General features: G+C 43.1%; 1 protein-coding gene across 4 annotated transcripts; it reads right to left on the bottom strand.

The window, feature by feature from the left end:
- Positions 1-30,281: 30,281 nt before the first annotated feature.
- Positions 30,282-71,423, bottom strand: glci1 (Glucocorticoid-induced transcript 1 protein). 4 transcript variants are annotated; one of them, XM_014177850.1, is made up of 8 exons: positions 70,628-71,423; positions 57,255-57,409; positions 42,634-42,723; positions 32,555-32,704; positions 32,094-32,243; positions 31,441-31,657; positions 31,150-31,270; positions 30,282-31,016 (listed from the first exon to the last, which is right to left on the bottom strand). In XM_014177850.1, exons 1-8 carry the CDS (start codon positions 71,025-71,027, stop codon positions 30,701-30,703), a joined length of 1,599 nt encoding a protein of 532 aa, XP_014033325.1. In that variant the 5' UTR covers positions 71,028-71,423; the 3' UTR covers positions 30,282-30,700. The 4 variants fall into 4 exon arrangements, with proteins under 4 accessions (XP_014033325.1, XP_045565145.1, XP_045565146.1 ...); XM_045709189.1 differs by having other exon boundaries at positions 57,255-57,406; XM_045709190.1 differs by having other exon boundaries at positions 32,555-32,701; positions 57,255-57,406.
- Between the last annotated feature and the right edge of the window lie 241 nt (positions 71,424-71,664).

Here is a 71,664-nt window from a genome sequence, read left to right as displayed (position 1 = left end):
ATCTAAATAGCCTACCTACAACTGGTAAAAAGTTGTCACAATGTGCGTGTGTGCTGCTCTCTCTCCTCTTGCTCAAGTGACTCAGACAATAACTGTAGTGCTCCCTCACACCCACCCCTCCAGCCCTCCTAACCACTCACTCACTCATCCACTCACACAGCAACAGCTTGCCTCACTGCCTGACAGTCAGCAGCAGGTCACACTGAAATATACACTATCGTTCAAAAGTTCGGAGTCACTTAGAAATGTCCTTGTTTTTGAAAGAAAAGCAAATTTTTTGTCCATTAAAATAACATCAAATTGATCAGAAATACAGTGTAGACATTGTTAATGTTGTAAATGACTATTGTAGCTGGAAACAGCAGATTTTTTATGGAATATCTACATAGGCGTACAGAGGCCCATTATCAGCAACCATCACTCCTGTGTTCCAATGGCACGTTGTGTTAGCTAATCCAAGTTTATCATTTTAAAAGGCTAATTGATCATTAGAAAACCCTTTTGCAATTATGTTAGCACAGCTGAAAACTGTCGTTCTGATTAAAGAAGCAATAAAACTGGCCTTCTTTAGACTAGTTGAGTATCTGGAGCATCAGCATTTGTGGGTTTGATTACAGGCTCAAATGGTCCAGAAACAAATAACTTTCTTCTGAAACTCGTCAGTCTATTCTAGTTCTGAGAAGGCTATTCCATGCGAGAAATAGCCAAGAAACTGAAGATCTGGTACAACGCTGTGTACTACTCCCTTCACAGAACAGTGCAAACTGGCTCTAACCAGAAAAGAAAGAGGAGTGGGAGGCCCCGGTGCATAATTGAGAAAGAGGACAAGTACATTAGATGTCTAGTTTGAGAAACAGACGCCTCACAAGTCCTCAACTGGCAGCTTCATTAAATAGTACCCGCAAAACACCAGTCTCAACGTCAACAGTGAAGAGGCGACTCCGGGATGTTGGCCTTCTAGGCAGAGTTGCAAAGAAAAAGCCATATCTTAGACTGGCCAATAAAAATAAAAGTTTAAGATGGGCAAAATAACACAGACACTGGACAGAGGAAGATTGGAAAAAAGTGTTCTGGACAGACGAATCTAAGTTTGAGGTGTTGGGATCACAAAGAAGAACATTCGTGAGATGCTGAAAAAATGTAAAGATGCTGGAGGAGTGCTTGACGCCATCTGTCAAGCATGGTGGAGGCAATGTGATGGTGCTTTGGTGGTGGTAAAGTGGGAGATTTGTACAGGGTAAAAGGAATCTTGAAGAAGGAAGGCTATCACCCGATTTTGCAACGCCATGCCATACCCTTTGGACGAAGCTTAATTGGAGCCAATTTCCTCCTACAACAGAACAATGACCCAAAGCACAGCTCCAAACTATGCAATAACTATTTAGGGAAGAAGCAGTCAGCTGGTATTCTGTCAATAATGGAGTGGCCAGCACAGTCACCGGATCTCAACCCTATTGAGCTGTTGTGGGAGCAGCCTGACCGTATGGTACGTAAGAAGTGCCCATCAAGCCAATCCAACTTGTGGGAGGTGCTTCAGGAAGCATGGGGTGAAATCTCTTCAGATTACCTCAACAAATTGACAGCTAGAATGCCAAAGGTCTGCAATGCTGTAATTGCTGCAAATGGAGGATTCTTTGACAAATGCAAAGTTTGAAGGAGACTAAAAAATAAAAAAATCATTGTTTATAACCTTGTCAATATCTTGACTATATTTTCCATTCATTTTGCAAATCATTTCATGTATGTTTTCATGGAAAACAAGGGCATTTCTAAGTGACCCCAAACTTTTGAGCGGTAGCGTATATATTTTTACGTGAAACGCCAATGGCGACCGCCAAAAACCTGAAAACCCACGAACAATATATTATCAACCGCGACATTGTTTTCAAAGTAGCCCAATTTGCCTGGAAATCAGCGAACATGGCAAAACTGTGTGTAGGCTATTTGGCACATGCAATGTTGAGCCCTGAAGTTTAGGCTTATGCACTAATGCCCGATAGTCTAAAATAATGAAAGAAAACGTCAATGTAGCCTGTAGATATAAATTACACAATAATTAAACATTTACAGATTTTTTTAAGGTACAGTGTATTCCGAAAGTATTCAGACCCCTTGACTTTTTCTACATGTTGTTACATTATGGCCTTCTACTGAAATGGATTAAATAGTTTTTTCCCTCACCAATCTACACACAATACCCCATAATGACAAAGCAAAAACGTCTTGCAACAATAACAAAAAAATAACAAAAAAACGAAACACATTTACATAAGTATTCAGACCTTTTACTCAGTACTTTGTTGAAGCATCTTTGGCAGTGATAACAGCCTCAAGTCTTCTTGGGTATGACGCTACAAGCTTGGCAGATCTGTATTTGTTTCTCCCATCCTTCTCTGCAGATCCTCTCAAGCTCTGTCAGGTTGGATGGGGAGCGTCGATGCACAGATATTTTCACGTCTCTACAGAGATGTTTGATCAGGTTCAAGTCCGGGCTCTGGCTGGGCCACTCAAGGACATTCAGAGACTTGTTTCACCGTAGGGATGGTATTGGCCAGGTCATGAGCGGTGCCTGGTTTCCTCCAGACGTGATGCTTGACATTCAGGCCAAAGAGTTCAATCTTGGAGTTCAAACCAGAGAATCTTGTTTCTCATGTTCTGAGAGTCCTTTAGGTGCCTTTTGGAAATTTCCAAGCGGGCTGTCATGTGCCTTGGCCAGGCTTCCGTCTGGCCACGCTACCATAAAGGCCTGATTGGTGAAGTGCTACAGAGATGGTTGTCCTTCTGGAAAGTTCTCCCATCTCCACAGAGGAACTCTGGAGCTCTGTCAGAGACCTTCGGGTTCTTGGTCACCTCCCTGACCAAGGCCCTTCTCCCCCGATTTGCCAGGCGGCCAACTCTAGGAAGAGTCTTGGTGGTTCCAAACTTCTTTAATTTAAGAAGGGGACGTTCAATGCTGTTGGTACCCTTCCCCAGATCTGTGTCTCGACAGAATCCTGTCTCTGAGCTCTATGGACAATTCCTTCGACTTCATGGCTTGTTTTCTGCTCTGACATGCACTGTCAACTGTTGGACCTTATGTAGACAGGTGTTTGCCTGTCAAAATCATGTCCAATCAATTGAATGTACCACAGGTGGACTCCAATCAAGTTGTAGAAACATCTCAAGGATGATCAATGGAAACAGGATGCACCTGAGCTATATTTCGAGTTTCATAGCAAAGGGTCTGAATACTTATGTAAATAAAATGAGCACTTTGTCAGCCTTCCCTGTAGCTCAGTTGGTAGAGCATGGTGTTTGCAACGCCAGGGTTGTGGGTTCGATTCCCACGGGGGGCCAGCACAGAATTTTTTTTAAATGAAATTGTATGAAATGTATGCATTCACTACTGTAAGTCGCTCTGGATAAGAGCGTCTGCTAAATGACTAAAATGTTGTTTTTTAAAAGTAAAATGTAATTATGGGGTATAGTGTGTAGATTGATGAGAAAAAATCCAGAGGGTGAGTGGGCAAGCGTCTTTGAACAGGGTATGGTAGTAGGTCCCAGACGCACTAGTTTGTGTCATGAACTGCAACGCTGCTGGGTTTTTAACATTCAACAGTTTCCCGTGTGTATCAAGAATGGTCCCCCACCCAAAGAACATCAAGCCAAGTTGACACAATGGAGGCAACATGGGCCAGCATCCACAACTGTGGAACGCTTTCGAGAACTGGGCAGAGTCCATGCCCCGATGAATTGAGGCTGTTCTGAGGGCACAAGGACCCGGGGGGGGGGAGATACTAATTGTACACACACAGACACACACAGGTGCGAGGGTGGACAAAATAAATTTGCATTTTTTTCAAACACCTGAAACAGCATTTTTCTGCAATCTAGAATCAAATCAAATTTATTTATATAGCCCTTCTTACATCAGCTGATATCTCAAAGTGCTGTACAGAAACCCAGCCTAAAACCCCAAACAGCAAGCAATGCAGGTGTAGAAGCACGGTGGCTAGGAAAAACTCCTTAGAAAGGCCAAAACCTAGGAAGAAACCTAGAGAGGAACCAGGCTATGAGGGGTGGCCAGTCCTCTTCTGGCTGTGCCGGGTGGAGATTATAACAGCACATGGCCTAGATGTTCAAATGTTCATAAATGACCAGCATTGTCAAATAATAATAATCATAGTAGTTGTCGAGGGTGCAACAAGTCAGTAACACAAGAGTAAGTGTCAGTTGGCTTTTTCATAGCCGATCTTTGAGAGTATCTCTACCGCTCCTGCTGTCTCTAGAGAGTTGAAAACAGCAGGTCTGGGACAGGTAGCACGTCCGGTGAATAGGTCAGGGTTCCAGCAGGTCTGGGACAACAGGTCTGGGACAGGTAGCACGTCCGGTGAACAGGTCAGGGTTCCATAGCTGCAGGCAGAACAGTTGGAACTGGAGCAGCAGCTCGGCCAGGCGAACTGGGGACAGCAAGGAGTCATCAAGCCAGGTAGTCCTGAGGCATGGTCCTAGGGCTCAGGTCCTCCGAGAGAGAGAAAGAAAGAAAGAGAAAGAGAGAATTAGAGAGAGCATATTTAAATTCACACAGGACACCGGAAAAGACAAGAGAAATACTCCAGATGTGACAGACTGACCCTAGCCCCCCGACACATAAACTACTGCAGCATAAATACTGGAGGCTGAGACAGGAGGGGTCAGGAGACACTGTGGCCCCATCCGATGAAACCCCCGGACAGGGCCAAACAGGTAGGATATAACCCCACCCACTTTGCCAAAGCACAGCCTCCACACCACTGGAGGGATATCTCCAACCACCAACATACCATCCCGGGACAAGGCCGAGTATAGCCCACAAAGATCTCCGCCACGGCACAGCACAAGGGGGGGCGCCAACCCAGACAGGAAGACAACGTCAGTGACTCAACCCACTCAAGTGACGCACCCCTCCCAGGGACGGCATGGAAGAACACCAGTAAGCCAGTGACTCAGCCCCCGTAATAGGGGTAGAGGCAGGGGAAACCGGCCAGGCAGAGACAGCAAGGGCGAACTACACTTAATCATAGGACCTACTGAAGAGATGTGTCTTCAGTAAAGACTTAAAGGTTGAGACTGAGTCTGCGTCTCTCACATGGGTAGGCAGACTATTCCATAAAAATGTAGCTCTATAGGAGAAAGCCCTGCCTCCAGCTGTTTGCTTAGAAATTCTAGGAACAATTAGGAGGGCCCGCGTCTTGTGACCGTAGCGTACGTGTAGGTATGTACGGCAGGACCAAATCGGAAAGATAGGTAGGAGCAAGCCCATGTAATGCTTTGTAGGTTAGCAGTAAAACCTTGAAATCAGCCCTTGCCTTAACAGGAAGCCAGTGTAGGGAGGCTAGCACTGGAGTAATATGATACAATTTTTGGGTTCTAGTCAGGATTCTAGCAGCCGTATTTAGCACTAACTGAAGTTTATTTAGTGCTTTATCCGGGTAGCCGGAAAGTAGAGCATTGCAGTAGTCCAACCTAGAAGTAACAAAGGCATGGATTAATTTTTCTGCGTCATTTTTGGACAGAAAGTTTCTGATTTTTGCAATGTTACGTAGATGGAAAAAAGCTGTCCTTGAAACAGTCTTGATATGTTCTTCAAAAGAGAGATCAGGGTCCAGATTAACGCCGAGGTCCTTCACAGTTTTATTTGAGACGACTGTACAACCATCCAGATTAATTGTCAGATTCAACAGAAGATCTCTTTGTTTCTTGGGACCTAGAACAAGCATCTCTGTTTTGTCCGAGTTTAAGAGTAGAAAGTTTGCAGCCATCCACTTCCTTATGTCTGAGACACAGGCTTCTAGCGAAGGCAATTTTGGGGCTTCACCATGTTTCATTGAAATGTACAGCTGTGTGTCATCCGCATAGCAGTGAAATTTAACATTATGTTTTCGAATGACATCCCCAAGAGGTAAAATATATAGTGAAAACAATAGTGGTCCTAAAACGGAACCTTGAGGAACACCGAAATTTACAGTTGATTTGTCAGAGGACAAACCATTCACAGAGACAAACTGATATCTTTCCGACAGATAAGACCTAAACCAGGCCAGAACTTAGAATCATAATCATTATGTTTAATACTATATAAAAAAAAATATATATAATATACCTCTTCAACTGTTTTTTATCTTCCTGACTGTTTTTTTTTTATAAGCAACTAAATATACTTCTCTGCCTCTCTGCTAAAATGTAGGTAAAAAATTGAAAGGAATGTGAGTCTCCTTCAGTACATTTAGTTATTTCTTGCTTTTCTAAAGTCTACCAACCTAGCCAGCAGGCATGCCAGCTAAGATATAGACAAGCTACTCTAACTAGATTAATAGCCTGCAATGGCTTCTTGGTATCTAGTTATGAGGTTGGCAGATTGGAAACCTATCTGGGCTAGCTAAAGACAACTTCATAAAATTGCTAGTTGGCTAGTAGTATTACATGTTGAGGGGGCACGTGCCCCTGTGTCCCTTATGGGAATGATTTCTCTGCACACACACTCCACCCCAGCAGTATGACTAATATCCAGTCAGTTTGCCCCGGAGATATTACAGTAAAGATTTACTTAAGTGGCTCTGTGACATTTACAAGGAGATTTGAATATTTCTCTCTGCTTTCCTTCCTTCCTTCCTTCCTTCCTTCCTTCCTTCCTTCCTTCCTTCCTTCCTTCCTTCCTTCCTTCCTTCCTTCCTTCCTTCCTTCCTTCCTTCCTTCCTTCCTTCCTTCCTTCTCTCCCTCGCTCTGTACTTTCTCTCTCTCCATCTCTCTGTACTCTCTCTCTCTCTCTTTCTCTCTCTCTCTCGCTCTCTCTCTCTCTCTCTCTCTCTCTCTCTTAATTGCTGTGGATAATGCCTAAGATATCATCTCAGTATGGAAGAGGTGCTTGAGTGACCTTTTCCAGGCTTACCGTGTTATGACAGTTTTTCTCCCTCTTTATTGCTCAGTGTCTGTGTGTGTGTGTGTGTGTGTGTGTGTGTATTTATGTTTGTGCGCGAGTGCGTGCGTGTGTGTGGATAAAGACACTCATTATGAGAGAAACTCCTGAAAAGGTTCCTAACACCATCAAGTCTCCCTCTTCACAAAGCAATGTTAATGACTCTCTCTCTCTCTCTCTCTCACACACACACACACACACTCGCACTGGGGAGAATATTAGTCCAACCTTTTCGCCATGCTTGCAGAATTCCATAGAAAGGACGCGAATTAGACCTTTTTTTATCTCAGTTCTAATCTATCTCAGTTTTTATCTATCTCAGTTCCAGTATATTGCTCTGTTTAGAGTTGTGCATCATACTCACACAAAGAGGTTCTGTCCTTTGTGCTACCTGTCAAATTTACGACCTCATAAAAGGTAAATACATTGAGGTACAAGGCCGTCCTGATACAGGCTAATGATAGTCATCCTATTAAAGCTTTATGACAGGAGTAATTCACACAGACAGACTACACAGGACCATCTACACACATACGTGTGTGTGCGTGTGTGTGTGTGTGTTGTGTGTTGTGTGTTGTGTGTGTGTGTGTGTGTACATGTCTCTTCCAGGGCCACATTCCCTTGCTGCCTTGTCCAGTAATGGGCCTTACATCCAGATGAAGCAGATTCTAAGATACATATACAGTGAGGGAAAAAACGATTTGATCCCCTGCTGATGTTGTACGTTTGCCCACTGACAAAGAAATGATCAGTCTACAAGAAGAAGCACATTAAGGTCCTGGAGTGGCCTAGCCAGTCTCCAGACCTTAATCCCATAGAAAATCTGTGGAGGGAGCTGAAGGTTCGAGTTGCCAAACGTCAGCCTCGAAACCTTGATTACTTGGAGAAGATCTGCAAAGAGGAGTGGGACAAAATCCCTCCTGAGATGTGTGCAAACCTGGTGGCCAACTACAAGAAACGTCTGACCTCTGTGATCGCCAACAAGGGTTTTGCCACCAAGTACTAAGTCATGTTTTGCAGAGGGGTCAAATACTTATTTCCCTCATTAAAATGCAAATCATTTTATAACATTTTTGACATGCGTTTTTCTGGATTTTTTTGTTGTTATTCTGTCTCTCACTGTTCAAATAAACCTATCATTAAAATTATAGACTGATCATTTCTTTGTAAGTAGGCAAACGTACAAAATCAGCAGGGGATCAAATACTTTTTTCCCTCACTGTATATGGTGTTTATCTGTTGTAGCAGGTACTTCTTTAAGCCTCTTACGCAGTTATATGTTTCACAAAAAAGCAACAGGAAAGAAATTGACTTGAGATCTGTAATCCTGACAATGCATTGCCATCGAATATCCAGGCTGTCGCTAAGTACAAACACAAATTGTCGATTGCTTACTTTCAAGGTATGTCAAAATAATATTCAAATGTGTCTGAGCTACCTCTGGAAGAGAACAACATGGCCTAATTCCTTCCCCATAGTAGGCCCAGAGTCAAAGCATATGTTCTATGTCTATTTCTATGGTTGTCTATCTATACTGTACAAAATGTACTGTACACACACACACACACACACACACACACACACACACACACACACACACACACACACACACACACACACACAGAGCAGACGGCCTTCAGGAAGCTGATTGATAAATGCAGGCTGGAGTGTGTGTGTGTGTGTGTGTGTGTCATTTAGGGAGCACTATCTCCTGCAGGGACATAAAGCAGTCACCTCAGAAAGGACACTGTGCAGCGCGCCCAACCACCAAACACCATCTTTCTCATTCCACCAAGGACAGCAGCATGACTTATGTCACCTCCACTTCCCCTTCTCTTTTCTCTCCACTTCCTCTTCTCTTTTCTCTCCCCTTCCTCTTCTCTTTTCTCTCCACTTCCTCTCCTTTTCTCTTTTCTCGTCTCTCCTTCTTCACTTCTCCTGCCCTAGTGCTTTAGCTTCCCTCAGCAAGAAGGCAACAACGAATCCCAAAGAAACAAACAAGCCTTCATAGTGTACTGCACTGTTCTTACTGTGTAACAACAGTTTCACAATGTTAATGTACCTGCTTGTTTGTGTGCTGTTAAATGGTGCTGAGCAAAAAGCTACCGAGTTATCATGCTAGAGCTCAAAGTGAGTGAGTGCCAATGCCCTCTGCGTCTACACAGCACACAGCCGAGAAATAGGATTTCTATCAGCAGATTGATACTCCTCTCTCTCGGTCTCTGCTCTTGTTATCTTAGTCTACATTTCGCTCTCTTTTCCCTCAGTCTATCTCTTGATATTTCTTCTCTGTATCCTTTCAATAACAGACATATTTTAATTCTCCAAACTACTTTCAACAATTTAAGTTCCTGTCATGACTTCGGCCAAAGTTGATGCCTCTCCTTGTTCGGGTGGTGTTCGGCGGTCGACGTCATCGGTCTTCTAGCCATCGCCGATCCATTTGTCATTTTCCATTTGTTTTGTCTCGTTTTCCCACACACCTGGTTTTCATTTCCCAATTATTGGTCATGTATTTAACCCTCTGTTTCCCCCATGTCTTCGTGTGTGATTGTCATTTGTTCAGGTCGGTATGTTCCGGCTGGTTTGTACCGGCTGCTGTTTATCACCCATGCTTTTTTATTTATTTATTTTATTTCACCTTTATTTAACCAGGTAGGCTAGTTGAGAACAAGTTCTCATTTGCAACTGCGACCTGGCCAAGATAAAGCGTAGCAATTCGACACATACAACAACACAGAGTTACACATGGAATAAACAAAACATACAGTCAATAATACAGTAGAACAAAAGAAAACAAAAAGTCTATTTACAGTGAGTGCAAATGAAGTAGGATAAGAGAGGTAAGGCAATAAATAGGCCATGTTGGCGAAGTAATTACAATATAGCAATTAAACACTGGAATGGTAGATGTGCAGAAGATGAATGTGCAAGATACTGGGGTGCAAAGGAGCAAGATAAATAAATAAATACAGTATGGGGATGAGGTAGGTAGATAGATGGGCTGTTTACAGATGGGCTATGTACAGGTGCAGTGATCTGTGAGCTGCTCTGACAGCTGGTGCTTATAGCTAGTGAGGGAGATATGAGTCTCCAGCTTCAGAGATTATTGTGGCAACCGTTCTTTTTGCACTTTGTAAATTGTTTACTTTGTGCTGTCGAGTAAAGTGCGTTGTTTCACTCATCTCTGCTCTCCTGCTCCTGACTTTATACACCAGCTACACCCACCATCCTGACAGTTCCAGGTTATGCAGCTCTTCTAGGTACGTACTTTAGAGGTTACATTCTTACGTCCATGCTGGAAGAGTCTTGCAAAGGCCAATGGTCTGTTCCTGTAGTTAGCTATACCAAACTATCCACATGAATTCATTCACATAGTTCTAGAACCCGTGTTGCCTTAATACAGCCTTATACTTGTTTCTGTGCATTTCAGAGGCTTACAATGCCTCATTGCCTACAGCGACCCCTATCAGCGGCCCCTATCTGTCCAAGTTCCCTAGTTGACGTATGACTAGTTTAAGGGAGCTATAGTTGTCAGGGCGTGACTAGGGGGTGTTCTAGTCTTTTCTATGTTGGTGCTCTTGGTATGGTTCCCAATTAGAGGCAGCTGATGTTCGTTGTCTCTAATTGGGGATCATACTTAAGTTCTCCATTGTTCCCACCTGGGTTGTGGGATATTGTTTTGTGTTAGTGTGTTGATCACTACGACTTCACGTTCCTTGTATGTTTGTTGTTTTCTTAGTTTCACTTTAATAAAATATGTGGAACTCAAATCACGCTGCGCCTTGGTCTGACCTTTTCTACGAGCGTGACAGAATATCCCACCACAAAAGGACCAAGCAGCGCGCAACAGAGGGAAAAGTGAGTTGGACCTGGGAAGAGATCATGGGAGGATGCGAGACCATTCCTTGGCGGGAGTCGCCAGGAAATCAGGAAGGACAGCGACGATGCCGGGGGCCGCGGCCACAAAAACCCCAAGATTGTTCTTTTTTTTGGGGGGGGGGGGGGGCACGAGGGGTGGTTGGCTGAGCAGCGGAGAGTGCCAGAGCCCGAATGGGAGTCGATGGAGGAGTGCAATGAGGGATACAGGAGAGAAGAGTTAGCGAGGAGTAGGCTACAGCGCAAGCGTGTCTTCAGTCCACTGCCACAGAAACCCCAAGATTCTTTTGGAGGGGGGCACATGGAGCTGGCGGCTGAGCAGAGGGAAGAGCCAGAGACCGTCAGGGAGGCGATGGAGAAGTTGGGGGAGAGAGAGAGGAGAGAGATGTTGGTCAAGTGTGTTCTACTCAACATTTGACCTGAAGAGCCTGTCAGCAGTCTGGTGAAGTCTGTGCCGGTTTCACGCATCTGGCCTCCAGTGCGCCTCCCCAGTCTGGTACGTCCTGTGCCAGCTCTCTGCACCCTCCCTGAAGAGCGTGTCACCAGTCCGGTGCCACCTGTACCGGCTCCACGCACCAGGCCTCCAGTGCGCCTCCCCAGTCCGGTACGTCCTGTGCCAGCTCCCCGCACTCGCCCTGAAGTGTGTGTCACCAGTCCGGTGCCACCTGTACCGGCTCCACGCACCGGGCCTCCAGTGCGCCTCCCCAGCCCGGTACGTCCTGTGCCTGCTCCCTGCACCCTCCCTGAAGTGCGTGTCATCAGTCCGGTGCCACCTGTGCCGGCTCCATGCACCAGGCCTCCAGTGAGCATTCCCAGGCACGGCATCCAGTCCCGCTCCAAGGCCGGAGCCTTCCTCTGCGCCAGTGCCCAGTCCAGGCACGGCGTCCAACCCAGCTCCATGGCCGGAGCCCTCCTCTGCGCCGGTGCCCAGTCCAGGCACGGCATCCAGTACCGCTACAAGGCCGGAGCCTTCCTCTGCGCCGGTGCCCAGTCTAGGCACAGTGTCCAGTCCCATGCCACCTGTGCCGGCTCCATGCACCAGGCCTCCAGTGAGCATTCCCAGGCATGGTGTCCAGTCCCGCTCCCTGGCAGGAGCCTTCCTCTGCACCGGTGCCCAGTCTAGGCACAGTGTCCAGTCCCGCTCCATGGCAGGAGCCTTCCTCTGTGCCGGTGCCCAGTCTGTCCAACCCACGGCGTCCAACCCAGCTCCATGGCCGGAGCCCTCCTCTGCGCCGGTGCCCAGTCCAGCCACGGTGTTCAGCCCGGCGCCATGACCGGATCCGGGGTCTGGGCGGGGACGGCGACGCGCACCGGAGCCGCCACCAACACTAGTCACCCCCCCTACCCTCCCCATTTGGTTTCAGGTTCTGCGGCCAGAGTCCGCACCTTTGGGGGGTGGGGGGTACTGTCACGCCCTGACCATAGAGAGCCCATGGTTCTCTAGGGTGTTGTAGGTCAGGGCATGACTAGGGGGAGTTCTAGTCTTTTCATTTCTATGTTGGTGCTCTTGGTATGGTTCCCAATTAGAGGCAGCTGATGTTTGTTGTCTCTAATTGGGGATCATACTTAAGTTCTCCATTGTTCCCACCTGGGTTGTGGGATATTGTTTTGTGTTAGTGTGTTGAGCACTACGACTTCACGTTTCACTTTAATAAAATATGTGGAAGTCAAATCACGCTGCGCCTTGGTCCGACCTTTTCTACGAGCGTGACAATAGTATGCTGCCATACTGCAGCTATACTAGCCCTTGTGTGTGTGCAGAGTCTCAGAGTCATGACGAGGTTACTCTGTCTCACTTTCATTTTCCTCCTGCCAGCCGTTTGCCTTAGCACTGTTATTAAATCGCCGTGGCAACGTGGGGTTCTAGCTTCTCTCCATGACCTGTCTTTGATAACAGATCTTTTTGCAGTAAATTTCCCCCCGTCTCACACACACACCCTCCCTAATACCATCTGCTGGCCCGACAGTGGCACGCCCACTCACAACCTCTAAAAATAGGCCGTCTGATTGACTTTCGAAGAGAAGGGGGTCCACATCACACCCCCGGCATAAAAACCCTTCAACACTCATACATAATTCAATCTCTCAGGGTGTAGGTTATCTCTGTTTTCACCTCCTTCCCATCCCAAACACTCCACACAAGTCATTTCACTAATTTGGTGCAAATCTAATGAAGCTGGTGTGTGTGTGCGCGTGCGAGTGTGTGCAAGAGAAAGATAGAGAGAGAGAAAAAAGAGAGAGGTAGAAAATATTGAGAGGGTGAAGGAAACTGACAACTTTCTCATTTGAAAATCTCTCCCATGTTGGATGGATGCATGGAGCACATTCCATATAATTGGCTCCTGGCTGCTTGTTTTACAGCCCTACTTCATCACGCTGTGATTGGTCAGGTGCAGATTTATAATTTGCTGATTGGTCAGGTGCTGATTTGAGGGGCGGTGCTTTTCAAAGTTCATGTGGTGGGCTGCAGTATGAGGTATGAGTAGTGTAGGTAGAGATGTTGGACCCTGAGGCATATATTTTAAGTCTGGTTCCACAGATGTTAAAGCTAAGTGGTTGAGTTTCTGTTAGGAGGTGGAGATAGTTATAGAAGAGTTATTGTTTATTTTATTAGGATCCCCATTAGCTGTTGCAAAAGCAGCGTCTACTCTTCCTGAAAAACATGGCATAACACATGCTCACCACAAGCTGCATGTACGCAGGGACAACAGACACCCCCATTGCCACTACAAATAGTTTTAACTACTCTTAAAAGAACAAAAACAGCTTTAGACCTACACTTGAATGTGATTTGATGAGTGTACGAAGAGTAAACGTCATTCCAGTTTCCAATATGTTTGTCACTGTACTCTACTCTCCCTTAACCGACCCTTTTAGACTACTGTGTTGGAAAGGCTGATATTTCAGTGCCCTCCAAAGTGCAACAGAACTTTTTCATATCAATGCAATGATGCTGATAAAACAGCGAGCTCCTTTGAAAAAAGCTGAAGAAATCTATAATAATCCCCTTCTAGCCAGAGCCCATATCTGCACACCAGCTCGGCTCTCTCTGCACATATTTAAAGGTCATCTCTAGATTTACAAGGGAAGGCAATGGTTGTTCCTACATTTCCATGAATTGGCTGATCTGTCAAGGAGGGCTTGTTTATGAGCCGTTTGTTCCTCCTGCTGCTCCTGCCTGCTCCCCATACCGCTCCTGTATCATTCCCGCCACCTCACGCTGCTCCCGGCCGCACCAGCAGAGCTCATTCCATTGGTCGTAAAATACACAATTGCTCTGATTCATCACTGAATTAGTTGGAGCCTGACAGCCCACTGCCAAGCCCAGCCGCAGGGCTGAGGATCGGTGATCCAGGTAGGGCTACAGTCACAAACTATTATTATAATAACTGATTAGCAAAGACTGTCCTGTCAACCCTGGCCTGGGTAGCTAACTCTGGAGTTATGCACTGTGCTGCGACATGCCAGAGTCTATGGTGGGAGTGGGCAGAAGCATAGACCATGCTATACTATACTTAAGCAATAAGGCCTGAGGAGATATGGTATATGGCCAATATACCACAGCTAAGGGCTGTTCTTAAGCACGACGCAACGCGGAGTTCAAGCCCTGAATGCCAATCAGCATTCAGGGCTTAAACCACCCAGTTTATACTACAGTCGTGGCCAAAAGTTTTGAGAATGACACAAATAATAATTTCCACAAAGTTTGCTGCTTCAGTGTCTTTAGATATTTTTGTCAGATGTTACTATGGAATACTGAAGTATAATTACAAGCATTTCATAAGTGTCAAAGGCTTTTATTGACAATTACATGAAGTTGATGCAGAGTCAATATTTGCAGTGTTGACCCTTCTTTTTCAAGACCTCTGCAATCCGCCCTGGCATGCTGTCAATTAACTTGTGGGCCACATCCTGACTGATGGCAGCCCATTCTTGCATAATCAATGCTTGGAGTTTGTCAGAATTTGTGGTTTTTGTTTATCCACCCGCTTCTTGAGGATTGACCACAAGTTCTCAATGGGATTAAGGTCTGGGGAGTTTCCTGGCCATGGATCCAAAATATCGATGTTTTGTTCCCCGAGCCACTTAGTTATCACTTTTGCCTTATGGCAAGGTGCTCCATCATGTTGGAAAAGGCATTGTTTGTCACCAAACTGTTCCTGGATGGTTGGGAGAAGTTGCTCTCGGGGGATGTGTTGGTACCATTCTTTATTCATGGCTGTGTTCTTAGGCAAAATTGTGAGTGAGCCCACTCCCTTGGCTGAGAAGCAACCCCACACATGAAGGGTCTCAGGATGCTTTACTGTTGGTATGACACAGGACTGATGGTAGCGCTCACCTTGTCTTCTCCAGACAAGCTCTTTTCTGGATGCCCCAAACAATCGGAAAGGGGATTCATCAGAGAAAATAACTTTACCCCAGTCCTCAGCAGTCCAATCCCTGTACCTTTAGCAGAATATCAGTCTGTCCCTGATGTTTTTCCTGGCCTTCTTGACACCAGGCCATCCTCCAAAAGTCTTCGCCTCACTGTGCGTGCAGATGCACTCACACCTGCCTGCTGCCATTCCTGAGCAAGCTCTGTACTGGTGGTGCCCTGATCCCACAGCTGAATCAACTTTAGGAGACGGTCCTGGCGCTTGCTGGGGTTTCTTGTGGCAGGGCTAAAATGTAGTGGAAATGTTTTTGGGGGATTCAGTTCATTTGCATGGCAAAGAGGGACTTTGCAATTAATTGCAATTCATCTGATCACTCTTCATAACATTCTGGAGTATATGCAAATTGCCATCATACAAACTGAAGCAGCAGACTTTGTGAAAATTAATATTTGTGTCATTCTCAAAACTTTTGGCCACGACTGTGTACTATACTTGTCATAGGCGTTGAAAGGGACAGACCAAAACGCAGCGGGTATAGTGCTCATCTTCTTTTATTACTTAATAAAGTGAACACTTAAATGATAAACAATAAACTGACAATCAACAGTTCTGCAAGGTATACAGACTATGCAGAAAGCAACCACCCACAAAAACACAGGAAAAAACAGGCTGCCTAAGTATGGCTTCCAATCAGAGAAAACGAAAGACACCTGCCTCTGATTGGAAGCCATACCTGGCCACACATAGAAAAAGAAACATAGAAATGGAAAAGTAGAACCAAAATCCCCTAGACCCAAAAACCCCAAAACACACAAAACAAACACCCCCTGCCACGCCCTGACCATACTACAATTACAAATGACCCCTTTACTGGTCAGGACGTGACAATACATTACTAATAGTATACTATACTATACTAATACCAATACTATACTAAACTTTACTAATACCATACTATATTATACCATACTAGGTAACAATTTACTTGACACCCAGCGTCATAACACGTTATAGCATGGTCATAACCGTGTCAAAATATGTCATATGTCATAGCAACTAGCATTTGGGCGGCAGGTAGCCTAGTGGTTAGAGCATTGGACTAGTAACCGACTCCCCAAGCTGACAAGGTAAAAATCTGTCGTTCTGCCCCTGGACAAGGCTTAACTCACTGTTCCTAGGCCGTCATTGAAAATCTCTTCTCCAAGAGAAAGAGAGAGAATTAGAGGGAGCATACTTAAATTCACACAGGACACCGGATAAAACAGGAGAAATACTCCAGATATAACAGACTGACCATAGCCCCCCGACACATAAACTATTGCAGCATAATTACTGGAGGCTGAGACAGGAGGGATTGGGAGACACTGTGGCCCCGTCCGACTATAACCCCACTCACTTTGCCAAAGCACAGCCCCCATACCACTAGAGGGATATCTTCAATCACCAACTTAATACCCTGAGACAAGGCCTAATACACGCCCTGTATATAGCCTCGCTAATGTTATTTTATTGTGTTACTTTTTATTACATTTTTTACTTTAGTTTATTTAGTAAATATTTTCTAAACTCAATTTTTTTAACTGCATTGTTGGTTAAGGGCTTGTAAGTAAGCATTTCACGGTATGTAGGTGTCATAACCAGCCATAAAGTCTACCTGTAGTATTTGGCGCATGTGACAAATAAAATTTGATTTGACTTCATTTGATGTACAGTACGTGATAGGCCTATCTGGCTTATATGACTATGATGGCCATAATGCTTCTTGACGGTGTCATAAAATGTATTTTCTAAGTCTAAGTAAAGGAAAGTGACACCGCATGGTGCTAATGCTTCATGACAGTGTCATAAAGTGTATTTCTACAAGTTATTTAAAATATCATGAAAAACATGACTGTAAAGAATTCATAACAACAATAACAAAGGAATTAAGAAACAAACTTTCAAACGAAAGTAAACTTCTTTGCAGGGAAAAAACATTTAAATAAATGTGGGTTTTGACACCCTTATGTACAGTATATTAATAATAATACTAATGCTTATAATATACTATACTGTACTGTACTAAAACTATACTATACTGTACTGTACTTTAGCAATACTATATTGTACTTTACCAGTACTATACTATACTAAAACAATACCATACTATTCTTATACTTAAACTATAAGAGGGCAAGGCTTGCAAACATCATATAGTTCTGTATTTTTTCATGATGACAGACCATACACTGGTAACTCATGCCAGGGTAGTCTTCAAGACAGATATTGACTAATTCCATTTGAGGTTAACATTTCAGCACATACTAAATCACACACACTAAGCAGAGCAGGCCCATGTAAATACTTATGTAAACGTGATATTTCAGTTTTGTAGCAAAAACAAAAACAAAACAAAAATGTTTTTGCTTTGTCATTATGGGGTATTGTGTGTAAAGGGGAGAAAAACATTTAATCCATTTTAGAATAAGGCTGTAGAGTAACAAAATGTGGAAAAAGTCAAGGGGTCTGAATACTTTCCGAAGGCACTGTATATTACATTGTGTTGTTACCTACAGAGAGCTGTAACCTACCCTAAGTGGTATCCCTCTGATGAGGATGTAATACAGTCCTGGGTTGCTCCTCCCATCCACCAATACACGTTCTTACCCACACCAAGCTCCACAGAAGCTGACAGTGAAGAAAAACACCCATTTAAGGTGAGAGTGGTTGCCCTGGTGTTGCCGACAGATACGGATGCTTAGCCCTTCTCTCTGTGTATAATATTCGGAAGGGTCATTCTTCTTTACCCTGCGTTTGTTTTTTTACTACCATTCTGCTCTATCTCTCACCTCCAGCTCTGCGGTGTGGCGATAGCGCTAGGTTAAAGGTACGCTAGCTGGTAATTTCTCTCAGTATTCTCATCTTTATCTTGCATTCCTCTGGTCTCTCTCTCTCTCCCTCCATCTACCCCCCTCTCTCTCCCTCCATCTCCCCCTCTCTCTCTTTATCTTCCATTCCTCTGGTTTCTCTCTCCATGAGATGAGCGTGTCCTACACACACCCGTCGGTGTAATCTCCCTAGTGGAGCGCCCCATTTAAATAATGCTTTTTTCAGGATCATCACCCCCTCCTCTCTCTCATAGACACCTCTCTCTCACACAAACACACCTCACACAAACACACCTCACACAAACACACCTCACACAAACACACCTCACACAAACACACCTCACACAAACACACACACACACACACACACCACCACCACCACCACCACCACCACCACCACCGTAGGTTGGCTAATACAGCCATTTACACCCTGGATTTTCACTCTCACAGGGCGTTATTCTGACTTAATAAAAATGTCTCCTGTGGACATTTTGAGTAGGTGAGACACGAAAAAGCAGGATCTGAAAACCCTATCAAACCACTATCTGCGGTTTACTGAATTCCGCCTTTGTGTCATCTATCCCAGTCATCATTTCATTACATTCTCTTAATCTGTACTTAGACTGGAGGACAGTAGACAGATACATATGGCAGACAGGTGAAAAAGATACCTGGATTCTTATCCATCATACAGTTTGACACCTGTCTTTCAGTATCATCATGTCCTATTGGCCAGTCGATCATATGACTGGGAAAAGGCTGTCATTACATTGGCTAGTCTGGCACCTGTCTGTCATGGCTGGTAAAAAGCTCACCCTCCTGTTGGCCAGTGTGGCTTCCTCTCTCTCAGCCACACAATGAGGGCCATCAGAGCCTTTCAGTGGATGATTTGGGCTGGAACAAAACGAAAGGCACAGCGAATGCCATGGCATGGCAGTATCCCCCTGCCCCTCCTTCCTGCCAGCTGACAAGCCCCCAACATCCATACAACGTTTCCACAGCATCTCTGCAACGTTAGAGAGCAACCAATGTCATAGAATTGTCATAGTCACACAGCCTTAGGTGAAGTGGCGAGAGAGAAGAAAAGCACTTGAGTATTAAAATGAGCTGGATGGTAGACAGCTGGCTTCAAACCTCCTCCTGATCGCAGGCGAGAGAGAGAAAAGCTTACTTTTGGACAGACTGGCAGACAAATCACATGTCTCTGCACCCTGAACGTCTGAACTGAATAGGATAAGGCTTCATTACCATACGTTTATTACCTCCTATTGAAACAGCTGCTAAAACAAAAGACCAGTTGATTATTTTGTTTGATCATTGTAGCATTCAAGGGTCTGTCTGAAAGGGAGAGAGAACAATGGGATAGGCTCACAGGGGAAGGGGAGGCTGATGTGCATACAAGGCAAGGAGGATGGGAGGAAGGCTCTGACATCCACGGGATCTGCCTGCTGCCTGCCGGACTGTCCAATTGAACACAATGGGCCCACAAGACAGAGACAGACACACACACACACACACACAATAAAGCTGAGACTGTCAGTCCTGTTCCTCCCCTGTCCATCCACTGCCATGGCTACTGTCCCCTGGGAGCATGGACTGACTCATATCTGAGTTTTTCCTGATTCATAAAATACATTTTGACTGATGTGGCAATTGATATTTGATAGGTTTCATATAATTGATAGAGCTGTCTGTGGCCCAGGTATCAATGCAACAGTAGGCTCTGATGGGGGTTACTCAAGCCTTGAAGCAATACAATTAAATCTACAGAAAATATTGGTGGTAATTGTGTTCACTGACAAATTATGTTTATACCAATGTGAACATGTATTAGCATTCTGTCTTCATCTTGTCTCTGAAATACCACCCTTACAAACAAGTAAAACATATCCATGTTACTAAAGCACAGCGTACTAACATAAGCACTTTGTCACTAATTCAGTATTTCAGTAAATCCAGTAGATAAACTCCAAAGAAGCCCATATTTTCCACTTTGGTATACAAGCATGAAAATGGGCACATTTTTCCACGCTTCTATACCAAAGTGATCAATGTTTGAGCTTATCTACTGGACTATCTCAGTGTGAGAATAGACACTAAAGTGAGGAAGTGTGGGTTTAACCTCTGAGCCTGGACTATGTGTCCTGAGTGCTGATTGGTTGGGTGAAGAGGGCTCTGATTGGGGCCAGCTCTCACTAACTAGCCAGTAATTGGGGAGCTGATTGCTCTGAGTGTGAAGATGAAACTAACCTGTCTGCCTGTACTCATCTCTGTCAAGTTTAGTTTGCAACACTTTGTGCAGGTATAATGCTTTATAATTAGTTTTTTTAATGCATTAAAACAGCATCATTATGCATTTTACCTGAAGTATTTAAGTAAAGTGTTAGAGTTCAGTAAATGAAAGTCAGGAGGGTGTTGTTGCCACTTGAATCTCTGTCCGTAGCATTTGTGTGTTGTTGTAATGCAAGTACATTGAGTACATCAACTGATAATGCTACATAGACCTATCATTTACTGTATGACTAATATTGGTAGTCATTGATTTGATCGAACCTCACTGTATTAGCTTTGTTCCATTGGTTCTATATTAGAATGACAGATTAGTATTATTATGCATGAAATATTGGCTTTGAATAATATGGAAACAACAACACTACTAAGACAGACAGAAAACAGAGGATTACAAGAGGCTTTTTGCTCAATAATTTGATTTGAAAAGAAAGAGTCTTACCTTTGTTCCATGTTTCCCAGTAAGGCTGGTGGGAGGTGGAGATTAGCTCAGAGAATGGAGTTTGTCTGAAAGCCGATTAGCCAGAATTGAAACAGGCCCAATTGAGTTCTCTCTCTGTTTAAAAAAAAGGCTGCTTGCTGTGTGTTCAGTCAAAAGTAAGAACTCTGAGAAGTCATTCATATCATAATGAATGGCATTCCTACGTTGTGGTCTTATGCTATGTTAATGCCCAGATGACATGCATTACATTGAATATTAGCAGATGTAAATTGCATGCTTAAAAGGAACATGATATTTGTTCCATTCCACTACGTACTATGAATGCATTACATTTTCAGAGACATTTTAAATAAACCATCTTCTACATTTTAAAATCATTTAAATCTCATGGGATCTAGTTCTAAACACCGAATTGCTTTAGTTGACTCTTTTTTGGTCCTACATTGCCACCTAATGGATACAAATAGTACAAACCTTCCTTTTGAATTATTAATATTATTAGATTTTTTATGTAATCCAAAATCCCTTTCGTTGCCTTTAAAACACAAATTCTAATTCCAAATGTTGGAAATTGTAAGGCCTACATAACTTCCCCTTCAATGTGTTGCTTGAATTGTGTGTCTAAACCTGTCAGCGTGTAGTTATGACAGGCCTAAGAGGTACAGCGCACCCCTTGACTTTTCCCACAATTTGTTACGTTACAGCCTTATTCTAAAATTGATTAAATAATCACTTTTCCATCAATCTACATACAATACCCCATAATGACAAAGCAAAAACTGGTTTTTAGAAAATCTTGCAAATGTTGTACAAATAAAAAACTGAAATACCTTATTGACATAAGTATTCAGATCCTTTGCTATGAGACTTGAAATTGAGCTCAGGTGCATCATGTTTCCATTGATCATCCTTGATGTTTCTACAACTTGATTGGAGTCCACCTATGGTAAATTCAATTGGACATGATTTGGAAAGGCACACACTTATCTAAGTTAGATCTCACAGTTGACAGTGCATGTCAGAGCATAAACCAAGCTATGAGGCTGAAGGAATTGTCCGTAGAGCTCCGAGACAGCATTGTGTCGAGGCACAAATCTGGTGAAGTGTACCAAAACATTTCTGCAGCATTGAAGGTCCTCAAGAACACAGTGGCCTCCATCATTCTTAAATGGAAGAAGTTTGGAACCACCAAGACTCTTCCTAGAGCTGGTCGCCCGGCCAAACGGAGTAGTCCGGGGAGAAGGACATTGGTCAGGGAGGTGATCAAGAACCTGATTGTCACTCTGAAAGTGCTCCAGAGTTCCTCTGTGGAGATGGGAGAACCTTCCAGAAGGACAACCATCTCTGCAGAACTCCACCAATCAGGCCTTTATGTTAGAGTGGCCAGATGGAAGCCACTCCTCAGTAAAAGGCACATGACAGCCTGCTTGGAGTTTGCCAGAAGACACCTAAAGGATTCAGACCATGAGAAACAAGATTCTCTGGTCTGATGAAACCAAGATTGAACTCTTTGACCTGATTGCCAAGCATCACGTCTGAAGGAACCTGGCACCGTCCCTGCGGTGAAGCATGGTGGTGGCAGTATCATGCTGTTGGGATATTTTTCAGTGGCAGGGACTTGAGACTAGTCAGGATCGAGGGATAAACGGTGCAAAGTACTGAGAGAACCTTGATGAAAACCTGCTCCAGAGCGCTCAGGACCTCAGACTGGGGCGAAGGTTCACCTTCCAACAGGACAACGACCCTAAGCACACAGCCAAGACAACGCAGGAGTGGCTTCTGGACAAGTCTCTGAATGTCCTTGAGTGGTCCAGCCAGAGCGTGAACCCGATCTAACATCTCTGGAGAGGCCTGAAAATAGGTGTGCAGCAACACTCCCCATCCAACCTGACAGAGCTTGAGAGGATCTGCAGAGAAGAATGGGAGAAACTCCCTAAATACAGGTGTGCCAAGCTTGTAGCGTCATACCCAAGAAGACTCAAGGCTGTAATCACTGCCAAAGATGCTTCAACAAAGTACTGAGTAAAGGGTCTGAATACTTATGTGACATATATATTTATAAAAACCTGTTTTTGCTTTGTCTTTATGGGGTATTGTGTGTATAGTGAAAAAAGGATTTAATCAATTTTCGAATAAGGCTGTAATATAACAAAATGTGGAAAAAGTCAAGGGGTCTGAATACTTTCTGAATGCACTGTATATGGTGCCAGATGCAAATCCTTAAGAGAAGCCAGCATCCGTACTCAAAGGACAAAAACTACAATTCTGCGACAATATATGAGGTCAGCTGGTAAATATATACATATATAGACAAAATGTAACGTAACGATATAAGACTTCATTCCTGAGTGTCTTCATTTAAATACTTCAGACTAAATCGACAGGGTTTTTGAAGTTTGGATATATCCAAATATAACTGAACCGTGACCCACTGTCATCCACCATTCTGCATGTTTCAGCCTCCGTAATGTGTTTGATTGAGGCTATTTACAGTCCATGTAACAGTGCTTTTCTGTAGCCTGTACTGAATTGCATGGCACCCTGTACCCTGCTCCTCAGTCACAGTATAAACACTCATATACTCCTCAAGGCCACAGCTATGAAAGAGCTATCTTATGCATGTTTCTCAAAGGGTGGGGTGCCGGGTGGGATTAGAGTAAAGGGGTAAGTGAGACGTCCGGATGGGGGTGTACTTGTTGGCGCTGTGTTCCCAGGAGAGAGACAATAACCTTCCTTCCTTTCCCCTCGCTATGACAGCTAAGTCATGGTCACCCACTAACTAATGGCTGTGGGGCAACATTTATCTTGTCAAGGTTGTACTTTTCACCATAGAGACTCCTAGCAAATTTAAGGCGTTTGATTTTTTTTCAATTTTTTTACGTCAGACACATAAGATACATTCACGCCCTTTGACCTCGGTACCTCTTAAAAGGTGTAGATCACCTCTACCGATATTTGTTCCCCCCTCCACCCTTTTTTTTTTACATCAACCCTTCAGCCATTCACATGCGCCCTCTTCCTCAACCTCTATCAATCAATTCATCAATCAATCAATCCTCAGTCAGGAAAATGTTACACATGCAGTATGTCGTTATTGAGATTCCAGAATCTACCCTGAAGCATACAGGAGATTGTTTGAAGTAAATTCCCACTTTACTGCTGTCGTAGAGAAGGGTGTATCTACAGCTCTGACAGAGAGAGCGAGAAAGGCTGAATGTTGAAGATTTACATCTTACATCAGTTTTACGTCGGAGTCTTACATAGCAAAGCTTAGGGTAGGCTAAGGAAGGCTGCTCTCTTTCGAGAAAGCAGGCGGCGGTCATGTCATCGTTGCCGGAATTTTGATTCTCGTTGTGGTTTACGATATAAAGGCCTCCCACACACACACCAACTTCTACGGTCATGTATGAAGCCGGTGGATGTCTCGTTAAAACGTCATTAAAGGTGGAACAGATTCATTACCAGTTTAAAGGCGAGCACTTGGGGTGGGATGTCACTTTATAGGCTTAAACGTTTTATTCATTCAAAGAACTAAAACAATTAGTGTGTTGTTTCATTTCCAGGCACTCACCATCGGTGCCAGAAAGGTATTTGCTGGAGTACGGGTGCCAGTTGTGGTGTGAAGTACTGTAATGGTTTATTCAGAGTAATGTGTTTGAGATCAAGTGCAATCTCTTCTATAGTGGCCCCTTTCTATCACTAGAGAACACTCTGCTTTTACATAGTGACCCCTCGAAGACGGCTAGATAATATACCGTGCATACAAGTCTTAACCTACCTTGCTGTGAAAAGAAATAAAGGTGTCAGCGTGTGCATTTCCAAAAGGTATGTATATGATATATACTTGTAAAACTTTTGAAATAAGTGGTGTGAGTGGGCCTCATTTGTCATTCACACACAACTCCAGAGGAAGTGCTTTGGTTCTTCTGATAACTTTATTTAAGACACGAGATCTCTACGTTAAAATACTAAATAATCATCAGCCGCGCACGGCCGGTACACAACAATAGGTGTGGCATCGCATCATCAGGTCCAGTCAACTGAGAACAGTGGACAGACTAACAGTAGGCCTAGAAGTACTGTGCACTTGGTGAGCACGCTCATCACCTAGCAACACTCTCCAATAACATCTTGAGCACACACCAAGGGAATCGTGAGCAAAACAGAAGAAACACAAATGCCCTAAAGGTTTCTTAAGAGCCTTTTTACTAGATGTTTCTACATGTTTCCTATGGACTAATCTTGCAACATTGGTTTCTACCTAACACAGATCACATTCTAAGTGTTGTAGTGTGGTTGGTTGCGGTACACAGGAAGATGTTTGCATTCATCTTTATACCGCTGGGGTATTGTTATTGTAACGTGTTCCTGACATTTTCTTTCATCTTGTTTCCTCTCAATGGCAGGTCAAAAACAGTCATTGTCCCTTACACCACAGGAGATTGGTGGCACCTTAATTGGGGAGGACAGGCTTGTGGATAATGGCTGGAGTAGAATTAGTGAAATGGTATCAAATACATCAAACACATTGTTTCCAAGTGTTTGATGCCATTCCATTTGCGCCGTTATTATGAGCCCTCCTCCCCTCAGCAGCCTCCTGTGCCTTCCACACTCTCCTCCTTCTATAACTTGGCCCCAATCAATGATGGTCAGAATAACACACAAAGTGGACAGTCACATCAGCAACCAATCCTTTAATTGTGTTTGTGTATGACCTTTGACCCCACAGGTCCAATAAGGAGCAAGCTGATTGGATGAGCTGATGAACACTGATGACTGCTAGCCAAAAGCTATGTGCTCTGGTGACACGATATTCAGCGCTGGTTCGTGTAGATGAATGGCTTTCTCAAACACACTGTTAGGTTTTTCACACTACTGAGCCAAACTGGGCCGAGCTGCGCTGGCCTGGTTACGCATCCATATAGTTGCTGGGAACTAAAATATCCTAGCCAGCATAAGACAGGTCAGCCCTATAGTGTGAATCTGGCTTATGTGCCGATTTGGCTCTACATTGATGAAGATGATGCCAATAATTACATGACATTGTAAAATATTTAAGTTCAGAAAGACATGGACTGAATAAGGACAGTTTACCCATTTTCTTTGAAATCCAATGATGAAACATCTACCAATTCTGCAGATGAACTACACCAACTAGCTCCTCTCTATCCAAACCTGAGGGCATAAATATGAACGTTTGGACATGACTTGATGAGCCTTCTCGACCCCAAAACCAGTTAAAATCTAATGGAATGTCTTATGAATCAATAGTAAAGCATAGTTATGTGGTTTATGTAATATTTAAACCGTTTCAGACTGGATATCACCGGAATGTAACCAATCATATGCTGTTTCTCACTTCATGGTCTTCTTTTATGTGATGTTACTTGCAGGCCAGGACTTCACTAGGACCAGTCAACACAGACTGGCCTGAAGTGGCTACCTGACCTTGACCACAGCACGACGGCAGCAGAGGGTCCGACGACCACACAGAATCGTCAGGCGTTGACAGTCATAGCCGTTATAGACTTCTCTGAAACATTTCAGAACTCGTCTCAACAAGCACAGCCGTTATCTCTCACAGTGGGCCTGGTTTGTTGCTAGTCACTCATAATTGCAACCAAGACACCAAACAACACAGTCAACCTTTAACCTCTGCTGTCAGCCAAGAACAGGTCAAGTCTTGGGACAGCACATCATAACGCCGCGGAATGTCTAGGGGGAATAAAATGTGCCGAATTTCTGGAATGGAATCTGGAATGAGGAAAAAGCTAAGGAAATAGAGTGATCTGTTCTGTTTCAAGGAGGAAATGCAGCCAGAGTCAATCTGTGTCATGGAATATCTGCATATTCCAAATGACTTGAGTTTAGACTCCGTTTGTGATATATACCTGAAGGCCAGACGCAATGGACACTTTCTTCATGTCCATGTCTTTTTCCCTATTCATGCTGTGGGTAATGTCAGAACAGAACACAATTAACACATAAGTTAAAGATATTCTCTGGTACTTCTATATAATTTTTAGCCAGTAGTTCTGAAAGTAGAAGTCACAAGCCAAAATTGGTCCCCGAAAATATCTCTGTCTCTCGCTCTCTGGGCCTGCCTCTCTCTGTGTCTCTCTCTCTCTCTCTGTGTCTCTCTCTCTCTCTGTGTGTCCCTCTCAGTCTGTGTGTGTGTGTGTGTGTGTGTGTGTGTGTGTGTGTGTGTGTGTGTCTCGCTGTGTGTGTGTGTGTGTGTCTCTTTGTGTGTGTGTCTCTCTCTGTCTCTCTCTGTGTCTCACTCTCCCCCTTTCTGTTTCACTTTCCCTCTCCCTGTTTCTTTCTCTCTCTGTTTCTCTGTCTCTCAGCGTGTGCGTGCCTCTCTCAGCGTGTGCGTGCTTCTCTCTGCGTGTGCGTGCCTCTCTCTGCGTGTGCGTGCCTCTCTCTGCGTGTGCGTGCCTCTCTCTGCGTGTGCGTGCCTCTCTCTGCGTGTGCGTGCCTCTCTCTGCGTGTCTCTCTCTCTGTTTCTCTTTCTCTCTCGGTGTGCCTCTCTCTCTGCCTCTCTCTCTGTGTGTGCCTCTCTCTGTGTGTGTGCCTCTCTCTGTGTGTGTGCCTCTCTCTGTGTGTGTGCCTCTCTCTCTGCGTGTTTCTCTCTCTCTGCGTGTTTCTCTCTCTCTGCGCGTCTCTCCCTCTCTGCGTGGCTCTCTCTCTGCGTGGCTCTCTCTCTGTGTGTGTGCGTTTCTCTCTCTGCGTCTCTCTCTCTGCGTGGCTCTCTCTCTGTGTGTGTGCGTTTCTCTCTGCGTGGCTCTCTCCCTCTGCGCGGCTCTCTCTCCCTCTGCGCGGCTCTCTCTCCCTCTGCGCGGCTCTCTCTCCCTCTGCGCGGCTCTCTCTCCCTCTGCGCGGCTCTCTCTCCCTCTGCGCGGCTCTCTCTCCCTCTGCGCGGCTCTCTCTCCCTCTGCGCGGCTCTCTCTCCCTCTGCGTCTCTCTCTCCCTCTGCGCGTCTCTCTCTCCCTCTGCGCGTCTCTCTCTCCCTCTGCGTCTCTCTCTCCCTCTGCGTCTCTCTCTCCCTCTGCGTCTCTCTCCCTCTGCGTCTCTCTCCCTCTGCGTCTCCCTCTCTCTCTTTCCGTCTCCCTCTCTCTCTTTCCGTCTCCCTCTCTCTCCCTCTGCGTGTCTCTCTCTCTCTCTCTCTCTCTCTGTGCGTGTCTCTCTCTCTCTCTGTGCGTGTCTCTCTCTCTCTCTCTCTGTGCGTGTCTCTCTCTCTCTCTCTCTGTGCGTGTCTCTCTCTCTCTCTCTGTGCGTGTCTCTCTCTCTGGTCTCTCTCTCTGTGCGTGTCGCTCTCTCTGCGTGTCTCTCTACCTCTGCGTCTCTCCCTCGCTATGCATGTCTCCCTCTCTGCGTCTCTCTCTCCCGCTCTCTCTTTCTTTGCGTCTCTCTCCCTCTGCGTCTCTCTCCCTCTGCGTCTCTCTCCCTCTGCGTCTCTCTCCCTCTCGTCTCTCTCCCTCTCTCTCTCTCGGTGTGCGTCACTCTCTCTCTCTCTCGGTGTGCGTCACTCTCTCTCTCTCTCTCTCTCGGTGTGCGTCACTCTCTCTCTCTCTCTCTCGGTGTGCGTCACTCTCTCTCTCTCTCGGTGTGCGTCACTCTCTCTCTCGGTGTGCGTCACTCTCTCTCTCTCTCGGTGTGCGTCACTCTCTCTCTCTCTCTCTCGGTGTGCGTCACTCTCTCTCTCTCTCTCTCGGTGTGCGTCACTCTCTCTCTCTCTCTCGGTGTGCGTCACTCTCTCTCTCTCTCGGTGTGCGTCACTCTCTCTCTCTCTCTCTCTCGGTGTGAGTCACTCTCGCTCTCCCTCTCGGTGTGCGTCACTCTCTCTCGCTCTCTCGGTGTGCGTCTCTCTCGGTGTGCGTCACTCTCGCTCTCTCTCACTCGGCGCGTCACTCTCGCTCTCTCTCTCACTCGGCGCGTCACTCGCTCTCTCACTCTCGGCGTGCGTCATTCACTCACTCACTCACTCTCTCTGCGTCACTCACTCACTCACTCTCTCTCTCTGCGTCACTCACTCACTCTCTCTCGGCGTGCGTCACTCACTCACCACCACTCATCACTCTCTCTCGGCGTGCGTCACTCACTCACTCTCTCTCGGCGTGCGTCACTCACTCACTCACTCGGCGTGCGTCACTCACTCACTCACTCGGCGTGCGTCACTCACTCACTCACTCTCACTCGGCGTGCGTCACTCACTCACTCACTCTCACTCGGCGTGCGTCACTCACTCACTCACTCACTCTCTCTCGGCGTGCGTCACTCACTCACTCACTCTCTCTCGGCGTGCGTCACTCACTCACTCTCTCTCGGCGTGCGCCACTCACTCACTCACTCTCTCTCGGCGTGCGTCACTCACTCACTCACTCTCTCTCGGCGTGCGTCACTCACTCACTCTCTCTCGGCGTGCGTCACTCACTCACTCACTCTCTCTCGGCGTGCGTCACTCACTCACTCACTCTCTCTCGGCGTGCGTCACTCACTCACTCACTCTCTCTCGGCGTGCGTCACTCACTCACTCACTCTCGGCGTGCGTCACTCACTCACTCACTCTCGGCGTGCGTCACTCACTCACTCTCTCTCTCGGCGTGCGTCACTCACTCACTCTCTCTCGGCGTGCGTCACTCACTCACTCTCTCTCGGCGTGCGTCACTCACTCACTCACTCACTCTCGGTGTGCGTCACTCACTCACTCACTCACTCTCGGTGTGCGTCACTCACTCACTCTCGGTGTGCGTCACTCACTCACTCACTCACTCTCGGTGTGCGTCATTCACTCACTCACTCACTCTCTCTCGGTGTGTGTCACTCACTCACTCACTCACTTACTCTCTCTCGGTGTGCGTCACTCACTCACTCACTCTCTCTCGGTGTGCGTCACTCACTCACTCTCTCTCGGTGTGCGTCACTCACTCACTCTCTCTCGGTGTGCGTCACTCACTCACTCTCTCTCGGTGTGCGTCACTCACTCTCTCTCGGTGTGCGTCACTCACTCACTCACTCTCGGTGTGCGTCACTCACTCACTCACTCACTTACTCTCTCTCGGTGTGCGTCACTCACTCACTCACTCTCTCTCGGTGTGCGTCACTCACTCACTCACTCTCTCTCGGTGTGCGTCACTCACTCACTCACTCACTCTCTCTCTCTCTCTCGGTGTGCGTCACTCACTCAGCAGTTATGCCTACCTCAACCTCATTGGATAACGTGGGCAGGCCTCACGCTAGCTGTCACTCAAATGTGAGGGGCTGAAGCTCATTGGCTAGAACTCTAATCGCTATGGGGCTGGCCCAAGTGGGGGGAAATAAGAGAAAATGTTGCTGCAAAGCTTGAAGAAAACAGTCGCTTTCAAACTAGGGATTTCAAGGCTAATTGAGGTTAGACAGTAATTCTGATTGTAGATTATGCATGTATGAACTATACTATTGACACAACCAGCCCAAAGCGGGAGGTTTAAAAAAAATACTTTTAGTCGCCAAAGTACGGGAGCATGTCTTTAATCTTAAACACACTACTGTTTTAAAATGCATGCCCCCCCCCCCACATCCAAAGTGTCTCATTTTCTTCCCATCCACCCAATGACATCATCCAGCATCTCTACTTTTTACATGCTGTTAAAGATCACCATGTCTATCCCTGACAGGAACAGTGCCTTAGGAATACGCTAGGAACATGTGGTAGACTTGTCTTTGTTTTCTCCATTTGTTGTTGTTGTTGCCTGGGACATTGTTGCTAATGCTACGCCATGCAGAGTGTTTAGAGTTCAGCAGAGACAGAGAGAAGAGGAGGTCCTTTAGTGAAGGAAACAGGACCTCAGTGATGCTGATGATACTGGGGGCGTAATAATCATATTATTCAGAAGAAGAAGAACCACGTGTCAGAGGCCAGCTCTGCCCAGGTCTAGCTGATGGCCAGGCAGTCTGTCTGGGGGGCAGTCTCTGGTGGCGAGGTGGGCGTTGGAGTGGCAGCCTCCTCGGGGGTGGGAGCGTCGTCTGTGCTGGTGGAGGTGTGGACCTGAGTGGGGAGGACGCGGCAGAATGCTGACGTCATTGAGCTGGGGCCGGCCTCGGGGTCGTCGTCGGGGTGAGAGGTCACAGAGAGGTGCAGGGCGCCGGGGGTCAGTCTGACAGGGCAGAAGGCAGAGCCGGTGGAGATGAAGTTGACCTTGTTCTTGTCGGGGCAGGAGAAGAGAGGGACTGACGCTGACTGCCTGGAGCTGGACAGACAAAAGGGAAGAGACGGCGTGTTAACTCCTTTCATGACATGTATATACAACTGACCTTCAGTATCAACGACTTTGGTGTGATAAAAGAGATCCTAAAAGATCCCTGGTCTCTTGCTGTGCTTACCTCATTTCCTCAAACACCTTGATCTTCTCACAGCCCTCTGGGGGTTCTCTCTTGAACATGTAGCTGTTGTTGGGTTTAGGAGACGAGGCAAACTTTGGCAGCGGAGAGCTACTGCCACTGTCTGGAGACAGAGAGACAGAGACAATGGTCAGAAAAGGTCAGAAAATAAGATTACAGTCCCCGGACAAGACAGTCCACATTGGAAGTTCAGAGCCTTGCTCAAAGGCACAACGGTAGGATGACCAATGGAGGCCTTGCCCCAGGTCTGAGAGAGCATCCTGACAGTCCTACCTTTATCCCTGTCGTATGGCAGATCGTCGGTGGAGTAAGGGCTGCCCTCATGTGAGCCGGACCCCGGGGGGCAGGCAGGAGAGGGACAGGGGGACAGGCTGGAACTACTGCTGGAGCGGCCGGGGGCAGAGGGGGTCTGTGTGTCCACGCTACGGGTACTGCTGCTGCGCTGCTGTGGGGGGAAGGGGGCTCGTCGCCCGTCTGGTACCTCCAACACCTGGGGGAGGGCGAGGAGTGAAGGAAAAAGAGATGTCTCGTCACTGAGTACTGCAAGTCATTGGATTTCAGGTGACACAGCAGGCGCATGAGTGGTTGTGTGCATGTCTTCTCAGCTCCCTCCAGACACACGAGTTTCAAGTTCCAAGTTGTAATGTCACGTGCACAAGTACAGTGAAATGCCTTTCTTGCAAACTCTAAATGTAGAGAAAATGGTGCGGCACAGTTTCAAGAAAACAGTCACTTTCAAAGTAAGGATTCTGTGGCTAATTGAGTAAAGACAGTAATTCTGCTTATAGATTATATATGAACTACACATTGACACATGCAGCCCATGACAGATGTCTTGCTTGACTGCGAGTGGCCACCGCTAGTATTGTGTGAGAGTGCATATTGTAAATATGTGATTGGATGCATCTACCAGTCCGTCCCCTCACCTTGAGCTCCTCTTTCTCTCCGTTGTTGTCTCTGATGAAGACCTTCTCCAGCTCGTGGTTGATTCCCTCCATGCTGCTGGGTACTCTGGTGATGGAGGACTTGGGCACCGTCATGTTGGACATCTGGGACGACTTAGACATGCAGGACCACTGCAGACATTCAAAAACAAAACCTCAATATTACACATGTAAACAGGGCAGAGTTCTGTTGATTAAGCTTCCCTGGTGTGTTAGGTTTGCACTTTGGGGTCGATTGCCTTGATTCCATTCCGTTCAGCAAGATAAATCACGCATACCCCTAAAGCATGACTAGATACACACACACACACACACACACACACACACACACACACACACACACACACACACACACACACACACACACACACACACACACACACACACACACACACACACACACACACACACACACACGTCTGGATGGCAGTATTGTGCCTTACCTGTGCTTGGTTGGACATGGTGTTGATGGTGGTGTTGATAGGCCCCTGTAAAGGAGATGAGCTGTCTTTGTCTCTTTGACACAGAGACGGACGACCTCCCTGCTGCTGCTTACTACCGCCACGCAGCTGCTGCCGGAGCTTGGCTATCTGCTGAGGAGAACAGAGGAGGAAAGGAAGTGGAAAGAGGGACAGGAAAAGAGAGGGAGAGTAAGACAGAGACAAAGAAAAGAGAAAAACACAGAGAAAGAGAGAGAAAGGACCAGTAACATGTTAACAGATGAACCTCTGTCTCATGTAATGTAGCCAATTTAATCTTAGCACGTTTTGACATAACCCCATATATCCACCAGAGGTCCCCATAGCTCAGGGCAGGCAGCTCCCAGTAATGAATGCATCAGATTACATGTATAGCTGGAGCTGTGCAGTCCCTAGGTACATCTAAAAGGAGATAGTCACATTCCTTTCAGACTATCTGGCAGGCTAGTCATCGATCTAATCTCTAAAGGAAGAATCTATGAATCGTAAAAAAACACATCATAAAAAGGCCATTTACAATATAGGTAATGTCTTTCATTTGCATGGTGCTGTTCAAACCTTTGAAAGACCCACAGACTGTGCTAAACTGTGCATCTAACAGAAGAGATGACTGTGTATTGGCTCTGACCAATAAGGACTAAAGGGCTAGAACTCCGGTCCTGTGTGGCTCTAGGTATATCTTTGACCCACATTGATATGTCTTCATAATTCTGCATTCATATTAGCCCACAGAGGGAAGTTTCAATTGCTAAGAGTATTTTGAACTCTCAGACAAGTGGGGGCCTTTTGTGTGTCAGATAGAAGCACAGTACAGTAAAAGCATATCAGATGAATAGTTGTGTGGGGGCCTTTTGTGTGTCTGATAGAAGCACAGTACAGTTAAAAGCATATCAGATGAATAGTTGCTTATGTATCGTAACCCCAGGTGTAAAATAGTAAATAATAACTACTTCTCAGAAAGTATTAAACTGTCATGAGGAGTAAATAATAATTGTAGCCCTCTGAATTCATATTCACAAGGTTGTCCACTATCGGCTTATCTATTTGTTAACTATTAAAATCAGATCCAACAATAATAATATCCAGGGGCTAGATATCCAGGGCCTAAAAACAAAGGTGACATTGTACGTTGATGACATGTTTTCTTTTAAATGCGCAATATTGATCCCTGCACAGCTTCAGAGGATCTAGATCATTTCTCAAACCACTTTGGATTACAAACCGAACTATGATAAAGTGTACCATATTACATATTGGATTACTAAATCATTCAAATTTTACATTGCAGTGTAGTTTACAAATAAAATAGTCTGACGGTTAAGTGGACATACTCGGTATTCATATCCCGAAATAAATTCATTCTCAATACAATACATTTTAATAGAAAGTTAGCAAAAATAGATAAGATCTTGCTACTATGGAAAGGTAAATACTTGTCCATTTGTGGAAAAATCACCGTGATTCATTCTTTAGTCACATCCCAGTTTACGTTTTTACTGATGGCCTGCCTACACCGGACAACTTGTTCATTTCTATTTTATGAGTAAAACAATGTTCCACTTTATTTGGAACGGTAAGTCAGACAAAATTAAAAACGGGCCTATTTATATCATTAATATGAATTCGGAGGGCTACAATTGTTGAATATTAAAGAATTGAACCTCTCACTAAAGGCTTCAGTCATACAAAAGTTATACCTAAATCCAAACGGGTTCTCCAGCAGATTAGTGAGAATGGCTCACCCTCGTGAGAATGGCTCACCCTAGTGAGAATGGCTCACCCTCATTTTCCATTTATTCAAAATACAACCTCTCACTTTTGGTTATTTGAAAATGAAATCTCAAAAATATCACTATTTTTAAAACAAGCCATAGAAAGCTGGTTGCAATTTCAGTTTAATCCACTAGAAAAGACAGAACAAGTATTACTACAAATATTAAAAAGGTTAAAACGCAAATATAATAATTGATTAAAAAAATAACATTTTTGGAGAACAAAACAATATAGTCTTTGTTAATTATATCATACATAGGACTGGGTGAGTGGTCACCAATGCGGCTACCAACAATATATAGAAAAGTCTGCTCTATCCACAATTATAACCAGCTGATTGCAGCATTACTGCAAAAATGGAGGCTAGTGGAAGTTGTCTGTCGGCCCTGCATTAAAGACCAAAATTGCAAATGTATATATATATAAATAGGAACGTATACCAGTTCCATTTAAGGACCAAAACATTGACAGCTGTGCCGTACAGGTTGCAAAATAGTTGGGAAGAGATTTTTGATGTGCAGATCCCATGGCACAGGGTTCATGAACTGATACACAAAACAACACTGGATTCAAAAAACTGAGTTTTTCCATTTTAATTATACAAAATTCTTGCAATCAATAGAATGTTATGTATATGGGGGATACAACCATCCCAACTCTGCAGATTTGGCTGCGAAGTGTTTTGGTACTGCCCATATGTAGCCTGTTTCTGGTTGCAGGTTAAGGAATGGCTGAACAATCACACCGCTGCGCGCTTTTAGTAAAGGTGTTCATCTATTATTTAGAATCTGTTGAAACTATGAGAATAGAAAGGTTCAGAACTTTTGTGAAACATCATGCAGTACCACAGCTGAAAAATATTTGGCAAGTAGAAGAAGTCAAGACGGGATGTTTTTTTTTAAGAGATCGATGGGAGGGGTTGAGGGTAGCTGAAGGGTGAGATAGATAGATAGATAGATAGATAGATAGATAGATAGATAGATAGATAGATAGATAGATAGATAGATAGATAGATAGATAGATAGATAGATAGATAGATAGATAGATAGATAGATAGATAGATAGATAGATAGATAGATAGATAGATAGATAGATAGATAGATAGATAGATAGATAGATAGATAGATAGATAGATAGATAGATAGATAGATAGAAGATAGATAGATAGATAGATAGATAGATAGATAGATAGATAGATAGATAGATAGATAGATAGATAGATAGATAGATAGATAGATAGATAGATAGATAGATAGATAGATAGATAGATAGATAGATAGATAGATAGATAGATAGATAGATAGATAGATAGATAGATAGATAGATAGATAGATAGATAGATAGATAGATAGATAGATAGATAGATAGATAGATAGATAGATAGATAGATAGATAGATAGATAGATAGATAGATAGATAGATAGATAGATAGATAGATAGATAGATAGATAGATAGATAGATAGATAGATAGATAGATAGATAGATAGATAGATAGATAGATAGATAGATAGATAGATAGATAGATAGATAGATAGATAGATAGATAGATAGATAGATAGATAGATAGATAGATAGATAGATAGATAGATAGATAGATAGATAGATAGATAGATAGATAGATAGATAGATAGATAGATAGATAGATAGATAGATAGATAGATAGATAGATAGATAGATAGATAGATAGATAGATAGATAGATAGATAGATAGATAGATAGATAGATAGATAGATAGATAGGATACTGTGTCCGTAAAATGTATATAGTATGAATAAACTGGAAGTAGAAGCCTGAGTACTGTTGTCCATTAGTTTACTCCAATTAGGTGAGGGTCAGCAGAAAATAATGAAAGAAAATATATTTTAATGGGGGATTGGAAATGATACAAAAATTACATTGATAGCTTGGTAGCTATGAAATGCTTGCCACATGGTAGCTATTTTATGTATGTAGCATCTCACGACCAGACAGGACAAGCCCAGACATGTTATTGTCCCTGTGCCTTTACACAGAAGTCATTGTAGGCTCAGTCATTGCAGTAATTTTACCATAGCAACACAACACAGGTCCCCTCTTACACCAGAACCACATGCTATTTTCACAATGCATTTACACAAACCGTCCTTCAACTTGTCCTCTTCCACCAAGTCATTTTACTATAGCAACACAAACATCCAGCCTAACAGGTCCTTATCAAAGGAGGCTCTGTCTGAATGGAAAGGCTGATATGTGATCCACTTTCTTTAGCCATAGTGGGCCTGGTGCACTCAATAGTTCGTCAGCTTTCCAGATAACTCAAGAATCAGTAGGCGATAATAGGCACATCACAAATTTCTCTTATGATGCTGGGCCCAAAATAAAGACAGTAATGTAAGAAAAGCCTACATAAACTATAAAACAGTGTTGCTCGACTGCTTTATTCCAGCAACAACATCGCTCCTGAATACACCAACTCAAACACACATACTGAAAACTCACTCAAGCTCTTATGTGCGACTTGTTTCGGGAAACTAGCCATATGTCACGTGTCACTACTTCACAGGAGAGGCATTTTAATGTATTTTTTTATCAAAATGCGTTTTTAGGAGAAACGCCTTATGGAACATGTGAAATTTCATGTGCCTTAAAACTTGTATGTCATCTGTAAATGCAATAAAAATAGTTAATTCACGAGCCCAGTTGGTTTAGCCACGGAAAAAGACAGGAAACATCCTGCTAGCCGTGATTGGCTGAGATAATGGATGGACTGGACATGCCTAGGAGATGAGTTGGAATAGGTCTGTCTATAACATTAGCTGGTCAGTATGTCTAGGTAATCCTTTCTAACGCTGCTTTTTTTTAAACGATATCACGAAGAACTGCAAAAGTGTTGCTCTCCACTTTCTGGAGGACTGAGTTTTTAAATCAGTGGAATGCCCGGTGGAAGCAGAGTGTGATAGCTAAGGAGATGGAGAAAATTCTGCCATTTGATTGCAAATATGCAGAGGGAGTCGAAAAGAGAAAAGCGAAGGCTGTTGTATACCTGTCACTGAATTACATCTTCAAACGAAGGGCAACCATGGCATCCGTGACAGAGAGGGAGAAGTGTTCATCCATGTTCATCCACGAGTAAGAGTCTAGCTAGCTACATTTTCAGATATCATACATTTCTAATTAAACGTAGAAATTAAAGTGTACTGTTAGCTAGCTCGCTGGCTCGATCACTAACGTTACGTGTATGACCTGTGTAGTAATATTATTCGTATCTCAGAGCCATTTGCTTTGCTAGTTATAGCCTAATGTTAGCTAGCTAACATTGAACCTAGTTGGTTAGCTATTTGCAGATTCATGCAGGGTAGTAACATTATGAGTTGGGATTATGGTGCATTGTTTAGCTAGCTTGCTGTCTAAAAAGACTCTACTATGTAAGTAAACATTTCACTGTACCGTTTACACCTTCTGTATCCTGTGCATGTGACAAATAAACTTTGATTTTATTTGATAAAGTGTGTGTTTACCAGAGATGGTAATGTGAAGAACATGACCTGCAGCAAAGTCAAGTTAGGATATAACGTTAGGCCAATGAGACAGTGTCCAAGTCCTGAAATCCTCCAGTAGAATGCCCTGCTTTTGTTTCGTAAGCTTTTTTCTATAATTAGCTTGCCATTCATTTATAAACCCACAACAAGATCATTTTTTACTTTACTGTAATAATTAACACAAATTAGCTAAAGTGAAGATGCTGTCAGCTATATGATAAGGTCATTATTTGAACTGGCTAGTCAGCTAACAAGCTAGAAACAAACCAAAACATTGTTAAGAAAGTTGCTTCTAGTTTCCTGGTTTGCGAGATTAACATATACTAAATTCATTTTTAAAACAGGTGGGTTTTAAAAAGTTATGCTATTTTGGACCACTAGGCTGCTGATGTCATGCTGCCTTTAGTTTGTGTTTTTTCATAACGACAACGACAAGTTTGATGTCGGACGACAATAGAATGTTCATGTCTCACTGCGACAAATGTCTACAGATTAACACAGTATAAACCAGTCTTTAGTCTTGAAATCTTTGGTTGTTTACTACACTACCGTACTCACTCTGTATAGCACATGGCCTCACATGTGAATCCTTAAAGAGATGGGTGGGTCTAAGGCTTAAGAGGGTGTGAACGATGTTGATTGGGTGTAGACAAAGAAGAGCTCTCAAGTAGGTGTACCAAAACATTCAAGGACCATTTCCTCAAAAGTGAGGTTACAAGTTTATCAACTTTAAAAGCAGAATTACTTTCCCATTGTTCCTCAAATGCAGTGTATTATAGAGCTAGAAAATGGCCTGAGTCTATACAATGTAAAAAACACATTTTAATTTTGCTACATAAGACCAAATCGAGACAGTCAGTCACATGGTTATTCTTTAAAAGTGCTTTCCTCACCATCTTAAATAAGCATGCCCCATTAAAGTAAAATGTAGAACTAAGCACAGATATAGCCCTTGGTTCACTCCAGACCTGACTGCCCTTGACCAGCACAAAAACATCCTTTGGCGTACTGCATTAGCGTCGAATAGCCCCCGTGATATGAAACTTTTCAGGGAAGTCAGGAACCAATATACACAGGCAGTTAAGAAAGCAAAGGCTAGCTTTTTCAAACACAAATTTGCATCCTGTAGCAAACTCCAAAAAGTTCTGGGACACTGGCACCCCAATGGTGGAACAAGCTCCTTCACGACACCAGGACAGCGGAGTCAATCACCACCTTCCGGAGACACCTGAAACCCCACCTCTTTAAGGAATACCTGGGATAGGATAAAGTAATCCTTCTACCCCCCCCCCCAAAAAAAAAACAATATATAGATGTACTATTGTAAAGTGGTTGTTCCACTGGATATCATAAGGTGAATGCACCAATTTGTAAGTCGCTCTGGATAAGAGCGTCTGCTAAATGACGTAAATGTAAGAGCACCTCCTCCCAGCTGCCCACAGCACTGAGGCTAGGAAACACTGTCACCACCGATAAATCTACGATAATCAAGAACTTCAAAAAGCCTTTTTCTACAGCTGGCCATGCTTTCCACCTGGCTACCCCTACCCCAGTCAACAGCTCTGCACCCCCCACAGCAACTTGCCCAAGCCTCCCCCATTTCTCCTTCACCCAAATCCAGATAGCTGATGTTCTGAAAGAGCTGCAAAATCTGGATCCCTACAAATCAGCTGGGCTAGACAATCTGGACCCTCTCTTTCTAAAATTATCTGACGCAATTGTTGGAACCCCTATTACTAGCCCGTTCAACCTCTCTTTCGTATCGTCTGAGATCCCTAAAGATTGGAATGCTGCCACGGTCATTCCCCTCTTCAAAGGGGGAGACACTCTAGACCCAAACTGTTAGACCTATATCTATCCTAACCTGCCTTTCTAAAGTCTTCGAAAGCCAAGTTAACAAACAGATCACAGACCATTTCGAATCGCACTGTACCTTCTCCACTATGCAATCTGGTTTCCGAGCTAGTCATGAGTGCACCTCAGCCACGCTCAAGGTCCTAAACGATATCATAATCGCCATCGATAAAAGACAGTACTGTGCAGCCGTTTTCATTGACCTGGCCAAGGCTTTTGACTCTGTCAATCACCACATTCTTATCGGCAGACTAAACAGCCTTGGTTTCTCAAATGACTGCCTCGCCTGGTTCACCAACTACTTCTCAGAGTTCAGTGTGTCAAAACGGAAGGCCTGTTGTCCGGACATCTGGCAGTCTATGGGGGTGCCACAGGGTTCAATTCTCGGGCCGACTCTTTTCTCTGTATTACATCAATGATGTCGCTCTTGCTGCTGGCGATTCTCTGATCAACCTCTACGCAGACGACACCATTCTGTATACTTCTGGCCGTTCTTGGACACTGTTAACAAACCTCCAGGCGAGCTTCAATGCCATACAACACTCCTTCTGTGGCCTCCAACTGCTCTTAAATGCAAGTAAAACTAAATGCATGCTCTTCAACAGATCGCTGCACGCACCTGCCAACCCGTCTAGCATCACTACTATGGACGGTTCTGACTTAGAATATGTGGACATCTACAAATACCTAGGTGTCTGGTTACACTGTAAACTCTCTTTCCAGACTCACATTAAGCATCTCCAATACAAACTTAAATCTAGAACCGGCTTCCTATTCTTGACTTCGGCGTTGTCATTTTACAAAATAGCCTCCAACACTCTACTCAGCAAATTGGATGTAGTCTTTCACAGTGCCATCCATTTTGTTATCAAAGCCCCATATACTACCACTGCGACCTGTATGCTCTCGTTGGCTGGCAAAAATCCTGAAGCTGGAGACTTATATCTCCCTCACTAACTTCAAGCATTAGCTGTCAGAGCAGCTTACCAATCATTGCACCTGTACATAGCCCATCTGTAAAATAGCCCACCCAGCTACCTCATCCCCATATTATTATTTATTTATTTATTTGCACCCTAGTATCTCTACTATACACAGTCATCTTCTGCACATCTATCACTCCAGTGTTTAATTGCTAAATTGTAATTATTTCGCCACTACGGCCTATTTATTGCCTTACCTCCCTAATCTTACTACATTTGCACACACTGTATACAGATGTTTCTATTGTGTTATTGACTGTACATTTGTTTATCCCATATGTAACTCTGTGTTGTTTGTGTCGCACTGCTTTGCTCCATCTTGGCCAGGTCGCAGTTGTAAATGAGAATGTGTGTGTGAGAGAGTTAAGACATTCAGCTAGGCTGGGCAGCACTTTACACAGGGTTGAAAGTAGAGCAAGTACATCCTCTATAATGCTGAGGAAATAACAACACAAGAGTTAAGTGAGGAAGTGTTGGTAAATAATGAGGTCTACAAGATTAGGATTATGGTCGCTTAACAACCCTGGGATCTAGAGGTTATATAGGCCTACAAACAATCACGGTGTAACTGAAGGGGACCTCAACCCCTCTGCACTACAGCTCCAAGCTCCATTACCGTTACTAAGGAACATGCCTGAGCACTACTATTTTAACTGTTCTCCCTGCTGCTAAACTAGGGAGGGAGAGGGAGAGCGCGAGAGAGAGCCCGCTATAGGCAGACCTGGCTCTCAAGAGAGAAACAGGCTGTGCACACTGCCCACAAAATGAGGTGGAAACTGAGCTGCACTTCCTAACCTCCTGCCAAATGTATGACCATACCAGAGACACATATTTCCCTCAGATTACACAGACCCACAAAGAATTAAAAAACAAATCCAATTTTAATAAACTCCCATATCTACTGGGTGAAATACCACAGTGTGCCATCACAGCAGCAAGATTTGTGACCTGTTACCACAAGAAAAGGGCAACCAGTGAAGAACAAACACCATTGTAAATACAACCCATATTTCTGTTTATTTATTTTCCCTTTTGTACTTTAACCATTTGCACATCAGCAGTTCCTTTGAAACTTTTGTGAGTGTAATGTTTACTCTTAAATTTGTATTTCACTTTTGTTTATCTATTTCACTTGCTTTGGCAATGTAAACATATATGTTTACCATGCCAATAAAGCCCTTTGAATTGTAGAGAGAGAGAGGAAGAAACAGAGAGGCAGAACGAGAAAGAATGAGAGAAAGAGGCTGAAAGAGAGAGAGGAATCTGAGGTCTGCCTGGCTATCTTTTCTGTCAATAAATTGCCTGCTGGGTTATGGCTGGGTTATGGCTGGGCTGGCGGTTGGTTTCTGGTTAGTTGCGAGTGAGATAAACAGTGTTATCTGCCTCCTCCCTGCCTGTGGCCGTATAGCACCAGGGTGGAGCGGAGAGGGGATGATAAGACAACGACCGCCCGCCCCGGCACTACGTCTCTGACCCCCAGCATTAGAACAGAGAAGCCCTGAGCATGCGGACGTCATACAGGAAGTTATATATAGAAGGTGGCGAGAGGGAGAGGGCATGTCACGGCATGTCACGACATTCTAGTCGTCATGTCAACTTCAAGTCATCTCAACCTGGCAGAATCTACGTCTCAACCTGGCAGAATCTACGTCTGGGTTAAAGGAGGATGACAGCAGTGAAACTGACGCACAGTGTGCTAGGATAACAGATTACATCAGTTTTACATGGAGGCCTACTGTACAGTATGGTGTCATTGCTGATCTGATAACACCTTGATCCAATCGTCATTAGGAAAGTGCTGCAAGTTGTGTTTTCTTACAAAAGGTTAGGGTTTCTAATGACGTTTTAGTGTGGTGTGTGTGTGTGTGTGTGTGTGTGTCGTGCATGCATACACAAGCGTGAGTGAGTGTGTACCTCTTTGAGCTGGTCGGCGCTGCCCCAAGAAGCAGAGCGCTGGTGTGTGCTCCTCCTCTCTCCTGCTTCTTCACTCCAACATCCAGGTGTCTGAAAACAACAAGGAAACAACCAATAATATCATTATCTAATTACCAACCTCATATTCTCATCAGCTATGTCATTCATCGTGATCCTCATGTAGGGAATAAAAGTCTGCAGCCTGGGAGAGGGGCCTTTGACCCCAGCCTAAGCAGTGCACTACTTTGCCATTTCAGATTTGCCGTTGCGACACAAAACCTCAGACAGTTATGTGAACTTGGTCTCTCTACCATGCAGTAGTGGCAGGTTTGACATGGATGCTTTGCTGTGCATACATCATGTATAACGAGATCTAAAATGGAGCTTCAACTAGCCGTGAGTGCTCTGTTGTGTGTCAGAGCACAACAGAAAAAGGAGAGGCCTCTAAATGCTGCAGGCTCAGCTAAAGCTACTGTGATGAATAAGTGATGTCAACTGGAGAGAGAGAGATAAAGTAGCCCTCGCTTCGTCCCTTGGTTACCCCTGGTCTGCTACTGGAGCTGAGAGAGAAGGAGGAGGAGAAAGACAGAAGGAGGAAGACAAGCGCAAAAGGAAATGAGAATAAAGTAAATCAAATTTTCCTGGTCGCGTACAAATATGTTATCGCGGGTGCAGAGAAATGCTTCTGTTTTTAACTCTAACAGAGCAGTGACACCTAACACTAGACACAAATCCCCCAAATAACAAGAAAGAAATATCAGAACGAGCACTGTCAGAGTCTGGAATACACAGTTGAAGTCGGAAGTTTACATACACTTATGTTGGAGTCATTAAAACTCGTTTTTCAACCACTCCACAAATGTCTTGTTAACAAACTATAGTTTTGGCAAGTCGGTTAGGACATCTACTTTGTGCATGACACAAGTAATTTTTCTAACAATTGTTTACAGACCGATTATTTCACTTATAATTCACTGTATCACAATTCCAGTGGGTCAGAAGTTTACATACACTAAGTTGACTGTGCCTTTAAACAGCTTGGAAAATTCCAGAAAATAATGTCATGGCTTTAGAAGCTCCTGATAGGCTAATTGACATCATTTGAGTCAATTGGAGGTGTACCTGTGGATGTATTTCAAGGCATACCTTCAAACTCAGTGCCTCTTGGCTTGACATCATGGGAAAAATCAAAAGAAATCAGCCAGGACCTCAGAAAAAACAATTGTAGACCTCCACAAGTCTGGTTAATCCTTGGGAGCAACTTCCAAACGCCTGAAGGTACCACGTACAACAATAGTACGCAAGTATAAACACCATGGGACCACGCAGCCATCATACCGCTCAGGAAGGAGACTCATTCTGTCTCCTAGAGATGAACGTACTTTGGTGCGAAAAGTGCAAATCAATCCCAGAACAACAGCAAAGGACATTGTGAAGATGCTGGAAGAAACAGGTACAAAAGTATCTATATCCACAGTAAAACAAGTCCTATATCGACATAACCTGAAAGGCCACTCAGCAAGGAAGAAGCCACTGCTCCAAAACCGCCATAAAAAAAGCCAGACTACGGTTTGCAACTGCACATGGGGGCAAAGATCGTACTTTTTGGAGAAACGTCTTCTGGTCTGATGAAACAAAAATAGAACTGTTTGGCCATAATGACCATCTTTATGTTCGGAGGAAAAAGGCGAAGGCTTGCAAGCCGAAGAACACCATCCCAACTGTGTAGCATGGGGGTGACAGTATCATGTTGTGGGGGTGCTTTGCTGCAGGAGGGACTAGTGCACTTCACAAAATAGATAGCATCATGAGGCAGGAAAATTATGTGGAGAAGCAACATCTCAAGACATCAGTTAGGGTTTTAAAGCTTGGTCGCAAATGGCTCTTCCAAATGGACAATGACCCCAAGCATACTTCCAAAGTTGTGACAAAATGTCTTAAGGAAAACAAAGTCAAGGTATTGGAGTGGCCATCACAAAGCCCTGACTACAATCCTACAAAAAATTTGTGGCAGAATTGAAAAAGCGTGTGTGAGCAAGGAGGCCTACAAACCTGACTCAGTTACACCAGCTCTGTCAAGAGGGATGGGCCAAAATTGTGGAAGGCTACCCGAAACGTTTGACCCAAGTTAAACAATTTTAAATGCAATGCTACCAAATACTAATTGAGTGCATGTAAACTTCTGACCCACTGGGAATGTGATGAAAGAAATAAAAGCTGAAATAAATCATTCTCTCTTCTATTATTCTGACATTTCACATTGTTAAAAAAAAGTGGTGATCCTAACTGACCTAAAACAGGGAATTTAGACTAGGATTAAATGTCAGGAATTGTGAAAAACTGAGTTTAAATGTATTTGGCTAAGGAGTATGTAAACTTCCAACTTCAACTGTATGTATGTATGTATGTATGTATGTATGTATGTATGTATGTATGTATGTATGTATGTATGTATGTATGTATGTATGTATGTATGTATGTATGTATGCATGCATGCATGTATATAAGTGATGCACCGATCGATAGATATCTATACACACACACAGTAGTGTGTGCAAAGCTGTCATCAAGGCAAAGAGTGGCTACTTAGAAAAATATAAAATATATTTTGATTTGATTAACACTTTTTTGGTTACTACATGATTCCATGTGTTATTTCATAATTTTGATGTCTTCATTCTACAAAGTAGAAAATAGTAAAAATAAAGAAAAACCCTTGAATGAGTAGGTGTGTCCAAATCTTTGTCTGGTACTGTATATATATATATATAATTTATTTTTTTGTTGTTGCTCGTAAAAGTTGGAGGGCCAAATAAAACCACCCACGGGCCAACAGCGGGGAATCCTGGTCTAGAGTGTCGACGATAGGTGGAGGTGATATGATCCTTAACCATCTCCCAAAGCGCTTCATGATAACAGAAGTGGGTTCCACGGGGCGACAGTCATTTAGTTCAGTTACCTTGGCTTTCTTGGGTACAGGAAAAATGGTGGACATATTGAAGCAAGTGTGGACAACAGACTGGGATATGGAGAGATAGAATATGTCTGTAAACCCTCCAGCCAGCTGGGATGCACATGCTCTGAGGACGCAGCCTGGGATGCTGTCTGAGCGGCATCCGCTTAAAATGTCTTACATCGCCACAGAGAGTGAGAGCTCGCAGTCCTCGTGAGTGGCGGTGGCCCGCGTTGGCGGCTCTGTTTTTCTCGAAGCAGGGAAAGGTGTTTAGTTTGTCCGGGAGAAGGACTGTGTCCGCAATGTGGCTGGCTTTCCCTTCATAATACGTGATTGTCTGGAGTCCCTGCCACATTTTTTTAAATTTTATTTTAACTTGATTTAAATAGGCAAGTCAGTGCAGAACAAATTCCTATTTACAATGACGACCTACCCCGACCAAACCAGGACAACGCTGGGCCAATTGGGAATCCCATAGGGCGGCGCACAATCACGGCCGGATGTGATGCAGCCTGGATTTGAACCTGGGACTGTAGTGACGCCTCTTGCACTGAGATGCAGTGCCTTAGACCGCTGGGCCACCCATGTCCATGTTCCCAGTCACCTTGTTGTGGTTAAATGCGGTGGTTCACGCTTTCAGTTTTGCGGCAATCCACAGTTTTTGGTTTGGGTAAGTTGTAATTGTCAGTGGAAACAACATCCTTTATGCACATCCTAACTGTCACAGTGTAAACAACATATTTTATGCACACCGAGTCAATGTATATGTTGATACTATTCTCAGAGATAACTCAGACCATTTCCTAGTCCGCGTGATTAAAACAATCTTGAAGTATAGATTCCGATTGGTCAGACCAACATTGAACAGTCCTTGCCACGGGTACTTCCTGATTAAGTTTCTGCCTATAGAGGGGAGGAGCAAAATTGAGGTGTGATCTGATTTGCCGACGGGAGGGCGGGGGAGGATCTTATAGCCGTCCCAGAAGGGGGAGTAGCAATGGTCAAGAGTGCTCGATACGCATGTAGCACAGGAGATATGTTAATACACTATATATATACACACACACACAAAAGTAGGTGGACACCCCTTCAAATTAGTGGATCCGGCTATTTCAGACACACCGCTTGCTGATAGGTGTATAAAATCGAGCAAACAGCCATGCAATCTCCATAGCAAATATTGGCAGAAGAATGGCCTTACTGAAGAACTCAGTGACTTTTAACATGGTACCGTCATAGGATGCCACTTTTCCAGTTTGTCAAATTTCGGCCCTGCTAGAGCTGCCCGGTCAACTCTAAGTGCTGTTATTGTGAAGTGGAAAGGTGCAACAACGGCTTAGCCGCAAAGCGGTAGGCCACACAAGCACACAGAACGGGACCGCAGAGCGCTGAAATGCGTAAAAATCATCTGTCCTCGGCTGCAACACTCACTACCGAGTTTCAAACTGCCTCCGGAAGCAACGTCAGCACAACAACTGTTTGTCGGGAGCTTCATGAAATGGATTATCATGGCCGAGCAGCCGCACACAAGCCTAAGATCACCATGCGCAATGCCAAGCGTCGGCTGGAGTGGTGTCAAGCTTGCCGCCATTGGACACTGGAGCAGTGGAAACGCGTTCTCTGGAGTGATGAATCACACTTAACAATCTGGACGAATCTGGGTTTGGCGGATGCCAGGCCTAATCGCCCAACATCAGTGCCCGACCTCACTAATGCTCGTGGCTGAATGGAAGCAAGTCCCCGCAGCAATGTTCCAACATCTAGTGGAATGTCTTCCCAGAAGGGGGGGGACCAACTCCATATTAATGCCAATGATTTTGGAATGAGATGTATGTAAAACAGAGTATGTTATAGTCCCTGATGTCTCTCTGGAATGAGATCCTCACCCTGACCTTGTCTATTGTCCAGGGACTAAACGTTAGAGAGTCATATACTTGGAAGCGGTGGATGGTATGCACGCCTCCTGCGTCTGAATAGGAGCCCACTCCTCTTCTGGAGCAGCCCCTGGGATGAATGGAACTGCCTCGGGGAGTTCAAACAAAGGATCCAATTCAGGGAAGTCAAATTTGTGATGAGTGACCACGGATGTAATATCCAAAAGTTATTTTCAGATGCATGTAATAATGCAAGAAATGTTCTGAGCAAATAATGTAAGAAATAACAGAAGCTATAAACAGGGCGAACATGTCAGGCAGCGCCATATTGTACATTGCCGGGGTATTTCAACACATGGCAGGCATCAGACAGGAATTAAATGGAGTGTGTGCTGTGATAAAGAATAGGCCAACTCTGTGTGTCTGCTTGAGAGAGGGCAAAGAGAGATAATAAAGAGAGAGAGAAAGGGAATAAAGAGAGAGAGAGAAAATAAAATCCCAAGTTCAAGAACATTGGGAAACAACGGCTCTCCAAAATGTTTTTTTTTGTGAGTAGAATACTTTTTATTTTCTGCAGTTATGCCTTCATCACAGCATCTGTGTATATATACTGTAAGGGCCAATGGAAGTGCTAGGCCAAAGCTGTAGCCAGAAGCGGTAGTAAATATTGTAAAATGGTGAGTTCTTCTGTGGAGACTTCACATTGTTGTCTTCTGTAACCAGTTCAACACCATCACCAAGCCAGGCAGGAAACAGAGAGAGACAGCTTTGAACATAGCCTTTTTCATCTCCTCTTTAAAGAGAAGAGTACACACACACACACACACACACACACACACACACACACACACACACCATATCCTCTCCTCTTACAGTGGTCCATGTGTGACCGCATACCGTTCCCTGCCCTGCATGTGTTCGGTAAATGAACAAACACTCCAAAGGAAATTCCAGTTTTTCCGTTGGTTAGGGTTTGGACCGTTCGGCATATGAAAAGTGTCCTTATGGCACAAGCCATAAACCTTTTTCCGATGCTGAGGACGAGAGCAGGTCCGTACTGCACATGTGGATATGTCAGATTTTTCTATGCATGTGGACAAAGGAGAAGTGGAATCGACGGGCTGATTCATATAGTAAACCGGCTGCCAGGTTGACTCCACAGTAATATGGTTTTTGAGATGATCTAGAAATGTGGCTATTGGCCGGGCTGAGGAGGTTATTAGGCCCCGGTTGCCAAGCAGTGCAGTAAAACAGAATGTAGGAGGTCATCAGGGGCTGACACTGTCATGGTTCATGTGGGGTCGAATGACATTATGAAGGGCAGCTCAGAACAGCTGAAGATGGATTATAAAGAACTGATTGGGCCACTACTTGACACCAACAAACGGCCCATAATAGCTGGCCCTCTGCCCTCCCTAAATTGTGCCATTGAACATTGTAGCAGACTTTTAGCTCTCCATAACTGGCTACGAGACTATTGTAGCTCTGTTGACAATTTTGATACCGTCTGGAAACAAAGCTCGTATTATAAAAAGGAGCATGGGCTCCACCCAAATCATTTGGGTTCCTGGATCCTTTCACAGCATTATAAGGCTGTGTTGAGACAATGACTTATCAATGACCCAAGTCCAGCTTATTTAATCCCTACCATCATGTCGCTGAGTTGTCATGATGCTTCAGCAAATATACATTATCCCAGGGGTTTGGAACCGTTTGCACTGAGGTGGTGTGCCCTAGCAGGAAGTCCACTGTGGGCAGCTCACCCTGTACTAACATAAAATAACCCGAGCATGTCTACCTCTGTTTTTCTTGCTTTACTGGGAAGCTTAGCAATCAAGAATCCCAGAAAAGTGTAAAAAATAAATAAATCCCATGTTAGCAAATGTAGCTTAAAAAACAAGGTTCCTGAAATTACGAATTTTTTCTAACAGATTACATTTATATTCTGACAATCTCTGAAACTCACTTAGATAATATTTTTGATACATGGTTATAAGATCGACAGAAAAGACAGAAATGCCAAAGGTGGAGGTGTGGCTGTTTATATTCAGAACCACATTCCTGTAAAGCTTAGCGAGGATCTCATGTTAAATACTGTTGAAGTAATATGGCTACAGGTTCATCTGCCTCACCCATTCTGGTGGGAAGCTGTTATAGATCACCAAGTGCTAACAGTCAGTATCTGGATATCCTGTGAAATGCTTGATAATGTATGTGATATCAATAGACGGGTATATTTTCTGGGTGATTTGACAGGCTGCTCACTCAAGAAAAAGCTTCAAACTGTAACTAGTGCCTGCAACCTGGTTCAGGTTATCAATCAACCTACCAAGGTAGTTACAAACAGCACAGGAATTAAATCATCAACATGTATTGATCATATCTTTACTAATGCTGCAGAAATGTGTTTGAAAACAGTATTCAAATCCATCAGATGGATGTAGTGATCACAATATAGTAGCAATATCTAGGAAACCAAAGTTCCAAAGTCTGGGCCTAATATAGTGTATAAGAGCTCATACAATACATTTTGTGCAATTCCTATGTTGTTGATGTAAAGAATATTTGTTGGTCCGTGGTGTGTAATGAGGAGCAACCAGACGCTGCACTTGACACATTTATGAAATTGCTTATCTCAGTTACTAATAAGCATGCACCCGTTAACTAAATTACTGTAAAAACTGTTATATCCCTATGAATTGATGAGGAATTGAAAAACTATGGTAGAGAGGGATGAAGCAAAATAAATGGGAAATAGGTCTGGCTGTACAACCGATTGGCAAACGTACTGCAAATTGAGAAATCATGTGATTAAACTCAATAAAAAGAAGAAACTACACTAATACTCAAAGATAAATGACAAAGAATGATAGTAAAAAGCTTTGGAGTAACTTAAATGAAATTTTGGGCAAAAAGGCAAACTCTGCTCCATCATTCATTGAATCAGATGGCTCACTCATTACAAAACCCATTGATATTGCCAACTACATTAATGATTTTTTCATTGGCAAGATTAGCAAAATTAACAAACGCTGACAGTACACATCCAAGTATATCTGACTAAATTATGAAAGACAAGCATTGTTTTTTTTAATTCTGTAAAGTAAGTGTGGAAGAGGTGAAATGTTTTGTTGTTGTCTATCAACAATGACAAGCCACCGGGGTCTGACAAATTACTGAGGATAATAGTGTATTATACTACCACTCCTATTTGCCATATCTTCAATTTAAGCCTACTGGACAGTGTATGCCCTCAGGCCTGGAGGGAAGCCAAAGTTATCCCCCTACCTAAGGATAGTAAAGGCCCCTTTACTGGCTCAAACAGTTGACCAATAAGCCTGTTACCAACAATTTGTAAACTTTTGGGAAAAAATTGTGTTTGACCAGATACATCGCTATTTCACAATAAACAAATTGACAGACTTTCAGCATGCTTTATAGGGAAGGACATTCAACAAGCACAGCACTTACAGAAATGACTGATGATTGGCTGAGAGATATTGATGATAAAAAGATTGTGGGGGCTGTTTTGTTAGACTTCAGTGCGGCTTTTGACATTATCAATCATAGTCTGTTGCTGGAAAAACTTATGTGTTATGGCTTTACACCCCCTGCTATACTGTGGATAAAGAGTTACCTGTCTAACAGAACACAGAGGGTGTTGTTTAATGGAAGCCTCTCCAACAAAATTCAGATAGAATCAGGAATTCCCCAGGGCAGCTGTCTAGGTCCCTTACTTTTTAAAATCTTTACTAACGTCATGCCACTGGCTTTGCGTAAAACCAGTGTGTCTATGTATGCGGATGACTCAACACTTTGCACGTCAGCTACCACAGCTACTGAAATGACTGCAACAAAGAGCTGCAGTTAATTTCAGAATGGGTGGCAAGGAATAAGTTAGTCCTAAATATTTCAAAAACTAAAAGCATTGTATTTGGAACAAATCATTCACTAAACCTCAACTAAATGTTGTAATGAATAATGTGGTAATTGCTTGGAGTAACCTTGGATTGTAAAGTGTCATGGTCAAAACACATTGATACAACAGTAGCTAGGATGGGGAGAAGTCTGTCCATAATAAAGCGCTAATCTGCATTCTTAACAGCACTATCAACAAAGCAGGTCCTACAGGTCCTAGTGACACCTGGACTACTGTTCAATCGTGTGGTCAGGTGCCACAAAGAGACACTTATGAAAATTGCAATTGGCTCAGAACAGGGCAGCACGCCTGGCCCTTGGATATACACAGAGAGCTAACATTAATAATATGCATGTCAATCTCTCCTGGTTCAAAGTGGAGGAGAGATTGACTTCATCATTACTTGTATTTGTGAGAGGTATTGTCATGTTGAATGCACTGAGCTGTCTGTTTGAACTACTTGCACACAGCTCAGACACTCATGCATACCCCACAAGACGTGCCACAAGAGGTCTCTTCACAGTCCCCAAGTCCAGAACAGACTATAGGAGGTGCACAGTACTACATAGAGCCATGATTACATGGAACTCTATTCCACATCAGGTAACTCATGCAGGCAGTAAAATTAGATTTTGTAAAAACTGATAAAAATACACCTTATGGACCAGCGGGGACTGTGAAGCAACACAAACATAGGCACAGACACATGCATACAAACGCGCTATACACACACACAGACTTTGTGTTGTGGATATGTGGTAGTAGAGTAGGGCCTGAGGGCACACACGTATTAATATGTTGTGAAATCTGTTGTGAATGTATTGTAATGTTTTTTTTTTAAATGTATAACTGCCTCAATTTTGCTGGACCCAAGGAAGAGTAGCTGCTGCCTTGACAGCAGTTAAATTGGGAACCATAATAAAATACAAATAATGGGATGTCATCTCTGACTGGCACCGGCTGCGGTGGTGTCATAACCCTGCTAGCTCGCTCTCACTGAGACTGGCTACTGCACACAGTGGTGTAAAGTACTTAAGTAAAACAACTTTAAAGTACTACTTCAGTAGTGTTTGGGGCTATCAGTACTTTACTATTTATATTTTTTACAACTTTTATTTTACTACAATCCTTAAATCAATATTGTACTTTTTACTCCATACATTTTCCCCGACACCCAAAAGTACTCGTTATATTTAGAATGCTTAGCAGGAGAGGAAAATGGTCCAATTCACACGCTTATAATTAGAACATCCCTGGTCATCCCTACTGCTTCTGATCTAGCGGACTCACTAAACACATATGCTTCATTTGTAAATGAAGAGTGTTGGAGTGTGCCCCTGGCCAAATCTACCCCTTTAAATGACCAGTTTGAGGGATCCAGAATATTGGGCTGCCACTGTACAATCATGTTCAATGCAGAAAGCAGAATGTCCATTAAAAGGCCTTTTTGTCCAGTTGGGAAGTAGGTTTAACCTAGGTCAGTGAAACTGGCCCAGTACACTACCTAGCCTGCACAATCAATCTTCCACACACTTCTACTTATTGCTCTCAGTATAATCTTAGTGCTATGTGTTTGGGCATGTCTGTCATAACCTGAAAGGATGGTGTGGGTGTTGCAGGTCACAGCAGTATACAGAATAGGACCAGGAAGAAGAGAGGGGAGGAGGAAGAAAATTCCAGTTCACAGACACAATGGCTGAAAATTACAGAATAGAACAAGGAAAGGGTGAGGAGGGGAAGAAGGAGAAAGAAAAGCAGGAGGAGGAGAAAGACATGGAGGAGGAAGGGAAAATTCCAGCTACAGCTGGACTGGCAGCAACATCGTTCTGTACAAACAGTTGACTTAATCTGACAAGCAGAAGCCATGTGTCACTCAGACAGACAGGAGCTCACATGTTCTCCACAATGGCACCTTTGTGCTTCCATGACACCTAGGGCCTACTTGGTCAATACAAAAAAGCCAGGCATTTAATACAGTGAGCCAGGCTGGTTAATCTATAGTAAGGCTAGACAGGCCCGCAGATGTGTAGGTTGTAAATGTCAAAGTGACTGGCGGAAACAGGGTGTGTAGACCTGAGAAAGAGGGCAACAGAGGCTAACTCATATCTGTGTGGGTAAGTGAATCAGTGACTGAGTACTGTACAATCTGGATTGCCACCAGTAACTTGAAAGAGCCCACTTCCCTATGGTGATGCAGCACAGTACTCAGCCATTTCATTTGATCAAATTTGTTGCTGAGAATTCTCCAGCCAGCTAATAGCCTAACCACAGATCAAGAAACATTATGGTCTAAATGTTCAAATCCTGTTGATGCAGGATTATTTTGCTGTGACAAGATAAGTAAAATTAAGATCGTACATCTGTAGCACCTGTCCTTCACCTCAGTATACTAGTTCAAAACAAGCATGCTTTGCAGCAAACCAGAGCTATCAATAAACCAGAGCTATCAATAAACCAGAGCTATCAATAAACCAGAGCTATCAATAAACCAGAGCTATCAATAAACCAGAGCTAATCAGAGCTATCAAACCAAAGCTATCAATAAACCAGAGCTGACAATAAACCAGAGCTAACCAGAGCTAACAATAAACCAGAGCTAATCAGAGCTATCAAACCAAAGCTATCAATAAACCAGAGCTAACAATAAACCAGAGCAATCAATAAACCAGAGCTATCAATTACCAGAGCTAATCAGAGCTAACCAGAGCTATCAATTACCAGAGCTAATCAGAGCTAACCAGAGCTATCAATAAACCAGAGCAATCAATAAACCAGAGCTAAATCAGAGCTAACCAGAGCTATCAATAAACCAGAGCAATCAATAAACCAGAGCTAAATCAGAGCTAACAATAAACCAGAGCTAACCAGAGCTATCAATAAACCAGAGCTAACCTAAGCTATCAATTACCAGAGCTAATCAGAGCTAACCAGAGCTATCAATAAACCAGAGCAATCAATAAACCAGAGCAATCAATAAACCAGAGATAAATCAGAGCTATCAATAAACCAGAGCTATCAATAAACCACAATAAACCAGAGCTAATCAGAGCTATCAATAAACCACAGCTAACCAGAGCTATCAATAAACCAGAGCAATCAATTACCAGAGCTAATCAGAGCTAACCAGAGCTATCAATAAACCAGAGCAATCAATAAACCAGAGCTAAATCAGAGCTAACCAGAGCTATCAATAAACCAGAGCAATCAATAAACCAGAGCTAAATCAGAGCTAACAATAAACCAGAGCTAACCAGAGCTATCAATAAACCAGAGCTAACCTAAGCTATCAATTACCAGAGCTAATCAGAGCTAACCAGAGCTATCAATAAACCAGAGCAATCAATAAACCAGAGATAAATCAGAGCTATCAATAAACCAGAGCTATCAATAAACCACAATAAACCAGAGCTAATCAGAGCTATCAATAAACCACAGCTAACCAGAGCTATCAATAAACCAGAGCAATCAATAAACCAGAGCTAAATCAGAGCTATCAATAAACCAGAGCTAAATCAGAGCTATCAATAAACCAGAGCTAAATCAGAGCTATCAATAAACCAGAGCTAAATCAGAGCTATCAATAAACCAGAGCTAAATCAGAGCTATCAATAAACCAGAGCTAAATCAGAGCTATCAATAAACCAGAGCTATCACTAAACCAGAGCTAATCAGAGCTAACCTAAGCTATCAATTACCAGAGCTAATCAGAGCTAACCAGAGCTATCAATAAACCAGAGCAATCAATAAACCAGAGCTAAATCAGAGCTATCAATAAACCAGAGCTATCAATAAACCAGAGCTAATCAGAGCTATCAATAAACCACAATAAACCAGAGCTAATCAGAGCTATCAATAAACCAGAGCTAATCAGAGCTATCAATAAACCAGAGCTAATCAGAGCTATCAATAAACCAGAGCTAATCAGAGCTATCAATAAACCAGAGCTAATCAGAGCTATCAATAAACCAGAGCTAATCAGAGCTATCAATAAACCAGAGCTAAATCAGAGCTATCAATAAACCAGAGCTAAATCAGAGCTATCAATAAACCAGAGCTAAATCAGAGCTATCAATAAACCAGAGCTAAATCAGAGCTATCAATAAACCAGAGCTAAATCAGAGCTATCAATAAACCAGAGCTAATCAGAGCTATCAATAAACCACAGCTAACCTAAGCTATCAATTACCAGAGCTAATCAGAGCTAACCAGAGCTATCAATAAACCAGAGCAATCAATAAACCAGAGCTAAATCAGAGCTATCAATAAACCAGAGCTATCAATAAACCACAATAAACCAGAGCTAATCAGAGCTATCAATAAACCACAGCTAACCAGAGCTATCAATAAACCAGAGCAATCAATAAACCAGAGCTAAATCAGAGCTATCAATAAACCAGAGCTAAATCAGAGCTATCAGTAAACCAGAGCTAAATCAGAGCTATCAATAAACCAGAGCTAAATCAGAGTTATCAATAAACCAGAGCTAAATCAGAGCTATCAATAAACCAGAGCTAATCAGAGCTATCAATTACCAGAGCTAATCAGAGCTAACCAGAGCTATCAATAAACCAGAGCAATCAATAAACCAGAGCTAAATCAGAGCTATCAATAAACCAGAGCTATCAATAAACCACAATAAACCAGAGCTAATCAGAGCTATCAATAAACCAGAGCTATCAATAAACCAGAGCTATCAATAAACCAGAGCTATCAATAAACCAGAGCTAAATCAGAGCTATCAATAAACCAGAGCTAAATCAGAGCTATCAATAAACCAGAGCTAAATCAGAGCTATCAATAAACCAGAGCTAAATCAGAGCTATCAATAAACCAGAGCTAAATCAGAGCTATCAATAAACCAGAGCTAATCAGAGCTATCAATAAACCAGAGCTAACCTAAGCTATCAATTACCAGAGCTAATCAGAGCTAACCAGAGCTATCAATAAACCAGAGCAATCAATAAACCAGAGCTAAATCAGAGCTATCAATAAACCAGAGCTATCAATAAACCAGAGCTAAATCAGAGCTATCAATAAACCAGAGCTAAATCAGAGCTATCAATAAACCAGAGCTAAATCAGAGCAATCAATAAACCAGAGCTAAATCAGAGCTATCAATAAACCAGAGCTAAATCAGAGCTATCAGTAAACCAGAGCTAAATCAGAGCTATCAATAAACCAGAGCTAATCAGAGCTATCAATTACCAGAGCTAACCAGAGCTATCAATAAACCAGAGCAATCAATAAACCAGAGCTAAATCAGAGCTATCAATAAACCAGAGCTAAATCAGAGCTATCAATAAACCAGAGCTAAATCAGAGCAATCAATAAACCAGAGCTAAATCAGAGCTATCAATAAACCAGAGCTAAATCAGAGCTATCAATAAACCAGAGCTAACCAGAGCTATCAATAAACCAGAGCTAAATCAGAGCCATCAATAAACCAGAGCTAAACCAGAGCTATCAATAAACCAAAACTAACTAGAGCTAACAATAAACCAGAGCTAACAAGAGCTAACAATAAACCAGAGCTAACAAGAGCTAACAATAAACCAGAGCTAACCAGAGCTAACAATAAACCAGAGCTAACCAGAGCCATCAATACATCTAGTTTCTTCTAGCTGGAATATCATCAGTTCTTTCTTGTTGAATAAATGCCACTTGTATTCATCTCTGTAGGAGGACCGAACAAAGCGTGACACATGAAGGGTAGGGGGACAGGAAGTGAGGAAGCCCCTACCCGAGTGGATTTCTCTTTAATGCACAAAGCATAGTGTACATTCATTAATTCATTCAATCTCAGCGGGGGGGACCCGATAAAACATGAAACATAGGGGACAGGAAGTGAGGGGACAGGAAGTGAGGGGGCACCTACCTGAGTGGATTTATCTTTCATGCACGAGGGGTAGTGCACATGGTGGTCGCGAGGCCACTGGCCAGTGAGGTAGGGGCCGGTGATGGTACCCAGGGAGGAAGTCCGCCGGATGGCTCCTGAGTTACGCACCTGCTGCTGGGGTTTGGACCTCTCTACTGGAGTGGGAAGAGACATTTTAATTGAGGAGGTTCTCAAAAGGCTATGCCTGACCTAGTCCAATACTTTGTGTTAATAATATATTAACAACTGATCAGATTACTATGCCAATCCACCTTCACATTCTGTACAGTCACGAGCAACCCCCACAATCTCTTCTCTAGAGGCAATATGTGAGGATGCAGACTGAGACAACGTCATGGTGTTGTTTTCAGAGACTGCAGGTTGACTTGGTTACCCTTGGAGCAGCCGAGAGCAGCCCAGCCTGTCCTCCCTCACAGTGAGGCAAAACCTGATAAAAATACCTCACACATACCCAAGGATCTGGGTCAAGGGTTGTGTGTTTGTTCTAGCAACACTCTCTGGTGTGTGTGTGTGTGCGCATGAGATAGAAACAACCATATTTACACCCTCCTAACCCTGTGGCTTTGTATGGGGCTAGAATTTTCAAAAGCAAAAGGCTTCAACTCACTAGGTGCTAGTTAATATATAAGGCATTTAGCAAAGTTGACCAAACAGGCCAGGTTTCTAAGAACAACATTCCAGTATGAAATGAAACAGATTTGTGCTGTGTACCGTAACACCTCTGATTTATAGAGGACTTGATCTATGCTGAAGTTTCTCATAACTAGGAAGTATTGAGTAAATGTTAATATTTTTTTCCTGCGCTACAAAACCTCAATGTATGGCTATGATCGCAGGATTTGAGTGAAGTATTTCACGTTTTTCCAAAAGACCCTAGGACAGCAGTGGTGTCCTCAAGCATACTAGGTGGACTTAGGGCAGCGGGCCCCCTTACCCTGCCCCTGATGTGACTGACAAGCCCTGTTTAGTGGGATCAAAGCCCACTGACAAAGGCACTGGGCAGGGTCACCTGGGGCAAATCCACTGGATTACAGGTAAACACTACTACATTCTCAGAGAACTAATAATAAGGCCTTGGATGTGATCTGACACAGTGTCAAGCAGCAGTTTGCCGACCTGACACAGCTGAGGTCTGAAGAAGAACAGGAAGTAAGAAAGAGGAAATAATATGCTGAGCTCTTTTTGAAAGATGCTGCTTGTGTTTTATCTCAGAAAGCTAAGTCAGCATGTCTGGCTTGAAGTCTTTTTCAGACTAAACACAAAAGCTCTGGGAAGCTTTGGAATTGTTGCATTTTAACACTAGGGCTACAAAATGTATCTAATTCACATTCAAAAATCACAATATTGATGTGTAATATCCATTTCGCAAGAAACCCATATAACATGCAATATTTTGAAACTCCACTCAGCCGTGTGCAAAGTCCATTTTTAATGATACCCAAATCTTAGAATACCGTAGTACCGTTTTATATGATGCGACCAAATTTCTCAGATCTAAAAGAACCAGCTGACGCCTCTTATAAAATGTTTATAAAGTCAGTTGTTTATACATTGTTAAAAATTTAAGCAACAGCAACTAATCTCTTGTACAGCGCATTCGGAAAGTATTCAGACCTTTTGACATTTTCTATTTTGTTACATTACAGCCTTATCCTAAAATGGATTAAATCGTTTTCCCCCTCAATCTACACACAATACCCCATAATGACAACGCAAAAACAGGTTAATAGAAAAATAAAAAACCTGAAATATCACATTTACATAAGTATTCAGACCCTTTACTCAGAACTTTGTTGAAGCACCTTTAGCAGCGATTACAGCCTCGAGTCTTTATAGGTATGACGCTACAAGCTTGGCACACCTGTATTTGGGGAGTTTCTCCCATTCTTCTCTGCAGATCCTCTCAAGCTCTGTCAGTTTGGATGGGGAACGTCGCTGCACAGCGATTTTCAGGTCTCTCCAGAGATGTTCGATCGGGTTCAAGTCCAGGCTCTGGCTGGTCCACTCAAGGACATTCAGAGATATGTCCCAAAGCTTCTCCTGCTTGGCTGTGTGCTTAGGGCTGTTGTCCTGTTGGAAGATGAATCTTCGCCACAGTCTAAGGTCCTGAGCAGGTTTTCATCAAAGGATCTCTGTCCTTTTCTCCATTCATCTTTCCCTCGATCTTGACTTGTCTCCCAATCCCTGCCTCTGAACTTCCCCACAGCATGATGCTGCCACCGTAGGGATGGTGCCAGGTTTCCTCCAGACGTGACGCTTGGCATTCAGGCCAAAGAGTTCAATTTCAGTTTCACCAGACCAGAGAATCTTGTTTCTCATGGTCTGAGGGTCCTTTAGGTGCCTTTTGGCAAACTCCAAGTGGGCTGTCAGGTGACTTTTACTGAGGAGTGGCTTCCTTTTGGCCACTCTACCATAAAGGCCTGAATGGTGGAGTGCTGCAGAGATGGTTGTCCTTCTGGAAGGTGCTCCCATCACCACAGAGGAACTCTGGATCTCTGTCAGTGACCATCGGGTTCTTGGTCACCTCCCTGACCAAGGCCGTTCTCCCCCGATTGCTCGGTTTGGCCAGGCAGCCAGCTCTAGGAAGAGTCTTGGTGGTTCCAAACTTCTTCCATTTAAGAATGATGGAGGCCACTGTGTTCTTGGTTTTCACTCTGACATACACTGTCAACTGTGGGACCTTATATAGACAGGTGTGTGCCTTTCCAAATCATGTCCAATCAATTGAATTTACCACAGGTGGACTCCAATCAAGTTGTAGAAACAAATCAAGGATGATCAATAGAAACAGGATGCAACTGAGCAAAACGTTGAGGCTTATAGCAACGGGTCTGAATACTTATGTAAATAAGATTTTTTTTTCTTGACTTTTTTTTATACATGTGCAAAAACAAATGTTGCTTTGTCATTATGGGGTATTGTGCATAGATTGATGAGGGAAAAAAATGTATTCAAATCCATTTTAGAATAAGGCTGTAACGTAACAAAATGTGGAGATAAAAAGTATTCAGACCCCTTCCCTAAATGTGCCGGTCCAATGTCCACTTCACTTTTATGCACATATCACTTGGCAGCTGTAATAGGCCAGATGTATCCCCTACCAGCTATCACTCACCTGCTTCTCATCTGCTACTCAAATCAAAGTTTATTTGTCACGTGCGCCAAATACAACAGGTGTAGACCTTACAGTGAAATGCTTACTTACAGGCTCTAACCAACAGTGCAATTTAAAAAAAAAAAGTATTAGGTGAACAATAGGTAAGTAAAGAAATAAAAACAACAGTAAAAAGACAGTGAAAAATAACAGTAGAGAGGCTATATACAGACACCAGTTAGTCAGGCTGATTGAGGTAGTATGTACATGTAGGTATGGTTAAAGTGACTATGCATATATGATAAACAGAGAGTAGCAGTAGCATAAAAGGGTTGGTGGGTGGTGGGACACAATGCAGAAAGCCCGGGTAGCCATTTGATTACTTGTTCAGGAGTCTTATGGCTTGGGGGTAAAAACTGCTGAGAAGCCTTTTGGTCCTTGACTTGGTGCTCCGGTACCGCTTGTCATGCGGTAGTAGAGTAAACAGTCTATGACTGGGATGGGTGGGTTCATTGACAATTTTTAGGGCCTTCCTCTGACACCGCCTGGTATAGAGGTCCTGGATGGCAGGCAGCTTAGCCCCAGTGATGTACTGGGCCGTACGCACTACCCTCTGTAGTGCCTTGCGGTCAGAGGCTGAGCAGTTGCCGTACCAGGCAGTGATGCAACCAGTTAGGATACTTTTCCTGCACATCTATTCCTCCATCCCTCACCTGCTTCTCTCCTTCCACTCCTCCTGCATATCTATTCCTCCACTCACCTGCTTCTCTCCTTCCACTCTTCATGCATACCTATATCAGTTTTTAAATCAGAATTGAACCGTGATGGCGAGTGGGGTTGCAGTCCCTGATGAGTCTTCTGTTACATTTTGTACATTTGATACATTGGAGCAGAGTTTGATAAAATGTATTTCCTCACTGGTATACGAACACAGGGTAGTCTGAGTAGGCTTTACAACAGGCATGTTTGTAGCTTTACAGCAAAGAAAACAACTTGCCTAGTTAAAAACGATTTTTAAAAATGACTCATATGACAAAAACTACCTTTTTTCTTCCATTTAATATAATTTCACAAACCATGTCACGAGTTGTTTTAAATTAATCCCAGGTCACTATTTATTGGTTTTAGAGGTCGGCCGATTATGATTTTTCAACGCCGATGCCGATTATTGGAGGGCCCCCCCCCCCCAAAAAAGCCGATGCCGATTAAATCGGCCGATTTTTTTTATTTGTAATAATGACAATTACAACAATACTGAATGAACACTTATTTTAACTTAATATAATAGATAAATACTATCAATTTAGCCTCAAATAAATAATGAAACATGTTCAATTTGAAAGTAAAAGTGCAATATGTGCCATGTAAAAAAGCTAACGTTTAAGTTCCTTGCTCAGAACATGAGAACATATGAAAGCTGGTGGTTCCTTTTAAAATGAGTCTTCAATATTCCCAGGTAAGAAGTTTTAGGTTGTAGTTATTGTAGGAATTATAGGACTCTCTCTCTCTCTCTCTCTCTCTCTCTATACGATTTGTATTTCATATACCTTTGACTATTGGATGTTCTTATAGGCACTTTAGTATTGCCAGTGTAACAGTATAGCTTCCGTCCCTCTCCTCGCTCGAACCAGGAACACATCGACAACAGCCACCCTTGAAGCAGCATTACCCATGCAGAGCAAAGGGAACAACTACTCCAAGTCTCAGAGCAAGTGACGTTTGAAACGCTATTAGTGCGCACCCCACTAACTAGCTAGCCATTTCACATCAGTTACACCAGCCAAATCTTGGGGGTTGAAGTCAAAAACAGAGCAATGCTTGAGGAATTGCGAAGAGCTGCTGGCAAACGCACAAAGGTGCTGTTTGAATGAATGCTTACGAGCCTGCTGGCGCCTACCATTGCTCAGTCAGACTGCTCTATCAAATATCAAATCATAGACTTAATTATAACATAATAACACACAGAAATACGAACCTTTGGTCATTAATATGGTCGAATCCGGAAACTATCATTTCGAAAAACGAAACGTTTATTATTTCAGTGAAATACGGAAATTCCGTATTTTATCTAACAAGTGGCATCCCTAAGTCTAAATATTCCTGTTACATTGCACAACCTTCAATGTTATGTCATAATTATGTACAATTCTGGCAAATTAATTACGGCCTTTGTTAGGAATAAATGGACTTCACACAGTTGGCAATGAGCCAGGCGGCCCAAACTGCTGCATATACCCTGACTGCTTGCACGGAACGCAAGAGAAGTGACACAACGTCACTTCCCTAGTTATAAGAAATTCATGTTAGCAGGCTATATTAACTAAATATGCAGGTTTAAAAATATACACTTGTGTATTGATTTTAAAGAAAGGCATTGATGTTTATGGTTAGATACGTTGGTGCAACAGTGCTTTTTTTGCAAATGCTCTTGTTAAATCATCACCCGTTTGTCGAAGTAGGCTGTGATTCGATGAGAAATTAACAGGCACCGCATCGATTATATGCAACGCAGGACACGTTAGATAACTACACATGGTTGATGATATTACTAGTTTAACTAGTGATTATGTTAAGATTGATAGTTTTTTATAAGATAAGTTTAATGCTAGCTAGCAACTTACCTTGGCTTCTTGCTGCCCTCACGTTACAGGTAGTCAGCCTGCCACGCAGGCTCCTCGTGGAGTGCAATGTAAGGCAGGTTGTTAGAGCGTTGGACTAGTAACCGGAAGGTTGCAAAAACGAATCCCCGAGGTGACAAGGTAAAAATCTGATGTTCTGCCCCTGAACAAGTCAGTTAACCCCTGTTCCTAGGCCGTCATTGAAAATAAGAATGTGTTTTTAATCTGACTTGCCTAGTTAAATAAAGGTGTAATTTTTGAAAAATAAATAGGCAAATCAGTGTCCAAAAATACCGATTACCGATTGTTATAAAAACTTGAAATCGACCCTAATTAATCGGCCATTCCGATTAATCGGTCGACCTCTAATTGGTTTAATAACAAACAACGTTGTTCAGTCATTTTACCTAGCTAGCTAACAACCTGGTAACTTGACAATAGGAAAAAGGGTCTGCTTCACTACATATGCTTCAAAGGTAGGATTCATATAGACCTAATGTAGGCCTGAACTATATCAAACATCTATCTCTTTCTGGTGCTCCTTCAATTCTGTTTGGTGCCTAACCTTCTTAAAGTTGGGAGCAGTGTGTATGTGTTTGTGGGAGAGAGAGAGAGTATGGTGTGTGTGTGTGTGTGTGTTTATGAGAGTGAGGGAGACCGAGAGAATCTGTGAGGAAAGGTGGTAGAGTGTGTGTGTGCTTACTGAAGAGAAAATAATGTTTCATGCAGTGTTTTCCCCTTACTGCCAAAATGAGATGCAGATCATTCTGCATGTACAGTATATTCCTTCCTCCAGCCAGATCACAGGTAGGCCTTTGCAAATAGGAGCAAATCAGACATTCTATGCAGTATCTATTATACAGTGTAAAGTTAAATTCTATATGTGTTGTACTGAGTATATATATATATATATATATATTGAGTGTGAATATCAGTAACAGGTTTTGTGTAGCACATGTGCATAACATTTAGAAAACAGGAACAAACGTCGGTGGGACAGGGCAAACAGGACACTAGGCCATTCAGAATTTTGGTATCGCGATACTACTCGGTATCGTGATACTTGACCTGGTATCATTAGAAAAATGTTGGTATCGTGACAACACTACTTCCAAAGGGTTCTCCAATGTGGACAGCTGGTCTTCCTCACACCATTATATATATATATATATATATATAAAAAAATTTTTTTACACACACACACACACACACACATACATATAGATGCAGGGACCGGTTTGGGTTTTTACTTTACCTTCTATAACGGTTTGTTAAATGTGATATGCCGTGTGTAACGTCCATGTGTATAGTTTACTCTGCTACTTGAGTCATCCCTCTCCGCTCTCTCCATGCTGCTTTCCACACAGACCTAGCTCCGCCCCCGTCACTCAAGCAGCGCATTTGTTGTTGCTTGACCACGAGACACTTTCGTTCAGTCTGCATGGTCAATGCAGCACATGCAACAATGTTGATGACAACGATGTTGTTTCCACTTTGACCTTAATATAAATCCACAAGCGTTCTATAATTACGATATTAGTTTGTCTTTCTTACATCTGCAAACAGCTAGTTTGTATTTTCTTAGCAAGTTAAGCTAAATCGTATTAGCCACTAATGCTAATATGTAGTTAGCTAACTAGCTGATAAAAGTAGTGAGTCAGAGCAAACGTAGCTAGCTAATACAGCCTGATACCAGTGCTGGTGGAAGCCTAAATCAACATGTTGTTTGTGAAACCATATCTTATAAATCAAACAGGAATAGGCAAAGCATGAATAAAGATTTAATGTAGCCAAAGACTATAGGGTCCCCTAGGAAACACTGAACATCACTTTGGTTCCTACCCTGTCACAAAAACTCATCCATGGCATTTTCCTTTGTTGGTATTTATTATTATTATAAATATTCTAACTATAGAATAAACATTATATTTCCATATGTTCACCCAAGTGTTTTGCTCTAAATCGCAATTGCAACATTTGGTTAAAAATAAGGCCTAGTATTTTTGCCCATATCGTGGCAGTGAGGAAATGATCTCAAATTTGTGCAGGAAATGCAGAAATTGATGGAAATTATTTTATTTTAGGTTGAAGTTGAATTGAACAGTATAAAACAATCAGAATGGAATAAGACCCATTTAAATAATTTAGAATAAATATGTGTGTGTGTGTTGCCACCCTAGGATCACGCACTACTCATAAAGCAAATGTAGAACTTGTATTAATCAAAAACATTAAATACCGTCACTTTTATAAAAAATAAAATAAAAAAACATATTTTGATATTTTGGCCATATCGCCCAGCATCTACTAGTAGGCCCACAACATTAGGTCTACTGGACAGGTCTCTTCTACTCCTATAGGCCCACAACATTAGGTCTACTGGACAGGTCTCTTCTACTCCTATAGGCCCACAACATTAGGTCTACTGGACAGGTCTCTTCTACTCCTATAGGCCCACAACATTAGGTCTACTGGACAGGTCTCTTCTACTCCTATAGGCCCACAACATTAGGTCTACTGGACAGGTCTCTTCTACTCCTATAGGCCCACAACATTAGGTCTACTGGACAGGCCTCTTCTACTCCTACAGGCCTACAGCGTTAGGTGTCTGCCTCCTGGCACAGACACATTTCCCTCAGTTTTTCCCCAGGTTCCTGAGACCAGATGAGAGTGAGATGAGCATGACTCTGCCAGGAGCTGTCCCAGAGCAGACCACTGGCACCATCACAGCACGTTGCTTGCATGTGTCTTTTTGTGTGTGTATAAACATGAGTTTGTATGTGAACTGGAGAATTTAATGAAGGAAAGAGAGCCAACCAGACTGAATGATGATCTCACGATAGAAACGTAGTCAAATCTGTTTGGTTCCCATGCTAGGCCAACCTGCAGTCAGTTTTAAAAATAATAGTTAACAGTGCTGGAAAATATAGAACACGATACTATATAAAATTGGCCTACTTTAAGTAATAATTTCAAATAAAATACAGTGCTAATCAGGGTCTACAACTAATGAAGCCATGACAGTTACAAAGACTGTTCTAAGCCCAACATACTTTCTCCCCAGGCCATAGGCTAACACCTACAGTAACAACACAAACTGCCATAACATAGCCTTTGACACACACATAAATGCACAGTGCAACCTTCCAGTTAACCCTAAGCTGCTTAACAATGGTGAGGCATGGACCAACTATGGATCAAATACACACAAAATGATTTAGATGAAGGTGATCGATGGCAATTACCAAGGGAACAAACAGAGAAAGGACCAGTGTTGACTGACAGAGAAACTCTCCCACATCACACCAGAACAACGTTTGACGGAACACCTTACATATGGAACACCTATCCTAACAGGAACATGCCACAGGTTTAGGCCTAGTTACATATGTGACAGAAACAACAGCTAAACCATGTAATAACCATCAGTCTCAGGTCATTTAATAACCCTAATATGGTTATGGCCTCCATTTCTATAGCACATTGACTACAGCATGACCATTCACAGGTTTACATTATGTGACCACTAACATAATACTGTGACTAAAACAACAACTAACCTAAACATTGAATGATTCAATGAAACTGGCCCAGATAACTTTTCAAATAGAGGTTTGATGATACTTGGAAATGATTGCCGATCTCTGGCCTATACATACAAACAAACTATAAAATCAGTAGCTCTGGATAAGAACTTCAGATGAACTACTATTTTGGAAAGAGAACTTCCTGCCTCTACATTGAGAGCTCCCGTCATCATGCCATCAAAAGATAAAGAAAAACACATATTGCCATTTTGGAACAAATGCCCTGTGTGCATATGCTTTCCGGCAATTTCAATGATTTACAGCCAGACCAAAAATTCTAAATGGAAAGAATAAGTTGAAATAGCCTAACATTTGGGTCTGGTTGCAGATACAAGCTTCTCTAGCCAAGCTGTAGGCTTAGCCGTTGATGTAGAAGCTAGGGGACACTTATTTGACAGTTGTGACAGAAAAGTATGGGATGATTCATAATGATAGTTCTTAAATAATGGTGTAGATGAAATCACTCTCACTGTGCATCCGAACAGCGTTGAAAGATTTACAAAGGGGGTTAATAATATAATAATACATGCCACTTAGCAGACCCTGTTATCCAAAGCCACCTGCAGTAGTGTGTGAATATATTTTGAGTGTGTGCAAGTGATCCCTGCAGGAATTTAACCCACAGTCTTTGTGTTGCCAGAGTTTGAATGCACAGCATTCACACAAGATACACAATCCCTCTCCATCTGCACAAGCAACTCATTCATTCAATCCCTTACTATTTAAAGGCAACATGGACCTGTATTGGAGTTTGGGAGAAAGACCGGTTGTGTTCACTGTTCAAGGTGATGAGGTCACCTATTAATCAGTCATAATAGCGCTCTCATTAAGTGTGGCTGACAGTTCAGCACAGGGTCACACAAGGAATGTCACTAGCAGAACAGGCTCTTTGCATGACAGATCCCTACGGAGCTGTCCAAAAGTAGTACACCAGGTGCCATTTTGGAAGCCTGCGGCTCTGGTCAAAAGTAGTGCACTAGCTTAATATAGGACGTAGCTCACAGATTTGCAGTATGGATACTTTCATCAGGAAGCAGATGGTTGTTGTGGTGTTGTTGTTGTGTTCCATTTAATGCCAAGCCTATTACAGGAAGCTGCCTTGACTCTGTTTTACAGCTTCACGAGAGCATAGTGGACTGGCTAATTAACTGATGCGTCCACACACACACACACTCACTTTTCAGCGTAGTTTACAATCCTCTCTCTCTGAAGTTATACCTGGAGAGAGTTCACAATGACTGCAAGTGTAGTTAATGACTTCAAGTGTCAAAAGGAACATAGATTAGATAACACCTACGCAAACATATTCACTGTCCCATTGTTCATAACTTGACATGAGGGGACATTTTCTCGGGCACAGAACCGCCCCACCTGAAGATAAAACAGTTCAATTTTCACCATTAAAGCCATTCATGCCAGAGTAACGTAATCTAAATCACTCCCAGCCTGCAGTCCTCCATAAGCCTGCTTTACAAGCAATATGCTTAAAGACCTGTAACCATAACGGCACAACTTTACAGCTTCACCACTTCTCGTCTCACGAATCCTCCTTTTGTACAACAAGAGATTGATTCTTCTATACATAATGGGATATGAGCCCAGATTACATATGCTATGGAAATGCAAGCAGCAGATGTACTCTGCAGAACACCCCGCTCAAAATCAATGCTTCAACAGAATGCCCCTGTAGCAATGAGAGTTAGGCCGGTCTCTACTCCAACAAACAACTGACAGATTGTCAGCCACCTTCAAACAGATGGTTTTAAACACCTTCCGGTTATTTCTGGTTGATATAAGCTAGATTTCAGCTAAAGGTGATTTGTTAATAGGGCCTTTTGAGTCACGATGAATGAGAATGTTGTGGGACCATCACTCTACAGGGGTTCACCAAGTCTAAGGTTCTGAGAGATGACGTCGCCTTCATCATGCTTAAAGTTGCACTATGCAGTAATTGCTCCACCATTTCCTGGTTGGTAAACATCTAGTTTGCTTAATTTCAGTTTATGTAACAAAATAAGCTATTATAGTGTAGAAAATCATTGTACCATCTAAACAGCTGTGAAGTATATTTTCCATAAGCAAAAATATTGTTGTTTCAGCTGTTTGAAGCTGATGTACAAAACAGACACAAAAACTAAACTTAAACGGGAAGCATATAAATAACGCACATTGAACAGATCTACCGCTTCTTAGACTTGCTTTCAAGTAGAATGACAGCTCTATAACTTCTATGTGAATTTGGTCAGTCGCCCCAAAAAGTTACATATTGCCACTTTAAAAGGTAATTAATGTGATGGAATGTCAGAATATGTCACCATGGCCTGAACAGCTGAACACTTTCAGCTGCAACCAACCAGAGTGTGAGCAGGAAGGAATGAATAGCCTGTCTCCTAACAGACCTGCCTGTCTCCTAACAGACCTGCCTGTCTCCTAACAGACCTGCCTGTTACCCATTATCAAACAAACACCATTTATGCACAGACTAGTGCATGCTGCATAACCAACACACACAGGACCCAAGGCACTACCTCAATGCTAACATAGGAACAGGATAGTGTTAATAGAGGAGTACTAATGACTGCATAGCCCAGCATACTAACACAGAGGACATTCATATTATCAAATGACTTGTACTATTTCATGTGGTTGTCACTTGTCATTCTTTGGAGGAGACTAGAGCCTACATGTTTGTCCTGACCTCGAATTCAAAATGACTACAGTACAGACGACAAACTGTTACATCTGAGAAGTCTAGCCTTCAGAATATCATATGCTTTCTATGAGATTGTAGGATAAGACGGCTCGTTTTGGGGGGCTTTTCCATTCTGTGCGCTGCAATGCAGAATGGGATTCAACCCAAGTCATGGGGTCACCTGTCCAATGCCCTGCACCTAAAATGTGCAGAACATCTGTGGTCACCAGTGACTTCTCCATATTGCATCCATCATCTCTGGCTTGACACAGAGAAAGGTCAAGGGTCAAGGCTTTCTAGGGGGTCTGGATCATGGTATCCCATTGTCAAAGCAGTAGTACTACCAGCAGGCAGTACTACTAGACCTGCAGAATTTGCATTGCACACCTGGGTACTGTAGTCATATTGGGGTCTCCTATTTTGAAAGAGGGTGAATATAGACAGCATATTGTGGACCTGGTAGCTAGTGAAATGCATTGGAATACCCTGTCTCTACCTCTTCTAGAATCCATGCAATCATAAGTGCTGGGAAAGAATAGCACTCCAAAATAGCATTTCACCTCTTAGATGGATGTATTTATCTGTCAAATATAGTACATTGTACTCTCCTGTAAGGTGTCAAATAACAGTGCAGCTTTAGAAAAACGTATTTGCAACGAGCAGGAGCAGCACTTGCAATAAAATTATCGTGTTTACGTCTCGAAATGCACTCGCTCCTGCTAGGCCTCAGTGTTGCCATAACCTTCCCTCAACTACGTAATTCTTTCCATTCCTTAGCGCCGGCAAACAAGCGTACATTTGACAAAATACCTAAATAAATGGACTGTCACACTAATCATGATTGGTATTTAGTTAATCATTTTAACATGTCCAATAAGTATGTGGTTGCCGTTGCCAGTATTCTAGAAATGTAACCCGTATTGAGCTTAACAGGCGCGCGCTGGCCTGCAGGTACAGTAACTGCATCATCACCATATTAATATAATAGCCACGGAGACATACATCGAAAGCCCAAAGCAATTGTTTTAAAATTAAACAGTTAATATGCATGTCTGCTTTCGAAGTATCCCCTCGATGCCAATTCATTATTTGAACATGACAGCATTTGGCTACTGGGTCCATAATCATTCATACGACACACGCAATAAATTACAGCATTTTCAGGGTTAGGTATGTTATTTGCTATATCTGGATTGGCTTATAAACACACAATGTTGAGCAAAATAATGTTTGCGTGCTAGTGATGCTGATGCGTCTAACAGAGACCCCCGATCTGACCGAATTAGCTTGCTAGTTATAGGAACATATTGCATATTTAGCTTTGGAAGCAATAAATTATGGACAAGCGGGTACTACTGCACCTTTGAAAACAGGCGAGTTCGGACACTGCTCAGGTGAACTCTTGCTGTCCGGCGGCGATCGTCTTTGCCTTGCGACCAGCCTGCCCTCCACTGAGCCGTTTCGAACCGAATTCGCGAGCAGCAGCTGCGTCGGACTGCCAGGACTGTTGCAACCGGACGTCGATGTCGGTCCTGTATTGTTCGCGACTGTGAACGAAGAGGAGCAGGAGCGGGTTGGGCTGTGCTGACTTCCACGCAAGAGCTGGTACGGCACCGTGGCACGAATAGGCTGCAACCGGATCGTGGTGGTGTTGCAGTTGCTGCAGCCGGCTGGAGAGATAGTTGGAGAGCCGTCACCGCTGCGCTTGACCCTCTTTTGCTGTTGTTGGGTTGAATTGGTTGCTGATGATGCTGTCGACATGATGTTGACTGCCACAGTGCAACTCTTCCAGTTGAAAAACTTGCCAAAATTACAAAGTAAAGTCTTGAATAAAACTCAAGTTACCGGAAAGTATTTTCGTTGGCTTGCTCAAGTATATAAATGTGACATAAAGCAAGTTGGTAATTTCCCCCCAAAAAAGTTATCTGGAACATTTGTTTTTGTAAAAGTCTAGTTGAACGTAAACTGCTTAGCTACCTATATTTTTCGCACTTTTTCTGCTACTTGTCATTTTTGAAGTGTTCTAACAAGTATGGATTAAACGTCTTCATATTGAACAAAAACGACTTAAACCACGAACTTTACTTATAAACGCGCAATCACAACATAGCTAGCTAGTTTTGTCTCAATGTTGTCTGTCTTTCCTGTGTTCCTCCTCCTCTGTCAAAACTACTGGCTGACGGAGCAGGGCGTGGCAAAAATCACTCACTGGAAAGCTCTGATTGGTCATTATAATACTGTAAGGTCGAGGTCATTGGTCAAATTCTAAGCATCCACCAATCGATTCATTGAAGTTTGCTGAAGATTCAACGTAGACTGCTCTCGAGATAGCATAAAAAAATCAATGTATTTAACCTTTAACTAGGCAAGTCAGTTAATTAAGAACAAATTCTTATTT

This window comes from Salmo salar, chromosome ssa27 (assembly GCF_905237065.1).
Source record: "Salmo salar chromosome ssa27, Ssal_v3.1, whole genome shotgun sequence".
Classification (NCBI taxonomy): Eukaryota; Metazoa; Chordata; class Actinopteri; order Salmoniformes; family Salmonidae; genus Salmo; species Salmo salar.
The sequence above is the reverse complement of the archived record's forward strand: the minus strand, read 5'-3'. Positions and strand labels throughout refer to the sequence as shown.

What these genes read in the sequence shown, in the direction of transcription:
- glci1 (XM_014177850.1), bottom strand. Translation starts at nt 71,027, where the DNA reads ATGTCGACAGCATCATCAGCAACCAATTCAACCCAACAACAGCAAAAG. An exon ending in GAACTCGCCTGTTTTCAAAG is followed by an intron (nt 57,410 to 70,627) that starts GTGCAGTAGTAC and finishes TTCCCACTCCAG; the next exon opens with TAGAGAGGTCCAAACCCCAG. An exon ending in GCCATACGACAGGGATAAAG is followed by an intron (nt 31,271 to 31,440) that starts GTAGGACTGTCA and finishes CTCTGTCTCCAG; the next exon opens with ACAGTGGCAGTAGCTCTCCG.